Below are 60,787 nucleotides of genomic sequence, written 5' to 3'. Positions count from 1 at the left end.
TTTTTGGTGTAACTCTGGAAGAAGTAAAAGTGCTTCTGAAAACGGCATGTGGTAGGTAAAAGACTAATAAATGCACGGAGCACCGCCCTCATCATTTGTTTTTCAAAAGATAAAGTTGGAACTATTTTAGGGAGAGAAAAAAAAGATCTTCTTCTTAATTTATAACTAAATGACGAAAGTCAGTTAAATTAAGAAGAATTTGCAATTTGCTTAACGATTCAAACATGTTAAAAATGACCCAGAAATAAAAAATATGAAAAAAAAATCAAACTTTCCTTGAAGAATCAAAATATTTATACTACTTATTCTGGGAAGAGACAAACGAAAAAATTGTTTTTATAAATTATTTCACAATTTAATCTGTAGAATATAGATACATCAATCTTCAGCACTGAAAAAATTAAAAAATTCAAAATAAATTGTACTATCTCGCTCTTTAATATAAGATCTTATTTGACTTTTATTTTGATCCTAATTATAAGACCCTAATCCATTTTGTCTTTCATATTTATGTTTTTTTTTAAATAGTCCTTCTAATAATGGTAGTTCTAGCCAATGCACTTGATTAGTAAGGATATATTTAGGATATTTTTTTAATCTCTTCAAATTAGTCAACTAGCCTTATAATTAAGATGAGAAAGAGAGAGTAGTATTTCTAACTTGACAAATTGCCTGACGGAATTCAATCTTAAGTAGAATTTGTCCAACAAATGCATTGTAATGATGACGGTTAAGATGACATTAGTCACGTGGAACTATACTTTGGTATTAATGTCAAGTGCTTTTCTGTTAAACTGATTAGTAATAAAATGACATTATACGGCGTCGTAGTACAATTGTCAACCAGGCAAATTAAAATAATTTTTTAAAAAAAATTATTTAAAAAAAGGCCTTCCTCTTTCATTGCCAGCAGTTTCGCACTTGCCTTAAGTAACTACCGCGAAGCTTACCCCTTCTTTATGAAACCCATTATTTTATTTCATGGCAAACCATACTTACTGCCAACACAACAACACACCGTGTGCGTGGCCCCCACTAGAGTGTTTATCTTATACAGAATACTTTCAAAATATATTTTAGACTTAAGATACAAATTTATTTCAAAAGTTTTTACATGAGTTACAAGGTACTCAAAAATTTAAAATTATAATAATATTTTTTATTATAAATATTTTTATTTTAATCATTAAAATAATGATATTGACCGCTAATATTTTTTACTATTACTGTTTCAGAACTAAGCAAAATTTTAGATCATAATATTTATTTTAAAATATAACAAATTTCTATTTATGAACCTATTTAATATATATACTACTTCTAGTTTTTAATATAAGAGTTTATTTGATTTTTATTTTGATCCTAAATATAAGATCCAAATCTACTTTGTCTTTTATATTTATTCATCTTTTCTTAAGTAGTCCTTATGCTAACGATAAATCTAACCAATACACTTGATTAGTAATGATATTTTTTAAAAAAAAATAACAGTTGTTTATTACAAATAACTAATATAACTAATTTTCTTAATCTGCTTAAATTAGTCAACTAGTTCTTATATTAAGAACCGGAGGTAATATTCTTTAAGAAATAATAGTTTACAAAATAAAAAAAATTAAAGATAAAATTCTACAATTTACTGAGATGAGTTATATTTTCGACTAAAACAAATACTCTCACTTCTTACCCTTCTCAATTTAGGATTATATATGTGCGCATATCTATGTCGTCGCTTCTACATCTGTAAACAATATTCTTGTGTCACCAAAACCCTATTTCTTTTATGGAAGAAGAAGAAGCTAAATCCAACGGACAAGGATGTCGGAAACTGTCTTACCGGGGAGCTCGAAAGCGAAAATGGGGGAAATGGGTGTCGGAAATCCGTGAGCCCGGAAAGAAAACTCGGATATGGTTAGGAAGCTACGAAGAACCCGAAATGGCGGCGGTGGCGTATGATGTTGCCGCATCACACTTCCGAGGACCGTCGGCACGACTTAACTTCCCGGAGTTCTTTGGGGCTCTTCCACGGCCCGCGAGCTCCCAAGCAGACGATGTCCGGCTCGCAGCTCAACAAGCAGCATTAATGTTCAGAAGACCATTAGCATCATATCAATCACCAAGCGATGATCAGACCCGAGTCGGCGGCGGCATGGTTCCAGCCACTGTAGGGCCGTCGCTGAGCCAGATTCAGGCCATAAATGAGTTGCCGTTGGATTCACCAAAGATGTGGATACAAATGGCAGAAGCGTTCATGTTAGGGTTTGATGAGTCGATAGCATTATATAACGATGACGACGATGGATTGGAACTGAGAAGATGGGAAGAAATACTGAATGATCCTATGTGGGATTTCTAATTCAATTCATGTTCTTGAACAAATAATATTGATGATTGATTTTCTTTTTTTCAGGGCACAAGTAACTCGTCAGTGGCAAATTTCAATTTTCAAAGTCCTATATTCGTGGGTTTAATTATGTATTTGTGTATTTAGATTTAGATGTGCGTTTAATTATGTTTCTTTTTTTTTTTTTGGTCCTGTTTCTGTGTGTGTTTACAACATATATGCCTTGAAGGGTAGTGATATTGTACACATTATATATGTATATATATTATGTATATGTATGAATCACTGTTTAACTTTATTTTTAAGGAGAATTTCGGTAAAGAGCCAAATGTAAAATTTTCTTTAAAAATCAGAATCAAAGAAATTAAATCTGAAGTTATACTACAGGCTGCTGAGATCGAAATATAAATAAGGGTTACATTGTTCTTGTTTGTTTTCTTGTTTTGACAACAGCTTTTGACTTTTAAAAACAAAAATAATTAAAAAAATTGTTTGGCTATCTTTTTGACTTAAGTGTTTTTAAAAATGTTTAGTTGTTTTCTATTTTTTTTTTAATTTTGCATTTCTTTTTTTTTGGAAAAATTGAAAAACTCTTTCATCTCCGCTCCGCTGGATGGCTTTTTCTGCATTTGAGGATTTGAGTTCTCATCAAACTTTCATCTTCCATTCTGAGTATGTTTGTTTTCAAATATAATTTTTTAGAACAATTATTTAAACAGATTTTTTTAAAAAAAAAAACTTGTTTATAAAAACAATTTTATAAAATTGTTTTGATAACCAAAAACAAAAAACAGAACCAAACAGGCCCATTATTTTTAGTCTCTAAAGTTTGGTTTTGTTTTGATTTTGATTCCTAAAATTTAAAATCATAGGTTTTGATTCTTAAAATTTAACTTCATTTTAGTCTGCTTAAACATTTTTTATCTTTAGAACAATGTTTTAGGTCGTTGAAATAATGTTTAAATTTTAAAGAACCAAAATCACTTACTTCAAATTTCAAGAACCCAAATCAAAATTAAATAATATAAGATTTTAGGGATTAAAAATGGCATTAATCTTAAAAATAATTTTGTATGGTAAATGACCAGAATGCCCTTAATTTTAGGGTGAAATCGGCAGTTTTCTTTTAAATTATTCTATGATATATAGGAAGATCATGTATGTTACGTTCCTGGCTCAAGTGAAGGAGAAACCCTTTCATCATTATTATCAAACAAAACTTTAGAGGAGGCCAATTAGTAACATAATTATGGACACAATTAATTTACATTGTGACTTCATTGCGTCACTTGTCGAAACTCGATCGAAACGCAAAGCTTCAATTTCTGATAGTTTAAAAACCCTACCACCTGATCTGATTTCTGGGGACTTCTCATTTGGACACCTCCTTCTGTATTATTTTATCCTCTTTATTTTCCTCTTCTTTCCTATGCTTCTTGATTCTAAACTACTTTATGGTATACCATCATAAGTTTATTTCTAGCTATGACTGGTAACGAACATGGTTCCATGTGTTATGAACTCGTAGGTGATTTACCATTTAATTGCTGAGAATAAATATCTGGATTAGTGCTTGGCCGCCTTGGTAGAGTAAATAAATAAATAGACAATGTACACCCATTTTGTGATTCTGTATAATATCCTCTGTACATGTTTAGGGCCCTGATTGTATCATTCCTTATACCCACATTGGGTTTTGCTATAAGAGACAATGGTAGGGTCACCTTTTCGGTACCCTAGAATATTCAAACATTTCTCTACTGTTTTCTTTCTTGGTATCTGAGCCCTAGCCGTCATGTTGACATCCTCAACCACCTCGCCTTCTAATGTGTCGTCTTCCACTGCTAAGATGTATTCCTTATTTCATTCGTCCAGTCAAACCTCCTCTATCAAGTTGGATAGAGAAAATTACCTTATTTGGGAGTTCGTGGTCCTTCCTTTGATTGAAGGTAACCAGCTTGAAAATCATATTATTGGGGAAGATGCGACTCCAACACGGCTTATTACTGAGGAAGGCAAATCTGTCTCTAATCTGGCCTATGAAGAATGGCACACCACAGACTGCATGCTCATTGGAGGGCTCCGTAAAACAATGACGGTGGACGTTAGCGCCTAACTTTTTCACTGCAAAACTGCTCGTGAGCTGTGGAATAGAGCACGTGAACTGACCTGTGCATCTCTCAAGTCTTGAGTGATGGTGTTCAAGATGGAACTACACAACACTCGGAAAATGATCGAATATTTGGCAAAACTGAAGAATCTCGCCGATCAACTCCAACTCGTCGGTGCCCCTATTATGCTAGAAGATCTGATCCTTCACACCCTCAATGGTCTCGACGGTGAGTACAATGCTGTAGTGGTAAAACTCATAGACCAACCAAATCTGACCTGGGTAGTTGTTCAATCTGCTCTCCTTGCCTTCGAATCTTGCCTTGAACAGCTAAATCACTTCTTTGCTCTATCGATTCAACCTACGGAAAATGTTGTTACGCACGAGTCCCATGAAAATCGCCACACTAATTCTGGTCGAGGCTCTCCCTGGCGTGGGTCTCGTGGCCGTGGTCGACGTTCTAGAGGTTGCTAAGGAGGCTATTACAACATGGGGAACTATGGCAACAACTATGACAACCGGCCCTATTGTCATAACTATGATCGGTATGGTCACTATGCTAATCAATGTTATAATCGTTCTGATAGGATTTTTCCTTCATCTGATTTTGGTAGAAATTTTGGGAACTATGGTGGAGCACCTCCTCAAGCACACTATGCCTCTCCACAAACTGTGGTGGACCCTTCTTGGTACATGGATAGCAGTGCTACCTATCATGTTACTCCAAACCCAAATCAATTAGACTCCTATGTCTCAATAGGTAAGATTGATCTTTACACTTGTACTGGTGAGAAGGCCCCTGTTGCTGGTATTGGATCCACTACTCTATATGCTCCTAATACTTCTTTACACGTGAATGATATTTTAGTCATCCCATCTGCTACTAAACAATTGATCAGTGTTCATAAACTGGCTAAAGATAATGGTGTTGATGTTAACTTCTTTGATGATTCATGTACTGTGAAGGCCAAGAAAACAGGGGAGGTACTGGCTCGAGGGACGACAAGTCAGGGAATGTATCCCGTGGGTAATCTGGCTCCAGCAAGGGTCTTCATGGCAGCTGCTTCACCATCTCTTGGATGTGATGAAATTCTTAAGTGGCATTACAAGTTAAGACATCCTAGTTTTAGAGTCTTGAAACTTATTCTGAATAATGTAATGTTAAAGTTCAGTGTGGCACAGAGTTTATATGTGAAGCCTGTCAGTTTGGCAAATATAAACAGCTACCATTTTCAAAGTCTGTGTCTCACACCTCCTTTCCTCTTGAACTGATTCACATTGATCTTTAAGGTCCCTCACCAATGCAATCTGAACATGGTCATCATTTGTACATCCATTTTATTGATGATTACAGTAGATATACGTGGTTCTTTCCTCTGAAACATAAGGGTGAAGCTATCAATGCCTTTAAGATGTTTAAAGCATAGGTTGAAAACAAGTTTAATGCTAAAATTAAGGCTCTTCAATGTGATAATGGTACAGAATATAAACCATTCATTCCTATAGCTCAAGCCGCTGGTATAGAAATGAGTTTTACTTGCCCTTATACTTCTCTACAAAATGGAAGGACAGAACATAAGCACAAACACATTGTTGAAATGAGCCTGACACTATTAGCCCAAGCTCATCTTCCTCTTACCTACTGGGTTGATGCTTTCCAAATTGTATTTAATTAACTGACTGCCCACTCCAATTCTTGGTGACTCTACACCTTTTTTCAGCTCACCAAGACTGAGCTAGATTATAAAACTCTTCAGCCATTTGCCTGTGCCTGTTACCCTTGCCTCAGACCCTATAGTGATAATAAATTCCAATTTCACAGCCAACGTTGTGTTTATCTTGGGCCAGCATCTCAACACAAGGGATACAAATGTCTTAGTGCTACAGGTCGTATCTTTATATCTAGACATGTAGTATTTGACCCATCTTTATTTCCATGTATTACAGGCTTTCTTAACAAAAGAGCTCCATCCACCAAAAATGACTGCATGATTCCATTCATCATTACCTCATCCAAAGCCCAGGTTCACAAGTCCCTTAAGCCCAACAACCTGCCATCAACGGTTCACAGCTCTAGTGATGAGATGCACTTAGAATCAAGCCCAATAGTGGATTCAGGCCCACTTGACAGCTCGCTGAGGTCACTATCTCCACACCTCTCTCCTGCTGATTCCACTTCATCTAACCGTGGGTTATCTCATTTTGGCCCAAGTTCAATAAATCCTGTCCTACAACCTACTGACCAGGTCTCTGTCTCCCCTGAAGCATCGACTCCACTAAACACTCATCATATGGTCACAAGAGCAAAGGCTAGGATTCACAAACCAAAACACCCTTTCATTGGTCTCCTCGCAAACAAAGATCAGCATCCCTTTCCTTCATCACCGAACCATGCACAACTCAAGAAGCCTTGAATTCTCCCTACTGGAAACGAGCCATGGTCGACGAGTTCGAAGCTTTGCAGTGCAATCAAACTTGGGTCCTTGTTCCTTACAATGGTAGTCAGAAATTGGTGGATTGCAAATGGGTCTTCAAGACCAAATTCAAAACCGATGGGTCCATTCTTAAACCAAAAGCTCGCCTAGTTGCTAAAGGCTTTCAACAGTCACCTAGGATCAATTACAGTGAGACCTTCAGTCCGGTCATCAAGCCTACCACGGTTCGAGTTGTTATTACAATCGCTGTAACGTTTAACTGGGAGATTCGGCAGCTTGACGTCAACAATGCGTTCTTCAATGGATATCTTCAAGAGGATGTTCATATGTGACAGCCTGAGGGGTTTCAAGATCCCAAATGACCGACCTATATATGCAAGCTTGTGAAAGCAATATATGGGCTCAAACAAGCTCCTCGTGCGTGGTATGATCGATTGATACTCACCTTGCTTAGTTGGGGTTTTTAGAATGTTCGGAGCAATGTGTCACTCTTTTATCTTCAGCAACAGGGGTTCATGGTATTTATCCTCATTTATGTTGATGATATCCTCATTATCGGGAATAATCCTGTTTACTTAAAACAATTTTGTTGAAAGATTGAACTCTTTATTCTCATTAAAGGATCTTGGGCCACTCTACTATTTTCTTGGCATTGAAATTTTTCAAGACTCCTCTAGCTTGTATTTGAATCAAGGGAAATATACCTTAGATATCTTGAAGAAATTCAATATGCTTGACTATGCTCCTATCCCAACCCCCATGGTCAATGGACAGATCTTCTCCAAAACTGAAGGTGACTTAATGAAGGACCCCTCACTTTATCAAAGAGCCATCGGTTCCCTCTAATATCTTACTACAACCAAACCAGACATAGCCTACTCAGTCAACAAGCTTAGTCAGTTCTTGTCTAATCCAACTTACATACATTTTCAGGGGGTGAAATGAATTCTCAGATATCTTAAAGGAACATGTCATTATGGGTTGCATATCAAACCCTTCTCTTCACTCTAGTTAGCTGCGTTCACTAATGCAGATTGGGCTACAGATGTGGATGATAGAAAGTCTACGGCTGGTTTATGTGTCTACTTGGGAGACACTCTGATCTCTTGGGCCTCCTGAAAGCAACATGTAGTGTCCCAATCAAGCACGGAGTCAGAATACTGAGCTTTGGCTGACGGTGCTGCTAAACTGAAGTGGATACATTCACTATTGTCTGAGCTAGGATTGTTCTTGAGAAAACCAACCATGATCTGGTGCATCAACCTCAGTGCCAAAGTACTCCTAGCAAGCACATTAAGATCGATCTTCATTTCGTACAAGATCTAATTCAATCAGGTTTTATCAATGTTCAACGTATTGCATCTAATCTTCAAGTTGCTGATTGTCTTACTAAGGCCCTACGCACACGCAGTTTCTTCATCATAGAGACAAACTCGGGCTGTTCAGTACACCCTCTTGTTTGAGGGGGAATATTAGAGTAAATAAATAAATAGACAATGTACGCCCATTTTGTGATTCTATATAATATCCTCTATACACGTGTAGGGCCCTGATTGTATCATTCCTTATACCCACATTGGGTTTTGCTATAAGAGACAATGGTAGGGTCACCTTTCCGGTACCTTAGAATATTCAAACATTTCTTTACTGTTTTCTTCTCGCTGCTAAGTGAGTTTTGGAGATTTAAGGGTGATCTTTGAAAGAGGAATAAACTCAATTTAGACACTGTGATGAGTCTATTCAGAATAATTTATAAGTAACTTTTCGATTATGATTTATGAAATACGGGATAAATATGTGAGAGAAATTTTGTTTCGGCTTATGTCGCTATCACAAACAAGCCCTATATTGGCAACGAGTAGCCTAGTTAGGATTAGTTTGATGAATTTTGTCTTTGGGATAGGAATATATCTATTAACGAGGATTGGGTCTAATAAAAAAAAATTAGTTTCTCATAGTGTTAGAAATCAAAGTTTGAATTCCTTGCAGGAGTAATGTTCTCATTTAGTACCCAACAATAATAACCCAAACAAGATTGTCTCCCATAAAGATGTGTCTTGTTTGTTATGGCCAAAGTAATCTTTATGAGTAATTGTTTTAATTGCAATTGACTTAATTAAGGATTAATTATTTTAATTGCGTTAATTAGGATCTTTACTAGTCGGAAATACTCTTAATCAATTTTGATTCCCAGATTATTAAAACTCATATTCAAAACAATAAAATTAATAACGAGGGGAGAGATAATGAAGCACTTACGGAGATTAGGACTTTGGAACGCTCTTAAAATTAATTATTTTCTTAAATTCACCTGTGGTTTGAGTTCTTAATCGATTGGTTTTATGGTTGTCACTCTTAAATTGATCATTTTTCCCTTAAGATTTTCACGCTTAACTTAAACAAACATGATTTGTTAAATGATTGACATCTTTTAATTTGTTTGCAAGTCCTTGTGGAACATATAATAGATTCACCGCTTCGCTGTTTTTGCAATCAATAATTTACATACAAAATAAAAGGAAAAATTATATAATTCATCATATCTTACATTTTCACACAAGTTTTAATATCAAGTCACTGTAGGTTTTTCTAATTAGGTACTTACTGTTTTTTCAATTATAAGTACTACTTCATATGCTCACAATCTATTATTAATTATGGTTGATGTAGATGTTGACCAGGCGATATGTAAGTTTCCACAAAATACAAAATAAAAAAGGAATTTTTTAAAAAAATTAAAATGATGGAATAAAATTCATTTATTATCAACAAAAAACTAAAAAATAATATCATGCCCATGATCATCTCCTTGCATGTGCATAGATAATATATAACCTGATTACTTTGATTTTATTTAGATTTATGTGGCAAAATTAATTCAAGTATACCATTATTTCTCTTAGAAATTAACAAACTATGATAATAGGAACCAATACTTATAATTGTGGGAACTATAAGCACCCAATAAAAAACCACAACTGGTTAATTAAAAATGGGATGATGTTATAAAGACTTGCATATTAATTTTGCCCAAGAGACTACAGTAAATTAGATAGAACTTTATTCAGGACTCACTATACCCCAGAAAACAAGGATTATCAATAATTATTTTGCCAAGATCTTTCTAGTTCCCATGGTGCCCTACATTTAACTCCTCCCAATAAAGTAGTGGCTTTTATACTCAAGTGGCCAAAATTGGGATAAGTGGCTGTATGTATGGTTTCGTCCCAAATAAGAAAAGGAGTTTTAAATTGTTAAAAATCCAAAAAAGAATCAGTAAATTTTTTTGGCCATTCTTAGCAACTTTAAAATGAAGACTATTCAACTGCTAATAAATAGGGAAAGGAATGCATAAATTTAGATATCATGCAAATTTTCCTTGTCTTTAGAATATGCATGAAATTATCTTATTCATGTAGGCAGAAATTCTATGAAATTTATGTAAAGAATAAATATGGCCAATGTAATTTAATTATTCATAGGAATTTATGTGATTTTTAATAAGTATGGCCTATGTAATCACTTCTCCCACAGTATATGTTTTAAAAATAAAAGAGATTTTTTTTAAATTTTTAATAAATTATTTAAAGAAATTTGGAGTAACTATCATTTATATTTAATAAAAATCAATGAATTAGAATATTTATTATGGAGAAGAACATCATTATCGATGTTGCAACTAACAACCACATGCTTTGTACCACTTAAAAGGGTTAGCTAAATGCATTGCATGATGTTATTAGGCTTTATCATAAAGAAGTTAATATAAAATATAAAACTATAAAGGGCAGCACTAGAAAATATAAGAATTTTTTTTTTTGGTCAAAAGAAAATATAAGAATTAATACTGGGCTTTGCATATATGCTGGAGTGCAATTTCCTTTTTTGGGTGGGCATAAAAACAATAGTTATACATTAAGTGCCTGTTTAGTGACTCATTGAAAAAAAAAATTTATTTTGTAATTTTTGAAATAAAATTATTTTCGCATTATTACCCATTATTACAGAATCGAACTGTAAATTGCCTTCACGGTTCAGCCATGGTAGATCAAAGTTGAGCCATTATTGAGCTGGCATTAAATTAGATCAGGAAATAGAATTTTAAAAAAAAAATAGATAGTTTTTGGTCTTGACGAAAAAAAGGCTAAAATTGATAAAAATAAAAAATAAGTTTACAACAAAACTTATCAAAGAAATTAAAATGAGGTCATGGGAGCCACTCATCATACTTGGATGAGATACCAAGCTCGAGCTTCGCATTAACATATTTGTGTTTAATTTAAGTATAAAGGTGCATTCACATTTCAAAGTGTTTTTTTAGATACATTTAGCATTTTGAAATATTTTGTGGTATATTCAGTACCCTGAAGTTTTTTTTCAGGTACGTCTTGCACTATGAAGTATTTCCTTTTGCCGTGCTGCTAAATGCATGAAAAAATATTTGAGTGCTAAACACACCTAAAAAGAATGTTTTACGGTGCTCAATGCATCAAAAAATATTTTAAAATGTTGAAAGCACTTAAAAAATATTTCAGAATATTAGATTATTATAAAATATTTTAAGATGTTGGACGCATTCGAAAAAATATTCCAAAATGCTGGTGTACTCGAAAAAATAAATTGTATTACCTCATGTCCTTAATATAAGATTTCGTTTGAATTTTATTTTGATTCTAATTATAAGACCCCAATCCACTTTATCTCTCATATTTATCCATTTTTTTAAGATAGTTTTTCTAATAATGGTAGTTCTAGCCAATACATTTGATTAGCAAGGATGTTAGGAAATACAACACCTATTTATTACAAATAACTAACTTAACTTTTTTTTAATCTCTTTAAATTAGTCAATAACTCTTATAATTAGGGTGAGAGATAGTAGGATTTCTAACTTGACAAATTGCCTGATGGAATTCATTCTTAAGTAGAATTTGTCCAACAAAATGCATTGTAATGATGACGCTTAAGATGACATTAGTCACGTGGAACTGTACTTTAGTATTAATGTCAAGTGCTTTCCTGTTAAACTGATTAGTAATAAAATGACATTATACGGCGTCGTAGTACAATTGTCAACCATGCAAATTAAAGTAATTTCTTAAAAAAGGCCTTCCTCTTTCATTGCCAGCAGTTTCGCACTTGCCTTGAGTAACTACCGCGAAGCTTACTCCTTTTTTATGAAACCCATTATTTTATTTCATGGCAAACCATACTGCCAACGCAACAACACACCGTGTGCGTGGCCCCCACTGGAGTGTTTATCTTATTGCAGAATACTTTCAACGTGTATTTTAGAGTGAAGGTATAAATTTATGCAAAAAGTTTTTACTAACAGATAGGAAGTACTCAAAAATTTAAAATTATAACAATATTTTTTACTATAAAAAAAACTAACTTTAATCATCAAAAAAATAATATTGACCTTTAACATTTTTTACTATTACCGTTGAATTCAGAACTAAGTAAAATTTTAGATCATAATAATTTATTTTAAAATATAACAATTTTCTATTTATGAACCTATTTAATATATATACTACTTCCGGTTTCTAATATAAGAGTTTATTTGACTTTTATTTTAAATCTAAATATAAGATCCAAATCCACTTTGTCTCTTATATTTATTCATCTTTTCCTAAAGTAATTCTTATGCTAATAATAGTTCTAGCCAATACACTTGATTGGCAAGGATATTTTAGAAAAAAAATAACAGTTATTTATTACAAATAACTAACATAACTAATTTTTTTAATCTGTTCAAATTAGTCATCTAGTCTTGTACTAAGGACTGGAGGTAATATTATCTAAGAAATAATAGTTTGCAAAATAAAAAAATTAAAGATAAAATTCTACAATTTACTGAGATGAGTTATATTTTCGACTAAAACAAACATTCTCACTTCTTACTCTCCTCAATTTAGGACTATATATGTGCGCATATCTATATCGTCGCTTCTACATCCGTAAACAGAATTCTTGCTTCACCAAAACCCTATTTCTTGAATGGAAGAAGAAACGAAATCCAACGGACAAGGATGTCGGAAACTGTCTTACCGGGGAGCTCGAAAGCGAAAATGGGGGAAATGGGTGTCGGAAATCCGTGAGCCCGGCAAGAAAAATCGGATATGGTTAGGAAGCTACGAAGAACCCGAAATGGCGGCGGCGGCGTATGATGTTGCCGCATCACACTTCCGAGGACCGTCGGCACGGCTTAACTTCCCAGAGTTCTTTGGGGCTCTTCCACGGCCGGTGAGCTCCCAGGCAGACGATGTCCGGCTCGCAGCTCAACAAGCAGCATTAATGTTCAGAAGACCATTAGCATCATATCAATCACCAAGCGATGATCAGACCCGAGTCGGCGGCGGCATGGTTCCAGCCACTGTAGGGCCGTCGCTGAGCCAGATTCAGGCCATAAATGAGTTGCCGTTGGATTCACCAAAGATGTGGATGCAAATGGCAGAAGCGTTCATGTTAGGGTTTGATGAGTCGATAGCATTATATAACGATGACGACGATGGATTGGAACTGAGAAGATGGGAAGAAATACTGAATGATCCTATGTGGGATTTCTAATTCAATTCATGTTCTTGAATAGATAATGTTGATGATTGATTTTCTTTTTTTAAGGAGCTCGTCAATGGCCAGTTTCAAAATCCTATGTTCGTGGGTTTAATTATGTATATGTATATTTAGATGTAGATGTGGGTTTAATTATGCTTCTTTTCTTTCTTTTTTTTCCTGCTTCGGCGTGTGTTTATAACATAAACGCGTTAAAGAGGAGTGATATTGTACGCACTATATATATGTATATGTATGAATCACTGTTTAACTTTATTTTTATGGAGAATTTCGGTAAAGAGCCCCATGTAAAATTTTATTTAAAAATCAGCATCAAAGAAATTAAAATCTGAAATTATAATACAGGCTGCTGAGATCGAAATATAAATAAGGGTTATATTGGGCTTGTTCGTTTTCTTGTTTTGACAACAGTTTTGGTTTTTAAACACACAAAAAAAAATTGTTTGGGTATTTGTTTTTACTTAAGTGTTTTTAAAAAATAAAAAAATAAAAAAAAAGTTTTTAAAAACTAAAAAACCAAAATAATTTTTAGTTGTTTTTTTTAATTTTGCATTTCCATTTATTTTTGGAAAATTGAAAAACTCTTTCTTCTCTGCTCCGCTCGATGGCTTTTTCTGCATTTGAGGATTTGAGTTCTCATCAAACCGGCCTTCACCTTCCGGTCTGAGTATGTTTGTTTTCAAATATAATTTTTCAAAACAATTATTTAAACAGTTTTTTTTCAAAACTTGTTTAAAAAAAAAATTTCTAAAATTGTTTTGATAACCAAAAACAAAAAACAGAACCAAATAGGCTCATTATTTTTAGCCTCTAAAGTTTGATTTTGTTTTGATTTTGATTCCTAAAATTTAAAATCATAAGTTTTGATCCTTAAAATTTGATTTCATTTTAGTCTGCTTAAACATTTTTTTATCTTTAGAACAATGTTTTAGGTCGTTGGAATAATGTTTAAATTTTAAAGGACTAAAATCACTTATTTCAAATTTCAAGAACCCAAATCAAAATTAAATAATATCAGATTTTAGGGACTAAAAATCGTATTAATCTTCCAGAATGCCCTTAATTTTAGGGTGAAATCGGCAGTTTATTTTTTATTCTATGATATGTAGGAAGAGCATGTATGTTACGTTCCTGGCTCAAGTGAAGGAGAAACCCTTTCATCATTATTATCAAACAAAACTTTAGAGGAGGCCAATTAGTAACATAATTATGGACACAATTAATTCATACTGTGACTTCATCGCGTCACTTGTCGAACCTCGATCGAAACGCAAATCTTCAATTTCTGAGAGTTTAAAAACCCTACCACCTGATCTGATTTTTGGGACTTTTAATTTGGACACTTCCTTCTGCATTATTTTATCCGCTTTGTTTTCCTCTTCTTTCCTATGCTTCTTGATTCTAAACTACTTTGTGGTATATCGTCATAAGTTTATTTCTAGCTGAGAGTGGTTAGATTTCTTTGTTCTGAAGGACTAACAAACATGGTTGCGCGTGTAACGAACTCGTAGGTGATTTACCATTTAATTGTTGAGAATAAATATCTTGATTAGTGCATGGCCGCCACTAAGTGAGTTTTGGAGATTTAAGGGTGATTTTGAAAGAGGAAAAATGTAACAGCCTCTGTAATTAATGGTAAATAAACATTTTTAAAACATTATTAATTACTTCAAAAGATTAACTATGGTAGAAAGGACAAAATTAATCAAATAGAAATCTACCATAGTCATTAACAATTTATTTCCATAACAGAGCAGTAACTACTATTTTGAAATAGTAAAGATAGTTAATAAAATAAAAAGTAATCAACACTTGATTTTTCACGTATGTATCAAATTTATCAGTAATACTCTAGAATCTCAAAATACAATTAAGACCAGTTGTAATTTGTAAATAGGCTATGGCCTTTGAAGCCCGTCAGAATAACAATCACTACTACCAATAACAATCGCAACCAAAATAAAAGTCACATGTGTGTCTAAAAAGGTTCTACCCAACAGCACAATTCTAGAATGTAGCCGTAAAGTTGAAATTATGTTAAATATAACAAAAAGACCTTAAAATTTGACAATATATATCAATCAAATCATGTATACCAAAACAGAGGCTATACATGTGGAACGAAAAACTCAAGCCTCGGACAATTTCTCCTCAGGGCCAACATGTACGGATCATTGTTTAACTTTATTTTTAAAGAGAATTTTGGTTAAGAGCCCTATGTAAAATTTTATTTAAAAATCAGGACCAAAGAAATTAAATATGCATGAAATTATACTACAGGCTGCTGCAATGGAAATAAAAATAAGGGTTATATCATCTTTAGTCTCTAAAGTTTGATCTCATTTTATTTTGATTCCTAAAATTTTTCTTCATTTTGGTTTGCCTAAAGATTTTTTTCTTCTTTAGAACAATGTTTTTGGTCCTTAAAATAAAGTTTAAATTTTAAAGAACCAAAACCATTGATTTCAAACTTCAAGGGGTAAAAATTAAAATAAGGTCAGATTTCAGGGACTAAATATGTTTTTAATCCTAAAAATAATTTGTATGAAAAATGACCAAAATGCCCTTAATTTTAGGCTGAAATTGGCAGTTTATTTTTTGTTCTATGATACATATAGGAAGAGCATGTATGTTACGCGATTCCTGGCTCAAGTGAAGGAGAAAGCCTTCCATCATTATTATCAAATACTATCCCTGATCCTTAGTATAAGATTTTATTTGATTTTTATTTTGGTCTAAATTATAAGACCCCAATCTACTTTGTCTCTCATATTTATGCATTTTTTTCTAAGACAATCCTTATAATAATAGTAATTCTACCGAATACACTTGATTAGCAATGATATTTTAGAAAAGACAACACCTATTTATTACAAATAACTAACTTAACTTATTTTTTTAATCTCCTTAAATTAGTCAACTAGCTCTTATAATTAAGACTGGAGGTAGTAAAACTTTAGAGGAGGCCAATTAGTGATCATAATTATCTATACAATTATTGGCTGCCACTAAGTGAGTTTTGGAGATTTAAGGGTGATCCTTAAAAGAGTAATAACCTTAATTTGGATATTATATTAGCAACAAGTAACCTAGCTAGGATTAGTTTAGCTAATTTTGCTTTTAGAACAGGGATGTATCCATCGATAAAGCTATATCTAGTAGAAGTGACTGATTTCTTATAACATAACGAATCAAAATTCAAATCCCTTATAGGAAAGGTACTCATATTTAGTACTTGATATTGCCTAGGATACAATTATTTCCAATAGGGAGATATCTTATTTGTTGGCCTAAGTAATCCTTTTAATTGCAGTTGACTTAATTAAGGATTAATTAGGATCTTCAGTAGTCGGAAATAACGTAAATCAATTTTGATTCCCGGATTATTATTAAAACTCATATTCAAAACAATTAAGTTAATAACGAGAGGATATATAATGAAACACTTATATTAGCTGGGAGATTAGAACTTTGCAACGCTCTTGAAACTATGTTCTTAAATTCATCAGTTTGAGTTTCTTAATCGATTGGTTTTATAGTTAATATTACTCTTAAATTGATAATTTTACCCTTTAGTTTTTCACGCTTAGCTTAAATAAACATGATTTGTTAAATGATTGGCATCTTCTAATTTGTTTGCAAGTCCTTGTGGAACATCTAATAGATTCACCGCTGCACTATTTTTGCAATCAATAATTTACGCGGACTTTTTACAAAATAAACGGAAAAATTATACATTTTCACATGAGTTTTAATATCAAGTCACTGTAGGTTTCTTTAATTCGGCACTTATTGTTTTCTCAATTATATTTATTACTTCATATGCTCACAATCTATTATTAATTATGGCTGATGTAGATATTGACTAAGCCATATGTAAGTTTCCGCAAAATACTACCTCCGGTCCTTATTATAAGACCTTATTTAACTTTTATATTGATCCTAAATATAAGACCCCAATCTACTTTATCTCTCATATTTATTTACTTTTTTCCACGATAATCTTTTTAATAATAGTAGTTCTAAATAACAAACTTGACTAGTAAGGATATTTTAGGAAAAACAACACCTATTCATTATAAATAACTAATTTAACTAAGTTTCTTAATCTCTCTAAATTAGTCAACTGGGTCTTATAATTAGGACCGGAGGTAGTACAAAATAAGAAAGGATTTTTTAAAAAAAATTAAAATGAAATCCATTTATCACCCAAAATAAATAAATAATATTACGCCCATGATCATCTCCTTGCATGTGTATAGATAATCCATAATCCGATTAATTTGATTTTATTTAGATCTATGTGGCAAAATTAATTCAAGTATACCATTATTTCTCTTATAAATTAACAAACTATGATAACAGGAACCAATACTTGTAATTGTGGGAACCATAAGCGCCCAATAAAAAATTACAATGATTTAATTAAAAATGGGATGATGTTATAAAGATTTGCATATTAATTTTGGCCAAGAGAATATAGTAAATTAGGTTGAACTTTTTTGAGGACTCACTACCCCAAAAAATGAGGATTATCAATAATTATTTTGCCAAGATCTTTCTAGTTCCATGGTGCCCCACATTTAGCTCCTCCCATAATAAAGAAAATGGTGGCTTTTATTATACCCCAAGTGGCCAAAAGTGAGATAAGTGGATGTATGGTTGCCTTTCCCATATAAGGAAAGGAGTTTTAAATTGTTAAAAATGCAAAAAAAAAAATCAGTAATTATTTTGTTGGCTATTCTTAGCAATTTCAAAATAAAGACTTTTCAACTGCTAATAAATAGGGAAAGGAATGCATAACTTTAGATATCATGCATATTTTCTTTGTCTCTAGAATGTGCATGAAACTATCTCGTTCATGTAAGTAGAAATTCCATGTAATTTTTGTAAACAACAAATATGGCCTATGTAATTTAATTATTCACAGAAATTTATGTAATTTTTAATAAATATGGCCTATGTAATCACTTCTCCCACAATCTTTTTAATAATGTAATTGTTTGTATGTTTTCAAGATAAAAGAGATTTGTTTTTAAATTTTAATAATTTATTTAAAGAAAGTTCGAGTAATTATCATTTATATTTAATAAAAAATGAATGAGTTAAAATATTTATTATGGAGAAGAACATCACCATCGATGTTGCAATTAACGACCACATGCTTTGCACACTAAAAAGGTTTTAGCCAAATGCATTGCATGATGTTATTAGGCTTTATCATAAAGAAGTTAATATAAAATATAAAACTATAAAGGACTACACTATAAAATATAAAACTTAATGGCTTTGAATGTGTGCTGGAGTGCAATTTCGTTTTCTGGGTGGGCATAAAAACAATAACAATGCATTAAGTGCGTGTTTAGTGACTCATTGAAAAAATTTGTTTTTGTAATTTTTGAAAGAACATTATTTTCGCATTATTACCCTTGATTAAAGAATCAAACTGTTAATTGCTCTTACCGTTCAGCCAGGTTAGATCAAAGTTGAGCCATTATTGAGCTGGAATTCAAGTTAGATCAGGAAATAGAATTTTTTTAAAAAAAATAGATAGTTTTTGGGGGAAATTGCAAAAAAGACCTTGGAATTGCAAAAACGCAGATGGAGACCCTTGACAACTTCACTTTGGGTTTTAACAACTTCATGGCAGATTATTATTGTCAAAACCCAAAGTGAAGTTGTCAAGGGTCCCTATCTGTGTTTTTACAATTCCAAGGTCTTTTTTTTACAATTTTCCCTAGTTTTGGTCTTGATGAAAAAAGGCTAAAAATTAATTTAAAATAAAAAATAAGTTTACAACTAAACTTATTATAAATTTATTTATTATATTTATATATTATACACATATAATTATTTTCATTAAATTTTTGTTTAATTATTATGTTAACAATTAAAATTTAATTATTTATTTAACCATAAAACTCAAACATGTTATAATGTTTTTTATTTAATATCTAGTCTAACTTTTAAACTATTGTTCCGCTCCAGACTAATTGAATTCTAAACAAGAATTAAATCAAAGAAATTAAAAACTAAAAGGATTGGGTTTAGCGGAAGGGGTTAATCCCTCACAACGTGGCGAACCAAAGTTCAAATCCCCGCTGGAAGAAGTGTCCACATTTAGTGCCTGACAGTGCCTCGAATAAGATTACCTCCAATAGAAAGACACATATGCTTTAGGAAAAAAAACCAAGAGGTTACGGGACGGCAACAAGTGATCCTAGCACCACACCATTATACTTGGATAAGATACTAAACTCAGGTTTGGCATTAACATGTTTGTGTTTAATATAAGTATAAAAACGCATCCAACATCTTAAAATATTTTCTCAAGGAGCTGTTTGAATAAAACCAAACCATGGTTTGGAGAATAGCTTCTGGAGAATAGATTTTGAAAAGAATGGATTTTGTAAAATATAGATTTTGTGAAAAAGTGATTTTGAGAAGTAAGAGTGTTTGGATAGTTGTTATCAGAAGCACTTTTTATATATACAAATTACTAAAAAAAACATAAGTTAATATGATAATTACATAAAAGATAGATTTTATGATATGTTTTAATTTGAAGGAATAAAATTGTTAATAATATATTTTTTACCAACATAATTAATAATACATAAGATAATATAATTAATAAATAATTAATATATGTATATATATTTATAAGATATAAGATTAAATATGTTTATAAAAAATAATTGAGGGATGTTAAAATCATATTATTGTTGAGATCTACTCTGACAGGCACAATCATACTCTCCAATTTGAATCAGAAGTAGAATGGATTCACTTCTCCTGAAATCATAGTTTTGGGCTCCAAAGCTATGGTTTCGGATTATTTTTCCAAAATTGATCCTGTTTGGGTGACATCCCACCAAAACCATAGTTTTGCCTCCTAAACCATGGTTTTGGGGGCACCCAAACAGGCCCCAAATATATTTAGCATCTCAAAATATTTTGTGATATATCTAATATTCTAAAATATTTTTAAGGTGCATCCTGCTATTTAAAATATTTTCTTTTGTTTTGATGTCGAATGTACCAGAAAATATTTTTAAGTGCTAAACGCATTTAAAAAGAATACTTTAAAGTGATGAATGCATCAAAAAATTCAAGGTGTGAAAATACTTTAAAAATATTTTAAAATGTTAGAAAATTATAAATAAAAAAGGTGTACTTTAACCTTTAATTTAATTGTATAAAATATAAAAAGATTAAAATGAGAGCTAAATTTACGGAAAGGAAGTGGGGAGTGGTGGTTGGAAAAAGAGGAGAGAGTGAGGGAGAACGAGTCAAAGAGGCACCGCCATTGGGAGCATGTGGACCCCACAAAGATCTTCAGATGCACACCGTCAAGTACTTCATTGGCCAATCGATTTCAGTCAAAACCAAAATCATGTCTCCAATTAAATTATAAATAGTACCAACATTTACATATAAAAATATATTTATTTATATATTTTATTTCATTTTGTCAATGATTCTGATATATCTTTTCTGTGTGCTGCAGCTGTCTCCCTCCCTCAATTTGGGGTGTCTATCTTTATTAATTAGATTCAACTAAGGTTTGATTATTAATCCTATTTTTATCTTCTTGTTTTATTCAACATGCATCCGTATTCTGAATATTAATGAGGAAAATACATTGATTAAATTCTTTATATTTATCATGTTAAATTTTTTAATCACATATGATAATAATGTGTTTTAATTTTTTTTAATGTGCTTTATGATTAAATGATATTAAATGTTAATATTTTAAAAATAATATACATAGTCATATTTGGAAAATTTGACAAGATAAATATAAAAAAACTCGAATTTTAGCTTTCTGTGCTATGAATTTAAATTTAAAATCTTTCTCAAACGTTATATTGCGAGTTGTGTAGTAAATTACTATAGTGAGTACGAGTTGTTTTTATTGTTGAAGGGAGGATATTTTTAAAAAAAATTACATGTTTATGCTTTTTTGTATTATTAAAAAATATTTAGATCCAATTCTTTATATCCATTATACCAAGTTTTACAATTGCATATGATTATGTGTTTTATTTCTAAAAAATTATCATTTAATTATAAACCTATATATAAATAAAAAAAAGTAGACACATAGCTGAATGTAATTAAAGAATTTAATAAATATAAAAATTTGAGCTAAATATTTATTATTATTATTATTATTTATTTATTCTATTAAGCGAAACAAGCCTACTGCCTACTCAGCCTATAAACCTCCCACTGAAGACCCTCTTCCTTCCCATCAGCTTCGTCTCTAACAACTGTTTTTTCCTTTTCCTTTTGGCAGTTTCCACTTTCCAGAATATTTTCGTCACGGCAACAAAAAGGTAAAGAGAATCTTAATTAATTACTAAGCATCTTTTGATTTCAGACATAACTCGTAATATTTTACCATCTCTTAGTTTGACTTTTAATTTAACTTAAAATATAAAAATTTATTTTATTTTATCTCTTATATTTATTTAATTTTTTAAAATAGTCTTTATAATAACTGTATATATTAAATATTTTATTAAATAATAATTCTAATTAATATATCTTATTAATAAGAATATTTTAAAGGAGTATTTGGATACTCTAATAATCATTTTTCAGAAACTTTTTTTGTAAATTGAGACAAATTCTTTTACATATTTACCTCGTATATCGTAAAAACACTTCTGAAACTATGTTTTTGATCTTACTCAAACACTCCTTAAAAAAGATATCATACCACCTGTTTATTATAAATAATTATCTTAATTAATTTTTTTAATATATTTAAATTGGTCAATTAACTTTTATGTTAAAAATCGGAGAGAATCTTTCAGGTTACTTCCTAAACCTTAATTTGTCGGTGAAACGTCATCCGTTTATCATTAATATTAGTATTCATTCAGTCAATAAAGTATAAACATGACCCGTATCCTTTGACTACGTTAATTAAGTTGTGATGTCTTTCCCTTCTTGAATCTCATTAATTTTAAATCCTGCTTTTTTCTTTTTTTCACGTGTCATCTTTAGGATTATTAACAACACTAATGCCAGCTAATGCCAGTTTCAATTAGCTAATATTTTTCGCCTTCACGTTTGAGGATGACGAATTTCTCACTATTTTGAGAAAAGAGTTTTTTTTTTTTTTCTTTTTCCGTCAATTTGGTAGGATTTTTATAAACTGACTTAGGTTCTTCATCGTCTTTTTTTTTTTTTTTTCAAATTTTTACCTTCACAATAATACTGTATTATTTTTAAGTAACCTACTCAGTAACTCTAGCATATTTTGTATTTGTGTGTGTTTTGGTTAAAAAAAATTCTCTATTAAATATGTAATAGGGCGACATATCAAATAACTTCCCCTATTGAGTTATATTGGATATCAACAAATTCATTTTTTTTTTTGGTGATAACAAATTCATTTTACCTTACGTCTACTGTATATCATATTGGATTAAGCTGCAAATTTGTCCTAACAATTTTTCGGTATGCAAAAATTTTCTTGAAAAATTTAAAATCATAGCAATAATTTTTTTCTATAGTTAAAAAAATGTAATAGTCAACGATAGGAGGTTATTACAATTTTAAACTTTCAGAATAAATTTACATCCAAAATCAAAACTTTTGGATGACTAACACTCTGAATAAAAACTCTCTTCACCAAAAAAAAATTTCAAAACAAAAATTATTTTTAACCATGTTATATACTTGCAATTTGATTAACACTGGAGATTTTTTTTTTTTTCCTCTTCAAAATTTTGATCTTGTTGTATAAAGTGGGTGAGCCTCAATATTTACATAATTTTGTGACTATTTGAATCCTTTATGTTTCGACAATATAACTTATATTGGCATAAAACAAATGTTCAATAGATTTCATATCATTACATTATAGGGAATAAATTACAAATCAAAAATGGGATTTGACATTCCTTCATTTCGGCCTTTGTAATGGGTTTTTCAAATTTTTTTGGTATAATTAGCCCAAAAAAAGAAAATAAAGTGTATCCGGGAACACAAACTTAGACTTGCGATTCTTTTCTTTCTCTTGTTGTAAAGAAAACTTACGACCTTTAGTACAAGGAAAGCGGAGGAAATGAGAGGAAAAAGTAGGGAAAATTTTAATAAATTTGATTTTAAAAAATTAAAGAAGTAAAATTAGAAGCTTATAATTAATTTTTTATTTTTTACTAAAATTTTATAACTACACTTTTTAAACTTTTTAAATTGAATTTATTAAAATTTCTCTTTATAATATATAATAAGTTTTTTAATGATTTTTAAATTTAGTCTTAAAGGTGGTAATTTCACTCCCAATATGTTTTATTACGGAAAATTTTTATTGGAAGGAGTTGCGCCAAAATTTAAATACTCTTCTGGTTCTTAATATAAGACCTAATTAACTAATTTGTTTAAATTAAAAATATTATTTAAATTAATTAATATAATATGTGTTTTTTAAAATACCCTAAACATCTTCCTTAGTTCTTTTTCTTTCTCTCCCACTTGATTAGTATTGAGAGAATATCAATAGAATTAATTTGATAAAAAAATTGACAAACATGTAAAATAAGTATTATATAAAGAACTAATATTGACTCTCCAATTAGTTTTTATATTAAGAATAGGAGGAGTATTATTTTTGGACTTGCCTCAATGAGGAGCTTTATTATGAAAAATGCATTAAAATTTTCAAAAGGAGAAAGGGTTTATTCAGAAAAATCGACTCCATTAAATCAAATATACTACTCCAATTCTAATTACAAATCTCATTTGTAAATTATGAACAAGATCTTATAATTACGACTAAAGGTAGTGTATCATTTATGAAATTTTTAATTCAAATTTTTGGTCCATTTTAGATTCGGACTTTTCACCAACATTCTACTACTTTTTATAAGACCTGGAGCTTTAAATTGGTTTGATGTTTTTTATAAAATCTTTTTTATGATTGTTTGAATATTAAATATGTTTTTATTAATTTTGCGTCTAATTAATTTTGTACCACTCTATTCCTTATTTTTTATTACTTGTAAGAAGGGTTTCTCACTTTTTTTTGAGCAAAAGGGTTTCTCACAAATTAAGGAAAGCATTAAATAGAAAAAAAAATATTTTTGCCCTTATTAAGAAGAGCATAAAATACTAATATATTTTCTCTCATTTATTCCTTCTTTCTTCATCTTTACTATAATTACTATGGGTAGAATTGGAAATGAAATATTAACAAGGGGTACAAGTGACAAATAAAAAGGATCAAATTTCCTTCCTACAAGTGACAAATAATAAGAATTAGACTAGTATTCTTTACCCTCATCTCTTTCTCATAGTACATTCTCTTTCATCATTTATCTTATTATTAGTAGTATTTCTTTGTTTTATTTACTCTCTTAGTAAATAAAGACATACTCAAAACAATTATTTTTAACTAATTTTAACTGTTTTTTTAAATAACATAATTTGGTTTAAAAGGTCTTATAAAAGAGACAGGAGGAAGTTATTAATTAGCCTCAGGTTCACCTTTTTTTTTCAGATATCTTCTCCCAAAATTTGAATATCATGGCTGAATCTTACTTTAGGCACCTCCATAAACATGTATGCAACATCCTTTTTTTGTATCTGTAAAATTTAATTAAAAATATAGGTAAATTTTTTGAATTAGTCATGACTATGCATGTGTGTGTGACATAATAGAAATATATAAGTATAGTATAGTATAGAAGTCTCACATCAACCAAATATTAGAATGAAGAAGCTTTAGGAGCCTATATATTTGAAGTGGTGGAGGAGCTAAGAGTAGGCAAACAATTTTCGCACATATTTGAGACGATATCAGAAAAGTGCTAGTTTTGAATGTGTTTGTCATTGGATCAAACTAAAATTTGGTCAGCCCTTTTGGGACATCCAACTCGTCAATTTTAATGGTTGGATCGCTAATCTGATCTCTGAATTACAAGTTATTATGTACATTTTCAATTTTTTTTGTGCAAATTTGGTAGATAGAGTCCTGATTAGTAAATTGGCATTTTTAAATTTGTTCACCGTTAGATCGAGCCATAATTTGGATAATTGAATCATGATGGATAGGAAATTAAATTCAATGATTTAACTTTTGTAGTGAGAATAACCTAACTCGTATTAAATCTATTTAGTTAAATCCTTTGAAGATAGAACATAAGTTATAAATTGGGGTTTTTTCTATTTACGTTATGAATTTGATGATTCTAATGACATAAACCAATAATTAAAGGAAATTTAAGTTAAGAAAATCTAGGAATTGAATCTAAATCATTATATATATATATATATATGTTCTCACTCCAAACCCTAGAAAAAAGCTTTTTGAGCTAGAATTCTAAGTAATAGTTGAAACTCTTAGAGGAGAAGTTAAAGAATAGAACTTTGTGAATAGCTTACTCTAATAATATAAAGATAACATTTTAATTTTTTTTTAGATATAAACTCTATTGTGGTGTTTTCCAGTTTGGGCCTTGGTTGTGTTTGACTGATAGTTTTGAGACCAGGTAATTGTATCTATTGCATGCTTTGGTATGTATTGGTGAGTGATCTAGATAATTGAATTCTTTCGTATAAAGTTTTTATTTACCTAGACTATCTTATGAAATACTTTTACTTAGGAAACTGAATGATGTGAGTTTGATAGCAAATAAATTTTCAGAATATGATGTGTGAGTTAAATTATTGATGAGTTATGTCTCTGTACATGTGCATATATATACTTGAGTGTTTCAAGTCATGTGCATTTGAGATGGGTTGTGGAGGAGATAATTGAAGTTACTGAGATTTATATACTTGTCATATGGTATTGGCCTTCATAAGGAGTTCTATAATTGGCTCTTGTTCTTGTCCCACTAATTCTTTGAGGAATTGCAACACCTCACTAGTTCTTCGAGGGGAAACCTATGGTCCACTGAGTGCTTTATAGGCTTTGGTCAGTCCATATCACTTATGTGGTGAGCTTGTAAGAACAGCCAATTATATGACAAGACTTAGCCCATGGGTTCAATCGACGGAAATAAGATTGGATTTGGGAGTTATATTTGTATGTTTAATTTGAATGATTCCTGAGTTACTATCTTGTAGCCAAGATAACAATTATATTATTTTTAAGATTAATCAATTTTGGAGTTACCATCTTGTAGATAAGATAATAATTATATTATTTTTGACATTGATCAAGATATTTTGAGACTAGCCAATAGATGCGGTAAATTATATTCTGGCTACTAAGTACAAATATATTTGTATTTTCCATGGACATCACACTAGCCCATGCTAGTATGTATGATAGACAGGGATTTAGTTACTAAGACGTTATCTCACTCTCGTTATTTTACTATTTTCAAGGAAGCAATACATTAGTAGAACCTTTAGGAAAGACTCTTGAGGCTCAATAACTGCAGTTGACAGTGTAGAGCTTCTGAGCATTACTTTATACAATCTTTTAGTATATTGCCACGTATCAGAACTATATTTATTTGGGAGTTATTTTACTTTCTCATATTTTTATTTTGTTTGTCTTAATGAATGCATTACATCTTCTATTTTTGGTTTATTTTGTTTGGACATTGACTTGGAGTGCTGATAATGAGCATGAGGCCCTTAAGTTGCATGTGATTATGTTATTTGTAAATCCATGATGCTATAATGATAATTTCTGCAAGTTTAGTCATTGTTAACATTAATTGAGATAGTCAAATCTGAACTACTATTATAATTTATTAATCAGGGGTGTATTGTTTTATAACTTTGTTAACTATGAATAAGCTTTCCTAACATGATTTGCCTGTGAATGTGCCATATGATAGTGTATGTTGATTATAGATGATAATTCATTTCTTTTTTTAATCATGATAGCCTTAATCGAGATTGAATGCTTTTCTAACATGGTTAGTCCTTTAAAAATGTCACTGCTTCTAAATAACTATAATAGGATATGTTTATTGGTTTTATTCCTTTCTCTCTTTTTTTCCAGCAAATTATTTCTCTCTGTTGTGGTTAATTCTAGTAGGCAAGTGGTGATGTTACCATATAGAATATTTGAATATTGATGAGTTTTTTAATAGTCTAATAAATTTATAGGTTTTAAGGATGAACGAAATTTCAGAATTAACCGGGCCAAACATCCCATTACTTTTGTGACTTACCTTATAGAACTCATGATGCAATCATACAATATATTCACCTCCCTTTAGTTTTGTTAAAATGATAAAGATTTCATTTCTACATCAGAAAACCTATGCTTTAATTAACAAGGTCAAAAAAAATTCTGTTAAATATTATAAAATACTTAACCTTGTTAATTCAATTTATTTTAAGTATGTTAATAAATATACTCCTTATTATGTTAAATATCAAATTCATTTAGCTTTTTCTACGTGCATATGTACTGAAATATTATTTTATTAAACTTGTATATTTAAACATTAAAAATCATTAAATAAACAAGTTTAGACAACAACAAAAATGTAAAATATGATTAAAAATTTAAATATACGCATTAAAATTATGTTTTGGCCCTTTAAATGATTTTTAAACAATATTTATTTAAATATTTTATTTTAATAAAAAGTTATTTTTTAACATTTACAGTGGAGGGGATGAAAAATGAAATTTTAGAAATATGAAGAAAGCTTGCGTTATTAAATAAAGGAGAGGTTTGTATATATTTTAAAAATAAAAAGATTTTGTGTGACTTTCATCCAAACACCCGAAAAAATAAAATCAAAAGTGATTAATAAAATAGAAACCATATTTAACTTGAAGGGGTATAATTAATTTGAGTACAAGTTGGCAAAAAAAAAAAAAAGAGTAAAAACTTGATTGATTAGTTTCTAACAAAATCTATTCTCCAAATATTACTTTTTTCCAATCCAAATTAGTCACTTTTTCTTTAATCTTCCTTCTTTACCTTTGATCTTCAAATAATCTTGTTTACTCCTCTAGTCCTATTTATAGGATAGAGAGAGAAATTTTTCATATAAATATATAATTTTACCCCTAGTTTATTCTTATATTGATTTTGTTATCATGAGATATAATGTATATTAAATAAAAATAAAATTAGAAAGAATAATTTTACCCCTAATTTATTCTTGTGTTGATATTGTTGTCATGGGATATAATATGTATTAAATAAGGATAAAATTATAAAGTTTTTAAATTTTAAGAGTTAATGAAGTTTATGATTTTTCTTAATTAATGTGAAACATGTTACAAGTGACTTACAAATAAGGATATAATGTATGTTAAATAAATTAGGGGTAAAATTGTACTTGCTAATTTTATCTTTATTTAATACACATTACTCTTCTAATTTATTTACAAGTTACTTCCAACATGTTTCACACAGATCAAGAAAAACTTTAAACTTTATTAACTCTCATTTAAAATTCAACATTTTTCCAACTTTATCCATATTTAATATACATTATATCTCATATAAACAAAATCAACACAATAAGAAATAAATGGTAAAATTATATATCATATAAAAAATTTCTGTCAGTACCTTATAAATAGGACCCAAAATTGTCTTCTCTTTCTGTGCTATAAATAGAACCATAGGAGTATATCACATGAGAACAAAATCAACTTCATTTTAAATGAGAGAAAATAAAGTTTATGATTTTTCTTAGTTTGTGTGAAATATGTTACGAATGACTTATAAATATGACCAGAGAAATAATTATTAATCTAACTTTCAGCACACCATTAAACATTTTATTCTGCTTTTGATTTGTATTAAGCTCTAATTCCAATCACCTTTTATTGTGAACTGCTAGCTTTCCTAACTCATTAATTATTATGTTTCTTTCATTTGCGTTAACCGAAATTAAGATTCCTAACTAATCAAGAACTAGAAGTATCAAATGTTATCCATTAATTAAGGACCCTCAAGTATAAAAGTTAGTTAATCATCACACATATAATCATCATTAAGCTTTTTAACCCGGCAGGGTTTGTTAGTTATTAACACAATTATGTGTTGTGTTTTTCTGTGCTTTAAATTCACTTTTTCAAATATTCAATTTCTAATAATTGTTCTTCTAGGAGTCAAATTAAAGTAATCTCTTGTTGGCCAACCAAGATATGGGAAAAAAGCAATCATTTTTTCTAAAATTTACTTCTTTATGTACAACAAAAAATACACAAAATGAATGGCCATTGTTATTTTTTTAATATACAATTCTATAATAATCAGAATCAGAGATGATAATTCTTCTTCTTTTTCACTAACATATTTGATTTAATTATATGCATAAAAATATTTTCAAACTAAAAACATTTTTTTATTAGATTAATATGTGTGCCCAAAAAAAAAGGGGGAGCTTCCTTGCTAATTTATGCAGTGATATTTTGAGAAAAAGTTGTGGCACCCGAACATTAATAAAAGTAGAATAATTTATCATTTTTTAATTAATTTAGGAAGGGGCTTTCCTGTATCATACAAAACTATGATTATGAATTTTATATTTTATATTGATGATAATATAAATCCTATTTAAATTTTAAAAAAAAGAATAAAAAAGAGAGTATGGACTTGGTCAAAAGTGAATTAAGTTGACAAATGAAGAAGGAAAAGAGATGGAAGACAAAAGGATATGAAAGTGATGTGACGCTTGAAGCCCATTTTTCTAGGGGTCAAACGTTGGTCATTCCCAACGCGGAGTTCGTATATTCTTGTATTTTATTCCTTTTAATTTGTTCATATTTTTTTAATTATCTTTATTTAATTACTCCCTCCATTTCCTTTTATTACAAGTGACAATTACCCAAATTATGTTGTTTAAAATGTTACTTAGAATTCGCCGGTCAAAAAAAAAATGTTACTTAGAATTAGTTAATGATAATAAATATGTAAAAAGTGTAACTCTTTTACAAAAAAGACTCCTATTTATAGAAAAGAGAGATAAGGCATGGGAGAAACACGTGGTAAAATTAAATACAATGATATGAATAATATGAGTAATTAAATGGAGATAAAATAAAAAATTAACAAACAAAATTTAAATGTTTCTAATAAAAAGAAATATGATGTACTTTACAATTGTCTCTTATGATAAATAATGGAGGGAGTAATTAATAAGATTACTTTTTTTTTTGGAAAAAAAAAGATTTTAGTAGAACTTAAAATATGTATCACAGTTGCCATTATTTTAAGGAGGTGTTTGGGTAAAAACCAAACTATAATTTTAAAAATAATTTTACAGTATATGAAATAAATATGTGAATGAATTTGTCTTGGTTTACAAAAAAAATACTTTTAAAAAGTACTTCTAGAAATATCTAAACACCCCTTAAGTTGCTAACACTAAAGATAAGAATATATGTATTTATTACTTTTCCCAAATCCAAAATATGAGAATTGGTTAAGGCATTTATTTTAATTTTAAATACAAGATATCAATTTACCATCTCTCTCAGATTTATAAATTTTTTTCCCTCAAACTATCCTTATTAATTGGATATATAAAAGAAAATTTTCACCAATGAGATAATGACCAAAAGGGCATTTTATAAAAATCATTACATATTTATTATAAATAATTAATTTAACTAATTTTAGTAATATTTATAAATTAATTATTTGGCTTTTATATTTAGAATCAAGCATACTCCTCTAATCCTATTTATAACCCACTTCTAATGTATTTCACATAAAAACAAAAAATCATAAACTTCATTAGCTATGCATTAAAATTTAACAATATTTCGACTTTATTCTTATTTAATATACATTTTATCATATAAAAATAAAGCTAACATAATAATAAATAAAGAATAAAATAGTACATTTGTATAAAAAAATTTCTCTATCTGTCTTATAAATAAGACCAACAAATATTTTTTGCCTCTGTCTTGCAAATAAGACTAGAGGAATATGTCTTAAACTTTTTCCTTAAACTTTATTTTATATATGTATATATAATAAAACTTTAGCATCAAATGATAAATAATATATATATAAGGTTAAGAATGATTCGACATCCTAAGCTATTTTTTCTAAAGCGCATTCAACATCTTAAATATCCTAAATCATAAACTCTAAATTAGGCTGCTCAACGCACAAAATATATTATGGTACTGAATAAATAATTAAATACGTTATGATATTAGATGGATTTGAAAATATATTTTAGAATGCTTTATAAACCTTAGTCACTCAATGTGACTATAATATCAGAGAAATTGTTGGGTGAACCAAGTGTGCCAGGTAACTTATGGTCTGACGAATGCAAAGATGACAAGTGCAATTTATAGGTCCCACCATTTCTCTCTCTTCTTTGAGAAATTCTTAGGTAAATCAGGTATGTCAGGTAACTTATGGTCCGACGAATCCAAAGATAATAAGTGCAGTTTACAGGTCCCACCACTCCCCAAAACTCTCTCTCTCTCTATCCTTTCTGCTTTCTTTACTGTTCACAACCCTTCTCTTCCGTTCTCTTCTTTCAAAATATTTAATTTACATTCATCTGGTTCAATATGTTCTCTCCATACCCAAAAATAAGATTTTTGTGAATAATAAAATCATATTATTATAATAGTCTTTTAACTATTATTTCATATAGATAATATATAAAAATAAATTATAATAAATATATTAAACTTTATCAAAAATAAATCTATATATAATACAAAGCCATATGAATGGTAAAAATTTCAAAAATTACATATTCAAAAAAATTTTATTATTCTTTTAGGTTAATAATATATGTAAGATATATGATTTTTTTCTCTCTCATATAATTTCAATATTATTATACATAATATATTATCTAATATATATGAGGAATATATATTATGTATTTATTTGTATATATTTAAAAAAAATAATTTGGCCTACCCCACACAACTCCAATAATTAAAAAATAAAACAAGTACCTAAATAGTTTATTTTGATCATCCTTTTCTTATATGACCAGGTCAATTTTCGGTGGAGGGAAAAATTAAAGAAGATGAATGCAAGTGGGGAGACAATGGAAAAGAGGGATTTGTAGCGCGTGAGAGGGAGTTGGGCGAGGAGAAGAGAGCGGGGCGTATGGGAAAAAGAAGGGTTGTAAACAGTAAAAAAAAAAAACAGAAGGGAGAGAGAGAGAGAGAGTTGAGAGGGAGCACGAGGGCGAGATACATAGATAAAAAGAAGAGAGAAGTAGTGGGACCCATAAACTAAACTTGTCATTTTTGTATTAGTCAGACCATAAGTTACGTAGCACATCTGGTTCACCTAAGAATTTCTCATGAAATGTCTATTTAGAACAGTTTATAAATAAATTTTTAATAATGGTTTATGAAATATAAAATGAATCTGTTAGAGAAATTTTATTTTAAATTACGTGAAATGTATTTATAAACACTTTTTAATGTGATTTCAAACAGGCTCAATATCACCATCATATGTGTACGGACTAAAAATAGTTTATTTAGATAGGACATTTTTCCTGAATTAATGGGAAACTAATGGTATTCTTCCGGTTCTTAATATAAAATCTATTTAACTAATTTAATTAGATTAATGAAATTAAGTAAGTTAGTTAATTATAAAAAATGTAACACGTTTTTCTTAAAATACCGTAATCATCTTTTTTAATATCCTATCTTCCTCTTCTACTTGATTATGGTTCAGACTTCAGAGAGTATCCATAAGGATAATTTAAAGAAAATTAATAAATATGAGAAATAGGTCTTATATTTAAAATCAAAATCAACTCAATAATTAGGTCTTATATTAAGGACCGGAAGAGTATATACTTATAGTTATTAAAAAGAAGAAATATAAAAATGAAATGTTGATGACGGTTATATAAGCTCATCAAGCCAGGTGGCCACTATTTTTTATTATAATAAAAATGGGATTGTTGAAGCTTTGCAATATCCAGCTGTTCTCAAAACTCTACTTACCATCATCATTTCCTTTCATTTTCCCCGTTCTTAATCTTAAGCCTTTTATTACATTTTAAATTACGTTTTCGTCATCATTACTTCCTCCTCCCACCTTCAAAATTATAGGTTGTATGGTAGAAAGGTTTTCTTGATTAGGTATTTTTGGGTAATGTTTAACGCATTAATCATTTTATTCTTGTTTTGCCATTAAGCTGCAATTAGGAAGTGATAGAGATTTAAAAGTCAATGTTTGTAACTCAATATAATTAAAAAATTCTTAACAGCTTTCCTTGATCAGATTTTTTTTGGGGGTGAAATTCCTTGATCAAATTTAATCATCAAGTTAACTATTTTGAACTCTCTGTTTTTTTTTTTCCTAGTACGCGGGAGCAATTAAACATGAGAGGAAAACCTCTCCATTTTGTTTACCCTTCAATTTCTCTCTAGTTGCTGATTATTATTATAATAAAAATAGATAATAAATTTAAATGGATAAAATTTAATAAAAAAATAGTTTTCCTACTTTAGTTAAAGTATTTTATATTATTTTTATTTTTATCTTATATTATTATTAAACATTAAAACTCAAGCATTAAAACCTAACTTGTGAAGATAAAAAAACCAGAGAAAGTGGAGAATAAAAAGGTGGAGAAATTCTCTTCCCGTTAGATTACCATTTACGTATGATTTATATATATTGATATTGATAATTTTACTAAAACTTCGAAATATATGTTGTTGTTAATTAAATATTATGTCCCTTAGACCAGAATTGTGGTTTGAGTTTAGTATATGTAGAAAAATTAAGTATAATTTTTTGCTCTCATATAGTGTGAACTAGCCTTTTGGTTTAAAAAAAAAAATGGTGTGAACTAGCTCGAATGAGATTAATCTAATTAAATTTAAGAAGATATTTTTAAGAATTGACTAGCATTATTTTTAGAGAGGGAGGGAGGGAGAGATATGGTTGAATTTCTTGCAACATATGATTAGTCACGAATATGGTATAATTATATTGTAATTAATATTTAATTAACTTATTATGGTTAAAATCATTGATTAATGATGTGGCGTGTGTGTAAGCAAGAACAAAGTGATGGGTTGAGGATTAGGGACTAATCAAGAGGTGAGATTCACTAATTAGTTCCACGTCATCTATGTGGGGCCTAATTATAATATAATTGCTTATAAAATATCATGAGAAAATCTAAATCCAATCTCTAAACTAATGCCTCTTTCTCCTTATGTAGCACTATAAATAAAATAAAGTGCGTCTATTATTTAAAAAAAAATCAAATCTTGGAATTCAGTAAAGTCATATGTTTTCTTGGTTTTAAACATTCAGATAACTTTTTATTAATTTAATCAAACGTAAATTAAAATTAAAGGAATTTAGACAAAAATATATATTTGGTTTTTTAAATTTTATATAGAGTTTTAATTTGATTTTTTAACCTTAAAAAGTATATCTTTGGTCTCTTTATCCTAAAATCATTAGTCTTAAAAGATATATTTTTTTAAAAACAAACATGGTTATTTTAAAAATTAAACTTAATATGTTAGTATTTGAGAATGTTTTTATTAACATTCAAGATCACACTATTATAATTTTTTAATTAATACCTTTAGAGTTAAATGGTTAAAAATATATTTTTTAAAATTAAAGGATTAAATTAAAATCTCATATAAAACTAAAGTACTAAAAATATATTTTAGCCTTGAATTTATTACTAGTACTACCTTCGGTCCTAATTATAAGAGCCAATTGACTAATTTGAGAAGATTAAGGAAGTAAGTTGAGTTAGTTATTTGTCCTAAATAGGTGTTGTCTTTCCTAAAATATCCTTGCTAATCAAGTGTATTAACTAGAACTATAATTATTAGAAGACTTATCTTGGAAAAAATTGAGTAAATATGAGAGACAAAGTGGATTGGGGTTTTATATTTAGGACCAAAATAAAAGTCAAACATGGTCTTATATTAAGGACCAGAAGTAGTATTATATTTATCTTTTTCTTTCGGTTGATTCTCTAAATGCATGGGGTCTCCAAACCAAACGAAAAAAAAAAATCTTAAAAAAATTAATTTGGTGAAAAATTTTAATTTGTTGATATCAGATTTTTATAATTATGCTAAAATAAAAAAATTGAAGCATATATTATTATAAGTATTAAAAAATTTGTTTGCGTATAGGGTTGATTTTAGCCAATTTGTGCAATTAATAATCTGAGACTTAAAAGATATGGGGGACTGCTGCAAGAAAGCGAAGCAAATGAATCTAAAATAAAAGGACAAAAAAATCTTTACAATACAAAAATATAAATTTAATTTATAATATCCGAATTGCTGATCTCACATTCATTTTGCTGTTAGGGTTCTATGAATTTGGATTGTCTTGTGGGCCTCATCCTGGGCCACCCACTCAAAACCGCGTCCCAAACAGTGATCAATTTTTTAAAAATAATTTCCCTCTTAATCCCCCCACATTAATTTTTTTTTTAAAATTGAATAATAGATAAATTTCAAAACTGAAATAAACATACAAATATTCTTGACATATAAATTTAATATGTTTAGCTAAAAAATGAATTTATTTTGGTCCTAAATTCAGGATGGTAGTTCATTTTATCTTCTAAATTTATAATTATTTTAAAAAAATATTTTTATTAATTATAAGAAGGTTTTAATTAATGGTATTTTGAATTCACGGTTAAAGAGGATATTTTAAAAAAATTAATATAAATTTATTATAAATAATTAACTTAATTAATTTTCATAATATACACAGATTAGTTATTTATCTTTTTATGTTAAGAACTAGAGTAGTATTAGTTTTAAATATTTTATATGCTTTTATATCATGTCATTGGATCCAAAATTTAAAATAAATTTCTTTTTCTTAATCTTACAAATGGTGTTAATGGGACTAGGAGGATTAATTATGATCAAGATATAATACTATATATAATATAAATACATAATTGGTATATACAAGTTTAAAAATTTTAGAAATACAGTAGCTTTCTTTTTTTAAAAAAACAATAAATTATTGATTGCTACTGATTAATTCATATTCAAACTGAGAATTTGATTGTCGATAAGCTTTTTCAATTTGTTGAGAAAACCATTTGGAGGTAACTATATAGCTTTTTTTTTTTTTTTTCAATTTCTCTCAATCAAATGCTTAATTTTTTTTTTCTAAAATGATTTTCACTAATTTTTTTCCTTTCCTTTCATATGGATTGAATTTGATATCTTAGTTAAAGTATAATGATCCTGATGAGCCACCGGCAGTGGACGTTAGTTGCATTAGCAATATTTAATTATTTTTTATCTGATGATTTGGTGATTGTAATTTTTTATTATATGAAATTATTGTGCCTAAGATATTATGGTTACGTATGGATAGGTAGAAGAATGAGTCAAATAGAATTATGAACACGTGTGCAAGTGCTGAGAAGCTCACTCAAATTAATCCCATGCTTGCTATTAGCTACTAACTTAGCTGTATTCCCCTTCTAATTCTCTCTCTCACACGCACACGTCAACCTCAAGTCACCCTTTCTGATTGAATTATTGAATCTATCTAATTTTATTCTACTTTTAATTAGTAGTAATAATAATAATATTCTTTGATCTTAAAACCATGGTGTGAAAACTCAAACCGACTCACATAAATTAGTAACTCGAGAACTAATCGTTTGGTCAATCCGAGTAATCAATTAACTAAGGAGAAAAGGTAACGTCTCAGATCAACCCGATACCATCAAATCAACCAAACTAGTTAGATGAGATTATTAGTAAAGTCTAATTTATTTATTTTTAAAAAAACCTTGAATGACATTATTTTCGGTTAAATACCAATCCATCTTATTTATATTTTAGTAATTCTGTTTTGTTAAATTATATGTAATTAATGCATTAATATGGTATTTACATGTGAATTAAATCATTAATGCATTTTTATTTATATTACTTTTTCATAGTTATGTCTGTCTAAATATTTTGATCATTATCAGTTTTACGCTAATTGGAATACAAACCTTTGAATCGTTGTTCCCATCAATTGAACGACATATAGAATTAATTAATTAATAATTAATTAATTAATTAAATAAAAACATAGAGAATTGGAGGATGACCATGTTAGTTGGGGCCCCACTAAATTTTATGAAGCAACGAGGAAGCTCCACTGAAAACCACGAACTCTCTCCACGTTTCAACAGACAACACACTCTTACACAGACACATCAACGTCTATAAATACATTATCTTCCTTATTCACACAAACACTCACAACATCCCTCACTTCATCATCATCATCATCTTCTTCTTCTTCTCTGAACACTGCCTGTTAATTTCACATTCATGGATATGTCTTCTGATATCTCGCATGGCGCTTCGTCTTCTCCATACAGAGGTGTTCGCAAGAGAAAATGGGGCAAATGGGTGTCTGAAATCAGAGAGCCCGGCAAGAAGACCAGAATTTGGTTGGGCAGCTTCAAGACCCCGGAGATGGCCGCTGCGGCTTACGACGTCGCCGCGTTGCACTTCCGGGGACGTGATGCGAGGCTCAACTTCCCTGAGCTCGCCGGCAGCCTGCCCCGTCCGGCTAGTAGTGACGCCGATGACATTCGCATGGCTGCACATGAGGCCGCGTTGAGGCTGATGACGGCGGGGCCCACTTCAGCCCTGGAGGAGTCGTCCGGCTCCGAGGTGGCTCCGGTGATGGTCCGTCTTTCGCCGATGCAGATTCAGGCGATCAACGAGATGCCGTTGGACTCGCCGAGGATGTGGATGCAAATGGCGGACTCGATGATGTTGGATGAAACGATGTCGTTTGTGTATGAGGATGGAAAGGATATGCACAGTGATTCTCTGTGGGATCCGTAGGGTAATATATTATTTAATTCATACATTATAATTAATTATAGATTATCATTAGTATTATAATCAATATGGGGAATATCCATATAGGATTAGAAGTAATTAATTAGTCAAATCTTAATTAATTATGTAGTTGACAAATTATTGATTTAAACTAGAGCTAGCTAGCTGTAGGAATTTGAACTTGAAAGTTAAAAAAAAAAAAAAAAAACACACGCGCACGCACGCTCAAAGGGCAGAAGTGGTTGGGTCATTTTCCTTAAAGATGATGAAAGAAACCATGACTGTTGATATTGAAATTCTGTCTTATTTAATTAATTTGAACGAGACGGAATTTATGGTAAATACAATATTTAATTTGTTTTTAATTAATTCTGTAAAATGATTGATGGAAAAAAAAAATTTATCATTATTATGGATATAAATATAGAAATATAATTAAGATTATTAGGTGATTATTATAGGGTGGAAGTGAGATTTATTTATGTTGTGTAATATTGTTGATTTGAGCCACAGACTTGCAAATTGGCTGTATTTTTGTAAGCTGTTGTGGAAGGAGTGTGGTGTGACTACGATGTACAACTTGTACTTCTGAAATTCATATATAACAATGATATTTATTATTCAAATGTTTAACTTTTATTATTATTATTTTATTCATCTTTTTTTTTTTAGTTTAATTATCTGCATTAAACCGTTATCTTTGGGCCTTTGATTTAGGGTTAAATTGTATCCAATACTCCAAAGTATTTTCTTAGATATACCAAGCATTTCGAAGTATTTTGTGATGCATCTAACATTCAACACCCAAAAATAATTTTTGGTTTATCCAGCACTAAGGCAAAAAAAAAAAAAAACTTCAGGATGTTGGATACATCTAAAAAATACTTTAAAATATTTGACACATTATAAAATATTTTAGGGTGCTAGATATACTTGAAAAAATACTTCAGGCTATTAGATATACTTAACCCTTAATTTAATCACAGGTTGTTTGATTATTGGGCCTTCGTTTTCTTTGGGCTCCGATTGTAATTTAGGCCCAGTAACACGAACGGTGATGTCAGACTAACCTTAATGCTCTGTTTGGTGGCAAGAAATTGGGAGCAGGGAAGTGGAAGTGGAACCTCAAAATCGAAGTCTAGAACTTGATGTGGCTTTTGAAAATCAGTTGGTATTATGAAATCTATGGAAGGACTAAGTTTGAAAAATGAGGAAAAAAAATTGAAAACCTCTCCAAAAATTTACCTTTCATGAAAGAAGGCAATTGGAACTACTACTAAAGAGGACATGGAAGACATTATGAAGCCCTTAAAAATGTAGGAAAAAAAGTGGAAGATAACATTGAATATGACTATTTGGTTGACAATATGTTTATTTATTTATATTTATAAGTTACTTGAAGCATGTTTTACCAGATAAAAAAAACACCAAATCTTATTAACTCTCCATTTAAATCTAACAAATTATCTACTTTACCTATATTTAACATCGGATTAAGGTGCATTTAACACTTAATATTTTTTTTGAATACATCTAGCACTCTAAAGTATTTTTTTGCTTTAGTGTTAAATGTACCAAAAAATATTTTAGGGTGTTAGAAGCATCTAAAAAAAATATTTTAGGACACTGGTGTGCAAAAAAATACTTTAAAGTTCTAAACACACTTATAAAAAAATGTTTTAGGGTGTTGTATGTACCTAGAAAACTATTTCAAGTAACCCTTTAATATATATATATATATATGTCTATATATATACTTTTTTAAGAAAAGAATAATTTAAATAGCAATGAATAAAGAGTTAAATAACATATTCACATTAAAAATTTGATATATGACTTACGAATAGAAAAAGCCTTTTATCTCTTCCTTATAAATTAAATTATAGAAGTATATATAAAAATTTGGCTATTGATAAAATATAACAGCAATGTTTTTAGGAAAAATTGCTAAAAGATTTCCTATTATAAAATATGTTGCCCAAGTGTACCTTAAATTTATTTAAGGATCTGGTACAATGTATTTTGAGGAGCAAGTTTTCTTTAATTGTGTACATTTTTTTTTCGAGTAAACAAAAATTACTATTCAGAAGCAAAAAACGTACAACTAGTTACAAACGAGAAAAGGGAGCCAAAACAAAAGACAAGCTATTAGCCTAAGCATAACCGCTCATGAAGATCCTTCGCGTTGATGGTGTGGTGGCTTAAGGCAATAGCCTCATTTACAAGTCTAACCGCATTAAACTTGTCCTAGCAAAATAACTGTCTGTTTCTTGCTTTCCATAATTTAGCACATAGGATTCCGAAGAAGATGCACCAACTCTTGTCCCGCTTCTCAGGGTTGATGTTATCCTCAATCCATTCTCTAAGAGTCTGCTGGTAGAATTCCATATGGAGATGAGGAGGTACAATCAGGTTCTAGCATGTGGCAGCATTGGTACATTCTCTGAGAACGTGATTTAGGTCCTCGGATCCATTGTTGCAGAGTTCGTGCCGATCCTCTAAAGTCATATGTCTCCTGACTCTTTCTGTATTGGTTAACAATTTATTACTAAGCCCCAGCTATAAGAAAGCACGAGTTCGTTGTGCTCCTGGCTATTGCCAAGCAAGCTGCCACCCCTTTCGTTCCACGTTCCAACTCTCTTCTTTGATTAGCTGATAAGTTGTTTTCACTGTGAAGTGCCAGAGGAAGTATAGCTCCATTTGCATTGGTCTGTCTGTGTAGGATTCCTTGGGGTCCCATGTTCAGCAATTAGCTTGATTATCTCTATTGGTAGTCTGTCCCCAATTTTTTGCCAGTCCCTTGAGCCACTTGGTGTGATGAAGTGGTTTATTGTCTTACTAAGCTCCTCTTCTGAGATAGGTGTGAAAGAAGTGGTGCAGTGGTCCAAGTTCCCCAATCCAAAGATCAGTCCAAAATCTAATTTTTTTCCCTGTTTCCAACAGTCCATTTGAGACCCATTTCTAGATCCTCCCACATGGTGCCAAGGCTTTTCAGAGGTGTGATCCATTCCTAGCTTTGACCACTTTAAAATTGTCTTCTTGCTAGCCATATTTTGCTCTCAAAATTGGACCAAAAGAGATCAGCTGCGTGACTATCTTATAGGCCAGTTTCATTAGGAAGGCAGAGTTTTGAGCTGCCATGTCCTTTATCCCACTGCCTCCCCTCGACTTTGGCTGGCACATAGTTTTCCAGTTAATTAGGTGGACACTCTTTTGCTGTTCAATGGATCCCCAAACAAAGTTCCTCACAAGTGTTTGAATCCTATTGCAAGTGACTAGAGGAATTCTTGAGGATTGCATGGTGTAAAAGGGAATGGTGGATAGAACAGATTGGGCTAAGGTCAGTCTGCCAATTAGTGAGAGGGACCTGGCCTTCCAGCCCGTGAGCTTTTGCTTAACTTTCATCTCAATATAACTATATGTTTCTTTAGTTACTCTTTTGTGTATCAGAGGTACTCCAAGGTATTGTCTGAGGTTCTCAGTTTTCTGAAATCTTAGGTGCTCACATATAAGTCCAGCTGCATGTATGGTAACATTTTTGGAAAAGAAAACCCGAGTCTTCGAATCGCTCACTTTCTGACCAGATACGCAGCAGAGCTCTGAGAGTATATGCTTAATAGCAAGAATCTGAGCTGTTGCTGTAGTGCTAAAGAGAATCAAGTCATCAGCAAAGAACAAATGTGACAAAGGTGGCCCTCTGCGTCCCATTTTAATGGGTTGCCAGGTGTTATTTTTTACTGCAGCTGTTATCACTTGAGATAAACGTTCCATACATAGCACAAAGATGTAGGGAGATAAAGGATTACCTTGGCGTATTCCTCGTTGGGGAGTAAAAGAAGTGGATGGTCTTCCATTCCATAATACTTGCATAGCAGAGGAGGTGATGCATTTCATGATCAGCTCAACAAGTTTGACTGGTAGTTGTGCGTCTTGTAGAGTGTCTTTTACGAATTTCCAGTTAAGCCTATCGAATGCTTTCTCCAAATCGACCTTCACAACCATCCATCCCACTTTACCTGTTTTCTTCCTCATTGAATGTATAGTTTCTTGCGCTATAAGAATATTGTCAACAATATTACGCCCTTTAAATGAAGCTTGACTGGTATGGTAGTGTTAAAGTTGGCATGGCCATTTTCAGACGGTTGGCAATGATCTTGGTAATTGATTTGTAAACAGTGGTACACAGACTAATCAGTCTAAATTCTTTAAGAGTCTGCGGCTGGGCTGTTTTCGCTATGAGGGCAATGAGCGTTTTATTGAACTACTGATCGATATTGCCACCATCAAAAGCCTTCCTGACTTCTCGGTAAACAGAATCCCCAATAACTTCCCATTGGGATTGGAAGAATAAGGCATGCATTCCATTTGCTCTAGGTGATTTAAGGGGAGACATGTCAAAGAGAGTATGTTTAGTCTCTACCTTGGTTACAGGGCTATCAAGTATAGATAAGGAAGTATCTGAAAGTGATGGGAACAAACCTTTGTGCTTGTAAATTATGGTTGGGTGTTGATCATTAGCATACAGATGTTGGAAGTAGTCGACCACCATTTTGTGCAACTTATCTTGATCTGCTTCCCACATACCTTCTACATTTGGAGCATTTGTATTTTATTTCGCCGCCGCTTAACTAGCGCTTTGGTATGGTAATATTTTGTGTTTCGGTCTCCTTCACATATCCACTTACTTCTAGATTTTTGCAGCCAAAGCACTTCCTCCCTTAAGCAAATGTCTTTGAACTCAGCTAACAAGAGTCGTTCCTGATTGAGGAGATCAGGGGAGGAAGGGTTTCCTTCAAGAGCTCGCTGCACTTGTAAGAGTTTAGATTTGAGCCTCTTTTTACTTTGTCCAATCAACCCAAATACATTCTTGTTCCAACTTTGGGCTTCTTTTGTGAATGCTTCAACATTGTCTGCCAAGTTCCTGCTGTCATCCCAGGTTCTAGTAACGAGTTCATTGAAATCTGGGTGAAGAGCCCACGCAGCAAGGAAGTGGAAAGGGGCTGGGGCGCCGCGTGTGGTTGGTCCTGGGCTAATAAGAAGTGGACGATGGTCGCTCTGAATTTTCAGGAGATGCATCACCTGTGCATTGGGTTTATTGGATATCCATTTCTTATTACAAACTGCTCAATCCAATCTAACTAGTAAGTTCCCCCTCTACCAAGTAAACTTTGGGCCTACAAAGCCCATATCAATCAAGCCTTGTTGATGAACGAAGTTTTTGAAGCCTCTGCATCCTTGTAGGTTCCTTCATGCTCCTCCCTTGCATTCATCTGGCATTAAATTTGCATTAAAATCACCAGCTAAAAGCCAAGCTTCATCATCATCAATGTTTAGGTTGGACAAGTCCCTCCAAAGGGCTTCTTTGAGGGTTTGGTTGGGACTACCGTAGATTGTGTGCATTTTTAACTATAAGTAAAATGCCTCATTAAAGATAAGTAGAACTTACTCAGAAATTCAAGTCTTTTGATACTTTTAGATAATACATTTTTTAATAAAAGATTTTTCAATGCAATTAAATTCAAATCAAGTTTTTATAAAATCATAAGGTCTAAAAATCACAATTTAAAACTATAATACTGTCTAAAATCAAAATTCAATGAAATTTAAATATAATAACAGCATTAATCTTTTCTCTAAGAATAAAATCAGGCCATTCTTTACCCTTTCTTTTTTTCTTTTGGGATTTTGATGAGTTTAGCTAGTTTGTGGGTTTGATATGAAAATATATACGCAAAGAGGAAGAAACAGTTACACTATTCAATAATTTTGATAAAATGAAAGGAGATGGATTTCTTAAAGACAAAATTTAAAATTAAAGGAGCAATTTAATTTTGTCTAAGAATGATTTAATTCTTTTTAAAAAGTAAGGAAAATTTTTTGTCTAACATTATGTTTCTTTTTTCTCCATACACAAAGAAATTGAAGTTAAATGGATTAAAAAAAAAACTTCATGAAACTATGTAGTTAAAATAAAACCTTAAAAAGACAATGGTTTGATTTTTTTTTCCAATATTTTTTTAGGATTAATATTATATGTAGTTTATGCAATTTGACTTCATAAGGCTTTAAATTGTAAAAAATCTTTTTTACATCAAAATTAACTGTTTTTTCTAATTATAAATTTGTCATAGCGTGTCTAACTGCCTTCCACAAAATAAAAAGGCCACTAATTGAAAGTTGCGTGTGGGGATGGCGTCTGTGTTTTTTAATCACTCTTGACAATCTTCAAATTCACTGGCCTCCACAACATGAACTCAGTTTCAGCCATCGCTGCTTCGACCTCGTCTTCTTCATCTTCGCTACTCAATATCACCAAAATCCCCTCTTCTTCTGCAGTAGCTCCTTTTGCTCCTCGTCATGTTTATCCGAATCTTCGAAGGAGAAGGAGCCAATGGATGATTCTCCGAAAAAATGCTGAGAACCAGTCGATTACAGTTGCATCACCAACGACGACCACCAAAATTGATGACGACGATAGGGCTGTGAGTTCGGCTTCGGATGTTGTGAGGAACTTCTATGAAAGAATTAACGACCATGATGTGGACTCTGTTGTGGACCTTATTGCTGAGAATTGTGTGTATGAAGACCTTGTCTTTCCCCGACCATTTGTGGGTCGCAAGGTAACGAAGGCCGTTCATTTGAGATTATTCAAATTCGATCTTGTATTGTATGGTTTGTTTTTGTTTAGAGGAATAACTAGTTCACGTCTTACTTTTATTTTCATTTCTTACTAAATTTGAGTCGATAACAAGCTCACGTCTTGCTTTTTCCATCACGTCTTTTTAATTTCTTTTTATCTAGTTATATCATATCATGTCATCTCTAAGCCGCCAAATCCCCAAATCCCCCCTCTTTATCATGCACAAATACAAAAGCACACAAATAGACACTTAATCACTTGCCCATCTTGAAGCAATCCCAATATATGAAGAAATGTATAGTCTGAGTCCATTAGACTTTCGGATAGATTCACTAATGCAAGGGGCATATTAAAAATCTGAATTTTGGGAGTTGATAATCAAATTTTACAGCCGTGGTGTAAATTACATAAGTTGTTTTGTTGAAGAGGGTTTTGAGCATTTTAGCTAGTAAGCATGAACGGTAAAGGGTTAATGTAATACTAAAAAGGTTAGGCAATACAAATCTCAAGGGTTTGAAAATGTTGAACTTCGTGATAAAAGGTATGAGCACTAGCGGCCTCTAGCTTCCAAACTGAACTATTATTCATTGACAAATTCTTTTATGCTTACTCTTATTTATTTCACTTATAGGGGTAAGCAGGTAGTTACAATCATTTAGTGATCTGTAACTAAGTCCTTATTCAACAAAGAATGATATGTGCCTCAATTGCGAATGATACTAACCTTATATTCCATGAGACATTTTGTTATTAAGAAATAAGAAATTGAACATTGAAGTTGCAGTTTGCCTAGGTTTGGTAAGGAGTGGGATGAACTATTGTGAGCAAGGAAGATATTTTTTTTCTTCCTTTTTTGGGGCGGGGTGGGGGTTAGGCTTTTCTGTTATTTAAAATCTGATCAAATACCCAATCACTTGGATCCATTTCATTATTTTCTTGGTGGTCAATGGCTTAGGCCTTAGTTCAATTATGAGTAAGAACGAGAAACCTCACTTTACTATAATTCTTCAGCAGTAAAGAAATGGCCTTTGATGAAAAAAATTATTATCCAGTATCAGTTGTTCAAACTTCTGAAGTGCCATGATATGACAACTTTCGCTAGATCTAGCTTATCTTTAACTCTTGTTCAGGAAATTCTGGAGTTCTTCCGAAAGTTCACCACTTCTACCAGCAAAGATCTCCAGTTCGTTATTGATGATTTGTCCACTGATGATCCCTCATCAGTAGGGGTGATATGGCACTTAGGTACATTATTTCTAACCTGCTTTAAAATTTCTGTAGAGCACTATAGCTTTCATTTGATTTTGTATTCTTTTTTGGTTATTTCTTTTTAATGTGTATTATTTGGAAATGTCCACAGAATGGAAGGGGAAACCTTTTCCCTTTAGCAAAGGATGCAGCTTTTATCGTTTGGAGGTCAATAATGGAAAGAGACAAATAAGGTAAGTGGCATTGTTATTTTAATGGACTTTTAGTACTAAGAATGCATTGCCTTCGCGATGCTGGGCAGTCATTACAATTCATGATTATCTGTTGCTACAACGAACCCAGGCTGGTAGGTGGTATAATTTATTAATGTTTAGGTTAGCTGGTTCAATAAACTGGGTAGAACTTTTATTAAAAGACTTGTTAACGTCTCAATAGAAAAAGCTTGCTGGATAAGTTGATAGTAACCTTTCTTTATACTGCTGGACCCCCAAAAAAAAAAAACCTGCTTTACAATGCTAAAATAGCATATATAACTCTGCATTAATGTTGAAACAGAAGATACTCCTTTGATAGGAGGTCACAACACCGAAACTTGCACACATATCTTAATCTAATGCCAGGAATTCACAATAATACACACGCCATTACACCGTAGTCACTCACACAAAAACAATACTGCACACTCAGAATATTCACAAGCAAACACGAGACAACAGAAGCAACATGACAGTTTTTGGTTTTCTTGAGAGGCAAGTTTTCTCCTTTTTCCTTCCAAAATTTTTTCTCCTGCGCTTTCTCATTCAGTATCCATTATAGTACGCCTTTCCGGTTACTCCCCATCTGTCTCTCCTATTTTTCCATCATTATTCCCTTTTTGCTCCCGTTTTGCTGTGTTCCTTTCAACCATAAACCTTGGTGTTTTTTGTTTCACATCCAGTCCTTTTTTCTTCTTCAGTGGTCCTGTCTTCTTCTCCCTTTCACTATTGTCTGTTACTGTACGTTTAGGCTGCTTGCATGAGTTGAGTCCCATCACAAAGGAATGATAATGTGGTCTAATGGATCTTTTATCGAGGCCAAGATACTATCTAGGTCCTAGGATACATGTCAAATGCACTCGATTGATGCATGGTATCTATTCTTCCCTCTTGGCATGGGGTGGTTAAGGTTAAAACATAGTTCAAATTCAAACCAGAATGAGATGGAGATCGATATCAATTTTCTTGTAATCACAGAATTAACTTCATACATGTTGTCAAATGTAGATGCCAAAATGTTCCCTTACCTTTGATGGAATTGAATTCCTTAAGAGGCTCCTTCCAAAGCATGGCAGCCTAAATTCTCATTCGTAAATATTTTGATTTCTTGGTTGTTTCTTCCATCCTCAAAATTCCAAAATTATTGAAAGCAGAGGATATGCCAACTCACTTCAATGCAAGTTTTCTGTTGGGATATTATTTATTTAGATTGTATTTATTTGTAAATGGTTGTAGCTAGTGGATGGTCGCATTTGTAACAGAAGTGTTTATAACTAGGCTTGTGTACTTCCTTATTTTTAATACAAACTCTTCTTTCTTCACTTTCATACGATATCTCAGCCAGGTTCTGGGACTTGTGAGTTACAGACCCACCTGCTTTATTCATCTTCATATTATACACACTTTCTTTCTTAATAATTTCAATCCAAACCTTTAGACGTTTTTTCATTGGCCTTTCTATTAGATGATACTCATGACTTAAATTTTATTTCCTTTAAGTCAAACTAAACCAATCGAAGCTTTCTTATAGAATATCTTTTTTCTTTTTAATTTTTTTATATGACAGATATGGGCGAGACAGTGTAGAACCAGCAGTTAAGCCCGGGGATGCAGCTCTGGTATGTCAGTTTTCCTTCGTTTCAGCAGTAAATTTTTCATGAGAACGAGGGAAAAGAAGGTTCCTCCATGTGATGTGAAGTATTTTTTCTCTAGATGGTCCATGGCAAATAGGTCATATCAAAAGCTACTAATAGATGTTTTGCCCAAATAAAAATATCAAGTGTCATCAAAATTTATGGTATCTGAAAATAATTGTTGTTTTTGCATTTGACTCCCACTGTTTAGAGGTTGAAATTTTGATTAGCTCAATTAAGTACCTCACTTTGTTTTTGAAGCTTTTATTCATAACTCTTCTAGAAATTGAAGTCATTGAACTTCCAGGAAACAGTGACATCATGGCTTATTTAATAAAATGTTTTTGATTTTTACAAGGGAATAGTTAATTTTGCTTTGAAGACCATATCTTTCTGTTAAAGTTTAATGATTTTGTCATAACTTTTCGTGAAACCCAAGTCAAAATTCTATGACATCACTGGATTAACTTTTAACTGTGTCTGGTCCAATGTAGGTTGAAGTTTTATCAATTTTGCGTAAATATTTATTTGCTAACTACTGACTCTCCCATCATCAGATGGTAAAGTCTCACTCTCCCATATTAGTTCCAAATGGGCCTGAAAACTCATTCTAAATAAAATAACTGACTTTCTTGTTCCTTATATCTGCTTCCCAGGTCCTTTTGTTATTAGTTAAATAGTAGGTTTTATTGCATCTGACATAGTTAATTTCAGGAAAAGGTCAGATTCAGATTTTAAAAAAAATATTTTTCAGTAAGTTGAGAATAACTATTGGCATGGCTTACATAGTAATTGTATAATATCAGGCAGCAATCCGGAGTGTGACTTGGCTTTTTCAACAGTTTCCTCAGCTAGCAGACATGTTGTGATCAAAGGTTTGCAGTTTACATAATTTCAAGATGCAAATGTCCCTTATTTGTTCACTTACTGCTTATTGTCTACCTCCAATATTGCAGTCAGATTGGTAAACATATGCTTCCTCAACACATGAAAAGAACAGAAAACGATGTGAAGCAAGTATGGAAAGAGTCTGTACAGGTCCGTCACGTTCCATGTATGTGAAATGTAATTACATTAGTGTTCATCATGGATGGGTTGATCAACACGTCAATCAAATTTTAATGATAAATTGAATCTTCTATAGATCTATTATATGCAATAATTATAATTTCTTATGTCATTCGTTCTTTTGTAATCCCTTTAAATATAAATATACTACATGCAATTCTTGTTTCGACCGTAACAGACCTGCATTCATTCAATACATACTTCTATTTATTTTTGTTATCATAAATAATTAGATATGTTTTCTCGTTTATTGTATAATGTCTAATCCTATTAGGTATTATATTATCTGATTACAACCTTTCAAACACTATTAGGCTTTTTAATATATCGGATAGAGCCTTGAAATTTTTGCCATACCTTGTTTTCTCTACGTTTCGCATAACAGAAATTAAACCCAACCCGGAAAAAAAAGGAAGACTCAATCAATTATTACTGTTGTCCAATTCATATTTCTTTGATGTAGGGTTGCCCTAGGCTAATCATGTTGTTAGATTGATTACGGATGATTTCTCTGGTGGAAGGGTTTAAGGTCAAGACAACCTCATAGCCATCAAAATATGAGTCCATTCCTTCACCCCCAATCTGCCAAACCAAGCCTCCTGCAATTGTTCTTCCACTTTTTGCCAAGTTGTAGATGCTTGCATATACTTCAGTCATAAACGCATCCCTCTGTTTAATACTGAATCCTGGATCTTTGCTTGATTTACCAAACTCGCCGAAAACTAATGGCTTCTTCAAGATGCTCTTCGAGTCTGTCCAGTGAATTGTCAACCATCTTTTCAGGAACTCCATCTGGGTTTTCTCACTCTCTCCTGCAAGCCTGTAAATTTGCATGTACATATTAGGGTTTACTATATATGACAAGGATATTCTCAAAATGATTCTTTGTATGTGCTAACTAAGATTATGTCTCGCTTTGAACAAAATTTAGGTTACATTCCTCATATTGGAGAATTACATTTGAGAGATTAGATTATTTTAGGTTATCTTTATCGGCTTTTGAAAATTGTACAGGTTAAATAACTCTTAAAAGTTTTTAGACGATTATACTTGGTCTTTCTAGCACCAAAATCCTGTTAAGAATGTATAAAAAAGGCTGAAGAAATAAATAAAGTTGCACAAAGCCAATGAAATGTGGGAGAAAGATAGAAATGATAAAAAAGTTTGCCCGAATCCCATAAAGGGTGTAGCTTTTCTATCATATATTGATTGATTGATATGTGATGATTTCATGAAATAGACTTACCAGATAGCCGGGTATGCATGAATGGTAGCAAAATCAACATATGGAATAAGATTGTTGTTAATAAAATCAGTGCCATATTTTAGAGACTTAGGGTTGTACTGAACCCTATCTGGTGTTGAATAGAATCCTTCCATCCCCACTGTCACCAAATGCTTATTATCTATGGATTTCACGTAGCTGCCCATCTCCTGTATCCATCTCTGTGTATCATGTTTAACATTCATCAACCTTCAGCTTCCCAAGTATTTTACTTTTGATGCAATTAAAAGGGAAAACATGTTCAGTTGATCATTAGTTTAGTTCTTCGTTAAGTAATTCTGTTTCAAAAAGATAGTTTTGGGTGCAACTATGAGCAATATTTTTATGTAATTTGTACAATGATTAGTATAAGGAGAAAATGGTGGGTAGGAATCCATAATGTCAAATAACTAAACTTTTTCTTATAATGAATGAATGGTATTACTTATGATTTGTGAATGACATAGCTTCTTGTAAATTTTATTGTTCTAAGCATGAAAACCAGTCAAAATAAGAATTCAGTTAAAATTAGCTTACTCTTTGAAATTTTGGATAATGCAGATAACTATTGAGTCTCTCTTGGATATCTAACGTGAAACAAGTAATTGAGAAAAGAAAAAGGTAAAAAGTTGAAGGAAGTGAAAACAGGAGGTGATATGGCTTACACCAATGGTTTGGCCGGAAGTGTCAACTTCACAGCGAGGCTCATTGATAAGCTCCCACGCCATGATTGTGGGGTCATCTTTGTATGCCACACCATTTACTTGTAATCAACGTCTGCCATCAGCACTAAAAATATTTACAAGATCGTAGAACAGGGAGAACGACGCTAAAAGAAGAAACCGAGGGGAGAGTCATGAACACAAGTATAAGGTCCTTCCAACTAATCTATATCATTGTATTATGGTCTCATTTATCAGATTTAATGTACATCTAGTCTTATGAATCTAAAATATTGCCTTCTATACATATATATATATATATATATTATATAAGGTTGGAGGGGTTTGGACAATGGAGGGAGTAGGTTGGGTGGCAGTAGTTTGGTTCTCCCTCGCCGGTGGTTGCTTCTCCCTCTACGACGGGTAGCAAATAGTGACCGAAAGGGTGGAGGAAGGAAATCAAGAAGAGGAAGAGAGCTATGCTTATGTGCAAAATAGGAATTTGTGAAATATTAAGGGGACAATTTGGTCGGAAAATGTTAAATCTCATGACCCATTTTCTAGTACGACGGGATGATGGTATTGTATAATCCCACGTAGGATGATAGGATTGGATTGGACTCTCCAATGCCGCATACTAAACAAGAAGTTGGTATTATTCAATCCAAACTCGTCAATTCCACATATCAAACATGGCCTAATACGCCAGTAATAATAAGGGAGCAGATTTTTTTTTGGGGGGGGGGGGGGACAATAAGGGAGGAGTTAAACTAAAGCCCATCCCCATCATCTGTAAATAATGTAAAGAAATTCAAAAAAAAGAAGAAGAAGAAGAAATGTGAGTGCGCATAAATAAAGTAAAGGAGGCCTACACTCACATTTCGCTATGCCATCCCATTTCTTACCATTAATTTACTATTTCTTTAAATAGCATATCATTTTTTTAATAATTATAACCAAACACAAGATAATTTTTGCATTTTACACATAAATTATCTAAATGATCTAAACAAACAAGCCTTTGTACTCATCTAGATATTTTAAAAAAATACTTTAAAAGAAAAAAAAACGATAACAATATTAATACTGCACTATTATATTACTCCTGTGGACCTTAACATCGGAGTTATTATATAATACTCCGGTCCTAATTATAAAACCTAACGATAGGTTTTATAATTAGGACCGGAGGTAGTATTATATTATATATCAAGTCATAAGTTAATGTAAGAGATCCAATCATATTTTTTATAATTAGTCTTTTTGATTTCTAAAGTGAAAACTAAATATGGGTATCTCTCTCAGTGGGGAGTTGAATTTTGTTTCGTCACATTATGAGAAACTAGTGTTTTTTGCTATATCCAACTCCTATTGATATAATTAATCTATTTAAATTAGTTAAATAGTTCATATGTTGACGGGGACAACAATTAAATATACCTTGGCATTATTCTTGTAATAACCTTTGACGAGAGGATGAGTGTAAAAATCATCATCGCTGGCGAGAGAGGCACCACCGCTTCTGGCCCATTCCACGTATTGATGCCTTCCACCAAACGTGACATAGTTATTTATGAGACTCATTATCAGCTTCATATTATGTTTCCCTGCTTCCGCCACCACAAAATCAAGTGCCTGCCTTCATGTGAAAATTTGTCAACTATTTTTAACAAAAATAAATTACTTTCACATTCCAAAACTACCACTCTATTTCAAATAAATTTCTCTTTCTATTATTAATGTTTCTGCAACCCAACTATCAATATTTTAAATACAAAAATTGCATAATGAAATAATGGAAGGTATTTTTGAAAATACAGGCGTGAATATAAGAGCTATATAAATAGTTTACATATATTAAAAAAATTAATTAGATTAATTATTTGTAACAAATGTGTATTAATTTTTTTTAAACTACCCTTCATTAGCTCCATTGATGAAAATCCCCATTAATATATATAATTAATAAAAATCATTTGAAGAAAAAAATTATAAATTTAAAAGATATAATATATCAAGGCCAAAACCTCCCAATTAACTCTTACATTTAGATTGAATGGAGTACTATTTTTCATAGGTCACACACGAGCGTGCATGACAGCTTGCTTGTGTCCTGTCATGTCCTGTTCTCCTAGACAAATCTTTAAAAGAATCATATTTCAAAAAGCTAGCCGTTAGAATGGGAGCGTATAAAGCCTTATAAGGCTTGCCTTTTAATATAACCCTTTCAATATGAAACTCATAACGTGCCAAAATAAGCCTATTACGACCAAGACACTGAGCACCAGCATTAGAAATTAGAAAGAACAAAAGTTTTTAAATGACATTTTTATAGTATAAAAGAATAAAGGAAATATTATATGTATGTATAAAGAAAAATATAAGCCAGTGTAGTTTTTTCCCAATGATTTATGAAAAATCCAACGTATTTCTCAAATTCCGATGGAGATAACCTGAAAGAAACGCTCGTCGTAAACGCCGGGAGATTTCTGGAGGGCACGATCACCGCCGTCACTGAAAGCCCAGATGCGACAGACGCCAAGAGCGACTCTAGAAGCTTCTAGAAACACAGCGGGCACTATATGCTTCTGGCTGGCTTCTTCTGCAACTTGCATCATCCAATATGCATTGAATCCATTAAACAGAAACTCAGATCCATTCCACACAAATTCTGTTCCCCTCCTCCCCACAAATTCTCCGTCAGAAGAAGAAGAAGAGATCATCAACACAAAAAGTAACCCTAAAATGCTCATATTCTGTAGATAAGTTTTCTTTTACAGAAAATGAAGGATAATTTGATTTGGTGAATGAATCAATGAATGTTGATGATATATATATATATATGTATGTATGTATGTATATGTGTATGTATGTACGTAGCGAGGTGGCCTTCTTTAATTGTCTTAATTACTTTCCTTAATTTTCAATTGGGTATATTTAATGAGAAGATTTCTGTGAACATCATTAACATTCAACATATAATATTGTCCAGAAATGAATAAATTCCTTTAAAGTTGACTTTCACTATATCCAGGGGACTTTCACTAGACCTTTGTATTTTCTACGCAGCCTAAAAATGAGTCATGCTACTACCTCCGGTCCTTAATATAAGATTCTGTTTGACTTTTATTTTGATCATAAATATAAGACCCTAATCCACTTTGTCTTTCATATTTATACATTTTTTTCCAAAGTAGCTCTTCTAATTAGCAAGGATATTTTAGGAAAAACAACATTTATTTAGGATAAATAACTAACTCAACTTACTTCTTCAATCTCTTCAAATTAGTCAACTGACTCTTATAATTAGGATCAGAGATAGTATTATTAATTATGATTTGTGGGCTCTTTTTGTTGTTTTACACTCTTCTCTAATGATACGTAAGGTTATTTTAAGGCGGCCATGTTGACTTTGCTAGAATTAAGTGTCTTATATAACTTATGAGTTGTTTAAATTAATTAAGCAGCTCTTATATTAAGGACCGGACCAATAGGAAATTAATGGTTTTCCTTACAAGCGGATCCAAGAAATGCAAGTGAGGAGGTTATGTGAAATACAAGCTTGCGTGAATCATCTTTTCTCTTTTCACCAGATTATGAGCATTACTTAAAAGTCCGTTTGGTATGAGGAAAATTGAGGGGAAAGGTGAGGATGAAAAATTTTAATGTGCTCAATTTAAAAAATTGAAGAAATGAGGTTTTAAAATTTTAATAGAGAGTAGTTGTAAGATAAAAAAAGTTTTTAAGCTCCCCATTTCTTTAGAGCTGCAATTTGTCATTTTGGTCAAATTATTTGGTAACAATTAAAAGGATGTAAATTAAAGAGGATGTTACTAATCAACCAAAAAAAAAGTAGGCAATTACATAGAGAGGTTTACAAATTAAAGAAAGTGAAATTTAACGAAGAGAGGAAAGTGGAAGCATAATCTGCCATTATTTCAACAAGTTCCAAAATCACTAGATCACTAGCTAGTTGGAGGAAGCCGCCATCGTTCTCTTCATCCATCAAAAGAAAGGGAAAAGATCAAAGGATCGGGAACCAGTACAAGTAGTGAGGAGAAAGAAGAAGAAGCTAGCTAGTTCAGAGGAAACTTGGAATAACGACCGGATATGAGTTCAATGTTTCAGAATGGAGTTGATTCTTCCTTGAAGTGGTGATGATGTTGGTTTAAGGAAGAGGTCGATGTAGAATAGAGAGCTATATGCTACCTCTGATTCTTAATATAAGAGCTAATTCGATTTTTAATCTGGTCCTAAATATAAAATTCATATCCATTTTGTTTATCGTATTTATTTATTTTTTCTAAAACATTCATTGTAATAGTTGCGCATATTAAATATTTTATCAAACGATACTTGATTGCAAGGATATTTTAAGAAAAACAATATATATTTATTACAAATAACTAACTTAATTGATTTCCTTAATCTACTTAAATTAATCAACTACCTCTTATATTAAGGATTGGAGGTAGTATCTCCAAAAAAATTGTACAAATGAGGGCACTAAGGAAGTAGATTGGGGGGACCAAGTGTATGAGGTACTGTCAAAGAACTACAGCCGCTTTGGCTGCGCAAATATTAAGGGACGATGGTTTGCGCAAAGTCTTGGCCTGGGTTCTTTGTCCTCATGTCATACATATGGAGAGGAAGCTACAATCTTTCATTCTTTCTTAGTATAACAGTTAGTTAAAAATCAGATTTAGTTTTAAATATAATATCTCAATTCACTTTATTTCTTAAATTTTTGTTTTTTCCCTTCTAAAATATCTTTATTGATCATTGTAGTAGATTCTCATCAAGAGATAGTTCTAATACATATGATTGAATATGATAGTTTGAAAAAATCAACACATATTGATTATAATCAACTAACTTAACTGATTTTTTTTAATCTTTTTAAATTAGTTATGTAACTAGTTCTTATATTAAAAATAGGAAATGATATTTTTGTAGCAAGTGTTGGGTTGAAAGGATTTCAAGATCGCTGCTAGCTAGCAAATAACATTAAATACCTCTTTGATTGGTCTTCTATGATATGGTTTTCTATAACTATATTAAAATGTTTTCGATCCTAAATTAAATAACATGACGCAACAAGAAGCAACTGATTAAAACTTAAAATAGAACTATTTCCATCAAAATTGGACTGAAAACATGCAACCATCATAAATCCAAATCCACTAGAGCGAATAGCCAAAAACAATGTTCCCTCATTATATTAAAAAATTAATTAGTTAAGTGACTACCAAAGTATGAGCTCTAGAAACCCTAATGGAAGCTTCATTGGTTGCTTGCATGAGATGGTGGAATGAAGGAAGTGTAGAAGTCCAAGTGTTGTTGCTATGGCCTGACCATTTCATTTGCATGAAGTTGCTCTTCCTCCATGGACCCAAGTGGATCTTCTTCTCCTTCATTGACCTCTTGGCAGCACCACACATGACTCGGATAATCGCCGTCAGGTACTCCGGCTGACCGACATAGAATTCCGGCAACAATGACAATAGTTTCTTATATTCTTCTCCTGCTCTTGCAATCTGAAACTGGTCTCTTAGCTCCAATTCAATTAGATATGACATTTGCTTCTTTCTTGTTTGTGTGTTTGGCATCACTTCTATATACTGATGTGAACCTTCCCATAAAATAAAACCAATCATTAGAAAGAGTGAATGTGTGTGATTGATTATTAATAACCTGATCACTAATAGTTTTAAGGTGCGAAAATTTACAGTCATGGTGAAATATTTCTGGATGTTGGCTGTTTTAAAAAATATTTTAAGGTACTGAACGCACTTAAAAAAACACTTAGCTTTAAGATGTTGGATGTATAAGAGAAAATACTTTAGAGTATTGGATGTATCATAACACATTAATTTACAGACTATAATTTATGAAAAAAACTTAGTTTTGCAAACTATCATTCAAGCACATGCAACATCTTTTTTTACTTTAAAAAGATCATCTTTTATTTATTGAAATATATGATGCAACATGATGATAAATGACAAATCATAACAAACAATAAAATTATTTTTGATAAAATTATTTCAAGGAAAAAGAAGGAAAAAAAAAAAAAAAAACGGGAGTACCTCCGGGGAGGCTTTTAGTGGAATCCCATTTGGAGAGGCGCAGGGAGGCACTGTAACCTCTGAGAGAAAGCAATGAAACCACAAGTGTTCTTAAACAGTGGGAACACCCATACGACGTCGTTGAGTTGGGTTTCCTGCACTCGCATCCATATCCATATTGTGGGACCTTCTTGGCCTCTTCCAATATTTCTCCAACCTCTTCTCTTAATTCCCAACCTACCCTCTTGTATCTCTCTACGATTTCCTATGAACCACCACAACATTAAATATTAAAACCAAACACAAAAATAATTAATTGACCAAAAAAGAATCCCAAACAATTATTGAATAATTTCTAAATTGCAAAAAATCAGATAAGAAAATGAATTTATATAATTTAAATTAGACCTGAACCATTAAAAGATAGGGAGAAAGACATAAAACAGATAGGGAATTAAAATTTATTAGCAATATTATATGAGTATTTTTAATGACAAGTTGACAATAACAATTAAAGTAGTGATAAGTAATTTTATTGAACGTAATTAGATCATTTTTTTAAAAAAATACTTTTTAAGGAGTTCATAAAAATTAAATGATTTCAAGGGACTTTTTAAAAATTTTTATATTCAAATTATCGTTTTATCTTTTCTCTCTCTAGAAGATGCATAAGGCATATTTAATTAGAGAAAATCATTTTACAACTACCTATAGTTTTCCTCAAATTTTAATTTGATACATGTGTACATCTTCTCTTAATTAAATATTGAAATTTTTTTCTATTAACACCATTAACTTTTATAGAGGAGCTAACGGTACTATCAGAGCAAAGTTATAAAAACTAACGGTGGTAACAAAATAAAATTAAAAGCTTTAAATAAAAAAAATTGATATCGAATTAAAAATTGGAAAAAAATTATAATTACCGACAAAATAATTTTTTCCGTTTAATTATCCTCCTTTCTTTAGACAAACCACAAGGCACAAGTGGGTGTGGCCGTGTGGGGCGGTGGGCACAAGCATGTTGTTTTATTTAAAAATAGAGCCTTGTCTTTTTGCTCGCATTGTGGGCCCGTGGTTCAAGGAATATTCCGTTCTTATTCCAATTGTGTGGCTCACATATTTTCTCTGTTTCTTTTCTTTAATTATGTCGATTTTTTTTAAAAGAAAATTGTCTTCGTTTATCTTTCATAGTTTCTTTATTGAAGTTTCAACCTCCATGGCAACATGGCTTATTATTATACTTTTTGTATTATATCTTTATTTTGACTAACTTTAAAAATAAAAGATTCTGTGTACTTTTTAATTTATATACTAAAACCTTAAATGACATAGGAAAAGAAAAATCTAAATTTATTAATATTGTAACCCAAAAAATATAGACGTGAGTCTACATTATATTATTTCTGACCCTAATTACAAGACCTCCTCTATAAACAAGATCTTATAAGTAGGACCGGAGGTAATATAGAATATGACTTGCAGAATATAGTGTAAGACTGTGTTTGATAATTTATATTGATATCAAAAGATTAGTCAAGTTAGACCTCATCTTCTAGCATTTCATCCAAGACTAAGAGCTAAAGGTATTTTAATCTTAGTATGCCAAAACTCTGTATTTCAACTTAGATATTAATTTAATATCCTTAAGATTCAATAACTTCTTGTTCATCCAACACAATCTTTGAAAATACGAACAAGATGATATGGTATTTTTATGCTTAACAAATAGAAGTTTTTTGTTTTATCAAACAAACTTAGAAAATTTTCATGAAAATCCTATGTTATATTGTAAAGGTAGAAAATTTTCTTCATGATGAGTCATTTTGCTACCACTTTTGTCCAAAATTGCGGGTTTGTCAGATTTTTTATGATATAAAATTTTTTTGCCATGACTAAAAACCACTCCATTAATTAAATACATAAAAGAGAATATCCTTTTTTTTCTTTTCTTTTCCAAGTTTACCCTCCTCTTATATACAAGAGCACTAATAGATTGTCTTAAATTTTTATTGTCATTTTTCATTCTTGCCTACACTAATTATTTATTAACTTTACTACATTAATTATCTACTTTTCTCACTCGAACTCCCTATAAATAATATTTTTGAAAAAATATATATATTTATATATTACTTTTAACTAATTATAGTCAACTTTTTAATTTACATAATTCAAATATTTATATCTTATTGAAAATAGGAGCGAATATTTGTCAATTCAACATCTTCCGTGATAAAATTCTCAGGTAGATTTTTGTCTCACCACACAAAGTAATGAGTGGCGGAGCTATCATACCAAATAATTAAGTTGTCTTTAGTCATAAATAATAGAATAAAATAAAAAAATACATGTTATTATCAGTCAGATATTATTTTTTATTCTAATTATAAAACGTCATTTGTAAATTAGAAACAAGATATTATAATTAAAACCAAAGGTAGTATTTCACAAATCCCACTCAAATAAACATAAAATGATAATTATTTTTCATTATGGATATAATTGTCTTCTTCATTTCAAACTCATTGTCAGCCACTAATATAATATAATATAATGATACTATTAATCTTTAATATAACAGCCGGTTTAACTTTTATTTTGAGTTTTAAATATAATATTTCAATTTATTTTATCTCTCATATTTATTTTTTTCCTGAGAAAGTTCTTATAATAATAGTAGTTCTAACCAGTACACTTGATTATTAATGATATTTTAGGAAAAACAACACATATTTATTACAAATAACTAACTTGACTAATTTTCTTAATCTACTTAAATTAGTCAACTAACTCTTATAGCTCCAACTCTAATTATAAGACTTTGTTTATATATTACAAATAAGATCATATCAGAGTCAGCAGATAATAAGTAAGAATGGAAAACCCTCCTTATACCAAGATTTTGAAGCCGAATTTTACCGTTATGGATTTTAAAAAATATATTAGTTACGCTATAGATTCATCCAACAAAATTCACGCTTGGTTTGATTTTTCCCAGAACTCCAACAAGCTTACATGTACATAAATTAATTCTCTGTATTTAATTAATTTAAGCGTCTAAACTAAGTAAAACCTCATTAACATTCTGGAGTTAACTGATGAAGAAAACATATAAATGGGAAATTACAAAAACAAAAGAAGAATACCTGAAGCATGGCCTCCTGAGATTCCCAGTACAAGGTTCTTTCTTGATGATGATTCTGCAGCTCGTCACTGAAATTTTCTCGTTTGAAGTTTTCAAGCGAGTGATTCAACTCTGATATCCCAGAACATTCTTCTTCTTTGTCTTCGCCTATGAACAGACACGCTTCATTTTCGAGGCTGTCCATGGTGGCCTTGATTTTCTCTGCGAGAAAATTTGGCCCCTCTTTCTGCAGGAAAGCAGGCGAAGGAGAGAAAATGAAATGAAGGGAAGTGGGAGAAAAATTGGTGGGGGAAGAGATGGCAAACCTACTCTTCTTTCTTGCAAGAAAAGCAGGATGGGACGTGGGAGATATAAATATAAATGGTATTCCGCGTCAGCTCCGAGAGTCATGTTTACGAAGAAATAACCAAAAAAAACTCACAGGAAGAATTACAATAAAGTCTTAAAAAAAATATAACTATAAAAAATCTTAAAAATAAATTAGAAATTATTGTTTTTTATTTTGAAATTTATCATTATAAACTGCTTAGTTATTATTGAGAATTTTTAATAATTATGTTCATTCTACTAATAGAGGTTGGGAGTAGCG

The 60,787-nt window shown here is 31.1% G+C and overlaps 6 protein-coding genes across 8 annotated transcripts; 4 read left to right on the top strand and 2 right to left on the bottom strand.

Moving 5' to 3' along the window:
* Positions 1-1,783: 1,783 nt before the first annotated feature.
* Positions 1,784-2,356, top strand: LOC114760567 (ethylene-responsive transcription factor ERF022-like). Its single transcript, XM_028949831.1, has one exon. The coding sequence runs from the start codon at positions 1,784-1,786 to the stop codon at positions 2,354-2,356; it is 573 nt and encodes a 190-aa protein (XP_028805664.1).
* A 10,536-nt stretch (positions 2,357-12,892) lies between these two features.
* On the top strand, positions 12,893-13,462 carry LOC114760566 (ethylene-responsive transcription factor ERF022-like). The gene has a single exon (XM_028949830.1). The coding sequence runs from the start codon at positions 12,893-12,895 to the stop codon at positions 13,460-13,462; it is 570 nt and encodes a 189-aa protein (XP_028805663.1).
* Positions 13,463-37,706: 24,244 nt separating this feature from the next.
* Positions 37,707-38,588, top strand: LOC114760557 (ethylene-responsive transcription factor ERF021-like). The gene has a single exon (XM_028949821.1). It carries the CDS (start codon positions 37,730-37,732, stop codon positions 38,252-38,254), a length of 525 nt encoding a protein of 174 aa, XP_028805654.1. The 5' UTR covers positions 37,707-37,729; the 3' UTR covers positions 38,255-38,588.
* A 5,896-nt stretch (positions 38,589-44,484) lies between these two features.
* On the top strand, positions 44,485-50,896 carry LOC114760556 (uncharacterized). 3 transcript variants are annotated; one of them, XR_003742065.1, is made up of 7 exons: positions 44,485-44,871; positions 46,022-46,136; positions 46,252-46,333; positions 47,922-47,973; positions 48,795-48,863; positions 48,945-49,026; positions 50,882-50,896. XR_003742065.1 is itself a non-coding variant. In XM_028949820.1 (6 exons), the coding sequence occupies exons 1-5, from the start codon at positions 44,500-44,502 to the stop codon at positions 48,855-48,857; spliced, it is 684 nt and encodes a 227-aa protein (XP_028805653.1). In that variant the 5' UTR covers positions 44,485-44,499; the 3' UTR covers positions 48,858-48,863; positions 48,949-49,285. The 3 variants fall into 3 exon arrangements, 2 of the variants coding, with proteins under 2 accessions (XP_028805653.1, XP_028805652.1); XM_028949820.1 differs by lacking the exon at positions 50,882-50,896 and having other exon boundaries at positions 48,949-49,285; XM_028949819.1 differs by lacking the exon at positions 50,882-50,896 and having other exon boundaries at positions 48,945-49,285.
* Positions 49,501-53,735, bottom strand: LOC114760565 (mannan endo-1,4-beta-mannosidase 5-like). Its single transcript, XM_028949829.1, has 6 exons — positions 53,436-53,735; positions 52,423-52,617; positions 51,550-51,619; positions 50,986-51,083; positions 50,303-50,502; positions 49,501-49,876 (listed from the first exon to the last, which is right to left on the bottom strand). Exons 1-6 carry the CDS (start codon positions 53,733-53,735, stop codon positions 49,501-49,503), a joined length of 1,239 nt encoding a protein of 412 aa, XP_028805662.1.
* A 2,358-nt stretch (positions 53,736-56,093) lies between these two features.
* On the bottom strand, positions 56,094-60,502 carry LOC114760569 (uncharacterized). Its single transcript, XM_028949832.1, has 3 exons — positions 60,200-60,502; positions 57,072-57,315; positions 56,094-56,614 (listed from the first exon to the last, which is right to left on the bottom strand). The coding sequence occupies exons 1-3, from the start codon at positions 60,380-60,382 to the stop codon at positions 56,220-56,222; spliced, it is 822 nt and encodes a 273-aa protein (XP_028805665.1). The 5' UTR covers positions 60,383-60,502; the 3' UTR covers positions 56,094-56,219.
* Between the last annotated feature and the right edge of the window lie 285 nt (positions 60,503-60,787).

This window comes from Neltuma alba, unplaced genomic scaffold, assembly GCF_004799145.2.
Source record: "Neltuma alba isolate B1F8T4 unplaced genomic scaffold, ASM479914v2 tig00010998_pilon, whole genome shotgun sequence".
Classification (NCBI taxonomy): Eukaryota; Viridiplantae; Streptophyta; class Magnoliopsida; order Fabales; family Fabaceae; genus Neltuma; species Neltuma alba.
The sequence above is the reverse complement of the archived record's forward strand: the minus strand, read 5'-3'. Positions and strand labels throughout refer to the sequence as shown.

What these genes read in the sequence shown, in the direction of transcription:
- LOC114760567 (XM_028949831.1), top strand. Translation starts at nt 1,784, where the DNA reads ATGGAAGAAGAAGAAGCTAAATCCAACGGACAAGGATGTCGGAAACTG.
- LOC114760566 (XM_028949830.1), top strand. Translation starts at nt 12,893, where the DNA reads ATGGAAGAAGAAACGAAATCCAACGGACAAGGATGTCGGAAACTGTCT.
- LOC114760557 (XM_028949821.1), top strand. Translation starts at nt 37,730, where the DNA reads ATGGATATGTCTTCTGATATCTCGCATGGCGCTTCGTCTTCTCCATAC.
- LOC114760556 (XM_028949820.1), top strand. Translation starts at nt 44,500, where the DNA reads ATGAACTCAGTTTCAGCCATCGCTGCTTCGACCTCGTCTTCTTCATCT. An exon ending in AATGGAAAGAGACAAATAAG is followed by an intron (nt 46,334 to 47,921) that starts GTAAGTGGCATT and finishes TTTATATGACAG; the next exon opens with ATATGGGCGAGACAGTGTAG. An exon ending in AGCCCGGGGATGCAGCTCTG is followed by an intron (nt 47,974 to 48,794) that starts GTATGTCAGTTT and finishes GTATAATATCAG; the next exon opens with GCAGCAATCCGGAGTGTGAC.
- LOC114760565 (XM_028949829.1), bottom strand. Translation starts at nt 53,735, where the DNA reads ATGAGCATTTTAGGGTTACTTTTTGTGTTGATGATCTCTTCTTCTTCT. An exon ending in ATTACAAGAATAATGCCAAG is followed by an intron (nt 51,620 to 52,422) that starts GTATATTTAATT and finishes CTTCTTGTTTAG; the next exon opens with TATGCGGCATTGGAGAGTCC. An exon ending in CTTCCGGCCAAACCATTGGT is followed by an intron (nt 50,503 to 50,985) that starts GTAAGCCATATC and finishes CATGATACACAG; the next exon opens with AGATGGATACAGGAGATGGG.
- LOC114760569 (XM_028949832.1), bottom strand. Translation starts at nt 60,382, where the DNA reads ATGGACAGCCTCGAAAATGAAGCGTGTCTGTTCATAGGCGAAGACAAA. An exon ending in CTCAGGAGGCCATGCTTCAG is followed by an intron (nt 57,316 to 60,199) that starts GTATTCTTCTTT and finishes GGTGGTTCATAG; the next exon opens with GAAATCGTAGAGAGATACAA. An exon ending in CACTAAAAGCCTCCCCGGAG is followed by an intron (nt 56,615 to 57,071) that starts GTACTCCCGTTT and finishes TTTTATGGGAAG; the next exon opens with GTTCACATCAGTATATAGAA.